A 72,089-nucleotide genomic window follows, 5' to 3' on the forward strand; every position below is an offset into this window, starting at 1 on the left:
TTTTGTCCGCCTTGAGCCAAGGATTCCAACGATATAAGACACTTGATCCTGGGACAAACGGTCTAAGAGTTATGAGCGATTTAGTACTTTTGGTTGCTGTAGCGCCACCTATGGGCCAATTGGGGTCATACTCTGATAGGTTGTCCCCAAATTGAGGCCTACCATCTGGCCAGGTTTCACGTCTCTAGGCCTTACGGTTTGTCCTGCACGATGCGTTTTACGAATCCTTACAATTACAATAGGGTTTCAGCATTTCATGCTTGAACCCCTAATAAGAATGAAGGCTTTTTGCCAGTTATAGCGCCACCTATGGTCCGATCTCCATGAAACTCTGCATGCTTCCTCACCATGTTCTGACACATATGCTCATCAATTTTTGTGAAGTTCTGAGTTTTCATTTGGGATTTATAGGCTTTTTAGTGTATTTTGCCACGCCCCTTTTCTAAATGACCCTGTTACAGCCACCCAAATGCAAAAGTTCAACTTTTTTTCGATAATTATTGATCTAGAGAGTCCAGAGAATTGTCCTAGACTGGTTTGGTTCCGATCGGGCCAAAAACCAGGGACTAGTTCGCAAAAGTAGGTTTTGGACAAAATCCGACATAGCAGAACATTTTCCCTGCCTACATCCAAATCGGAGATAGCCATTTTGTCCGCCTTGAGCCAAGGATTCCAACGATATAAGACACTTGATCCTGGGACAAACGGTCTAAGAGTTATGAGCGATTTAGTACTTTTGGTTGCTGTAGCGCCACCTATGGGCCAATTGGGGTCATACTCTGATAGGTTGTCCCCAAATTGAGGCCTACCATCTGGCCAGGTTTCACGTCTCTAGGCCTTACGGTTTGTCCTGCACGATGCGTTTTACGAATCCTTACAATTACAATAGGGTTTCAGCATTTCATGCTTGAACCCCTAATAAGAATGAAGGCTTTTTGCCAGTTATAGCGCCACCTATGGTCCGATCTCCATGAAACTCTGCATGCTTCCTCACCATGTTCTGACACATATGCTCATCAATTTTTGTGAAGTTCTGAGTTTTCATTTGGGATTTATAGGCTTTTTAGTGTATTTTGCCACGCCCCTTTTCTAAATGACCCTGTTACAGCCACCCAAATGCAAAAGTTCAACTTTTTTTCGATAATTATTGATCTAGAGAGTCCAGAGAATTGTCCTAGACTGGTTTGGTTCCGATCGGGCCAAAAACCAGGGACTAGTTCGCAAAAGTAGGTTTTGGACAAAATCCGACATAGCAGAACATTTTCCCTGCCTACATCCAAATCGGAGATAGCCATTTTGTCCGCCTTGAGCCAAGGATTCCAACGATATAAGACACTTGATCCTGGGACAAACGGTCTAAGAGTTATGAGCGATTTAGTACTTTTGGTTGCTGTAGCGCCACCTATGGGCCAATTGGGGTCATACTCTGATAGGTTGTCCCCAAATTGAGGCCTACCATCTGGCCAGGTTTCACGTCTCTAGGCCTTACGGTTTGTCCTGCACGATGCGTTTTACGAATCCTTACAATTACAATAGGGTTTCAGCATTTCATGCTTGAACCCCTAATAAGAATGAAGGCTTTTTGCCAGTTATAGCGCCACCTATGGTCCGATCTCCATGAAACTCTGCATGCTTCCTCACCATGTTCTGACACATATGCTCATCAATTTTTGTGAAGTTCTGAGTTTTCATTTGGGATTTATAGGCTTTTTAGTGTATTTTGCCACGCCCCTTTTCTAAATGACCCTGTTACAGCCACCCAAATGCAAAAGTTCAACTTTTTTTCGATAATTATTGATCTAGAGAGTCCAGAGAATTGTCCTAGACTGGTTTGGTTCCGATCGGGCCAAAAACCAGGGACTAGTTCGCAAAAGTAGGTTTTGGACAAAATCCGACATAGCAGAACATTTTCCCTGCCTACATCCAAATCGGAGATAGCCATTTTGTCCGCCTTGAGCCAAGGATTCCAACGATATAAGACACTTGATCCTGGGACAAACGGTCTAAGAGTTATGAGCGATTTAGTACTTTTGGTTGCTGTAGCGCCACCTATGGGCCAATTGGGGTCATACTCTGATAGGTTGTCCCCAAATTGAGGCCTACCATCTGGCCAGGTTTCACGTCTCTAGGCCTTACGGTTTGTCCTGCACGATGCGTTTTACGAATCCTTACAATTACAATAGGGTTTCAGCATTTCATGCTTGAACCCCTAATAAGAATGAAGGCTTTTTGCCAGTTATAGCGCCACCTATGGTCCGATCTCCATGAAACTCTGCATGCTTCCTCACCATGTTCTGACACATATGCTCATCAATTTTTGTGAAGTTCTGAGTTTTCATTTGGGATTTATAGGCTTTTTAGTGTATTTTGCCACGCCCCTTTTCTAAATGACCCTGTTACAGCCACCCAAATGCAAAAGTTCAACTTTTTTTCGATAATTATTGATCTAGAGAGTCCAGAGAATTGTCCTAGACTGGTTTGGTTCCGATCGGGCCAAAAACCAGGGACTAGTTCGCAAAAGTAGGTTTTGGACAAAATCCGACATAGCAGAACATTTTCCCTGCCTACATCCAAATCGGAGATAGCCATTTTGTCCGCCTTGAGCCAAGGATTCCAACGATATAAGACACTTGATCCTGGGACAAACGGTCTAAGAGTTATGAGCGATTTAGTACTTTTGGTTGCTGTAGCGCCACCTATGGGCCAATTGGGGTCATACTCTGATAGGTTGTCCCCAAATTGAGGCCTACCATCTGGCCAGGTTTCACGTCTCTAGGCCTTACGGTTTGTCCTGCACGATGCGTTTTACGAATCCTTACAATTACAATAGGGTTTCAGCATTTCATGCTTGAACCCCTAATAAGAATGAAGGCTTTTTGCCAGTTATAGCGCCACCTATGGTCCGATCTCCATGAAACTCTGCATGCTTCCTCACCATGTTCTGACACATATGCTCATCAATTTTTGTGAAGTTCTGAGTTTTCATTTGGGATTTATAGGCTTTTTAGTGTATTTTGCCACGCCCCTTTTCTAAATGACCCTGTTACAGCCACCCAAATGCAAAAGTTCAACTTTTTTTCGATAATTATTGATCTAGAGAGTCCAGAGAATTGTCCTAGACTGGTTTGGTTCCGATCGGGCCAAAAACCAGGGACTAGTTCGCAAAAGTAGGTTTTGGACAAAATCCGACATAGCAGAACATTTTCCCTGCCTACATCCAAATCGGAGATAGCCATTTTGTCCGCCTTGAGCCAAGGATTCCAACGATATAAGACACTTGATCCTGGGACAAACGGTCTAAGAGTTATGAGCGATTTAGTACTTTTGGTTGCTGTAGCGCCACCTATGGGCCAATTGGGGTCATACTCTGATAGGTTGTCCCCAAATTGAGGCCTACCATCTGGCCAGGTTTCACGTCTCTAGGCCTTACGGTTTGTCCTGCACGATGCGTTTTACGAATCCTTACAATTACAATAGGGTTTCAGCATTTCATGCTTGAACCCCTAATAAGAATGAAGGCTTTTTGCCAGTTATAGCGCCACCTATGGTCCGATCTCCATGAAACTCTGCATGCTTCCTCACCATGTTCTGACACATATGCTCATCAATTTTTGTGAAGTTCTGAGTTTTCATTTGGGATTTATAGGCTTTTTAGTGTATTTTGCCACGCCCCTTTTCTAAATGACCCTGTTACAGCCACCCAAATGCAAAAGTTCAACTTTTTTTCGATAATTATTGATCTAGAGAGTCCAGAGAATTGTCCTAGACTGGTTTGGTTCCGATCGGGCCAAAAACCAGGGACTAGTTCGCAAAAGTAGGTTTTGGACAAAATCCGACATAGCAGAACATTTTCCCTGCCTACATCCAAATCGGAGATAGCCATTTTGTCCGCCTTGAGCCAAGGATTCCAACGATATAAGACACTTGATCCTGGGACAAACGGTCTAAGAGTTATGAGCGATTTAGTACTTTTGGTTGCTGTAGCGCCACCTATGGGCCAATTGGGGTCATACTCTGATAGGTTGTCCCCAAATTGAGGCCTACCATCTGGCCAGGTTTCACGTCTCTAGGCCTTACGGTTTGTCCTGCACGATGCGTTTTACGAATCCTTACAATTACAATAGGGTTTCAGCATTTCATGCTTGAACCCCTAATAAGAATGAAGGCTTTTTGCCAGTTATAGCGCCACCTATGGTCCGATCTCCATGAAACTCTGCATGCTTCCTCACCATGTTCTGACACATATGCTCATCAATTTTTGTGAAGTTCTGAGTTTTCATTTGGGATTTATAGGCTTTTTAGTGTATTTTGCCACGCCCCTTTTCTAAATGACCCTGTTACAGCCACCCAAATGCAAAAGTTCAACTTTTTTTCGATAATTATTGATCTAGAGAGTCCAGAGAATTGTCCTAGACTGGTTTGGTTCCGATCGGGCCAAAAACCAGGGACTAGTTCGCAAAAGTAGGTTTTGGACAAAATCCGACATAGCAGAACATTTTCCCTGCCTACATCCAAATCGGAGATAGCCATTTTGTCCGCCTTGAGCCAAGGATTCCAACGATATAAGACACTTGATCCTGGGACAAACGGTCTAAGAGTTATGAGCGATTTAGTACTTTTGGTTGCTGTAGCGCCACCTATGGGCCAATTGGGGTCATACTCTGATAGGTTGTCCCCAAATTGAGGCCTACCATCTGGCCAGGTTTCACGTCTCTAGGCCTTACGGTTTGTCCTGCACGATGCGTTTTACGAATCCTTACAATTACAATAGGGTTTCAGCATTTCATGCTTGAACCCCTAATAAGAATGAAGGCTTTTTGCCAGTTATAGCGCCACCTATGGTCCGATCTCCATGAAACTCTGCATGCTTCCTCACCATGTTCTGACACATATGCTCATCAATTTTTGTGAAGTTCTGAGTTTTCATTTGGGATTTATAGGCTTTTTAGTGTATTTTGCCACGCCCCTTTTCTAAATGACCCTGTTACAGCCACCCAAATGCAAAAGTTCAACTTTTTTTCGATAATTATTGATCTAGAGAGTCCAGAGAATTGTCCTAGACTGGTTTGGTTCCGATCGGGCCAAAAACCAGGGACTAGTTCGCAAAAGTAGGTTTTGGACAAAATCCGACATAGCAGAACATTTTCCCTGCCTACATCCAAATCGGAGATAGCCATTTTGTCCGCCTTGAGCCAAGGATTCCAACGATATAAGACACTTGATCCTGGGACAAACGGTCTAAGAGTTATGAGCGATTTAGTACTTTTGGTTGCTGTAGCGCCACCTATGGGCCAATTGGGGTCATACTCTGATAGGTTGTCCCCAAATTGAGGCCTACCATCTGGCCAGGTTTCACGTCTCTAGGCCTTACGGTTTGTCCTGCACGATGCGTTTTACGAATCCTTACAATTACAATAGGGTTTCAGCATTTCATGCTTGAACCCCTAATAATTAAAGCTGCAAGCAGCATTTATCGGGGTTCAAGCAGTTAAGGCCTTTCAGGCATTTAAGCACAAAAGCATCAAAAGTTATTACGTTTTATTTAACAAGCCAAAAATCTCGCTAGCGCCAACTAGTGGCTGATTTCTTTCAAAATTCTTACAGACCTCTAGAGCCATGATTTGAACATGCCTACCGAGTTTTGTTCCGATCGGCCTCCGTTAACCTTGTCTAATAGGTGCTCAAACTTCATTGGCCGATGGCGGCCATGTTTTTTGAGATACGCCAATGTCCTCATAGACATACATGGCACCTTGGACCAAGACACTGCATAACAATTTTCAAGTCATTTGGACTAACGGTCAGGTGGTTATAGCCCTTTTCATGTTTTTTTCATGTTATAGCGCCACCTATTGTTCAATCGTCGAGATTTATTTACTGTGACCCCAGATTGAACTCATACACATGTGTACCAAGTTTGGTGAAGATATCTCATTTACTTCTCGAGTTATAGCCATTTTAGTAAAATAGGCTCCTCCTACAACGTTCAATTAGCGCCCCCTATCGACCATGAATCAAAATTTCAACTTTTTTTCGATAATTATTGATATTCAGACTCCAGAGAACATTTCTGCACTGGTTTGGTTCCGATCGGACAAAAAACCAGGGACTAGTTCGCAAAAGTAGGTTTTTGACATAATTCAAAATGGCGGAAAATTTGCATACCAGAAATGAAATCGGAGATATACGTTTTGACCTTTAGTCGTTAAGCTTTCCAACGATATAAGACACTTGAGCCTACGACATACGGTCTAGGAGTTATGAGCAGTTTCGCGCTTTTGGTCGCTATAGCGCCACCTATGGGCCAATCGAGGTCATAATTTGATAACCTCTCCTCGATTTTTGTACTACCATATGGCAAAGTTTCAAGGTTCCTGGTCTTACGGTTTGGGCTGCACGATGCGTTTTACGGCGGAATAATAATAATAATAATAATAATAATAATAATTAAAGCTGCAAGCAGCATTTATCGGGGTTCAAGCATTTAAGGCCTTTAAGCACATAAGCATTTAAGACATTAAGTTTTATTTAGCAAGCTTTTAACCACTGAAATAATTGATGGAAAAATCCATTTACAGCCAATACAGGCAATTTACCATAGGAAATATGTGGTTTTCCAACCTTTTTGCCAGTTATAGCGCCACCTATTGTCCGATCTTCACGAAACTGGGCATGCTTCTTCACCATGCTATGACACATATGCCCACCAATTTTCGTGAAGTTCTGAATTTTCATTTATGATTTATAGGCATTTTAGTGTATTTTGCCACGCCCCTTTTATAGATTGCCCTATTACAGCCACCCAAATGCCAAAGGTCAACTTTTTTTCGATAATTATTTATCTAGAGAGTCCAGAGAATTGTCCTAGACTGGTCTGGTTCCGATCGGGCGAAAAACCAGGGACTAGTTCGCAAAAGTCGGTTTTTAACATATTCATGAATATTTAATGAACTGTTTGATTGACAGCAATGGTTCTTGAGGCAAAGTTGTTCAGCATGAGGAGATCTATCAGATGATATGCATTTTGTGATGATAAGTGTAACACCACGTGATTACAGAGCCATAAAACTCGTTAGCGCCAACTAGTGGCCGATTTCTTTCAAAATTCTTACAGACCTCTAGGGGCTTGAGCCGAACATGCCCATCGAGTTTCGCTCCGATCGGACTTCGTTAACGGTGCTCAAACCTCATTGGCCAATGGCGGCCATGTTTTTTGAGATACACCAATATCCTTTTAGACATACATGGCCCCTTGGGCCAAGACACTGCTTACCAAATTTCAAGTAATTCGGAAAAACGGTCAGTTGTCTATACGTTTTTTTTTTTTATAGCGCCACCCTGTGGCCAATCGACGCACTTTTTTTTACTGTGACCTCAGATTGACCTCTTACACATGTGTACCAAGTTTGGTGAAGTTTACTTAATTACTTCTTGAGTTATAGCCATTTTAGTAAAATAGGCTCCTCCCACAAAGTTAATTTTGCACCCCCTAGCGACCATGAATCGAAATTTCAACTTTTTTTCGATAATTATTGATCTTCAGACTCCAGAGAACAATTCTGCACTGGTTTGGTTCCGATCGGGCGAAAAACCAGGGACTAGTTCGCAAAAATAGGTTTTTGACAAAATTCAAAATGGCGAAAAATCTATCATGGCGGAAATGAAATCGGAGATATACGTTTTTTTCTTCAGGAGCTCCCGATTTCAATGATATAAGACACTTGAAGCTACGCCTTACGGTCTGGGAGTTCTGAGCAGTTTCGCGCTTTTGATTGCTATAGCGCCACCTATGGGCCGATTGGGCTGAGTCCGTGTATCTGAGTAGCGAGCAATAGTACTACCATCTGGCAAAGTTTCAAGTCTCTAGGTCTTACGGTTTGGGCTGCACGATGCGTTTTATGGCGGAAAAATAATAATAATAAAAATCAGGACAATTACAATAGGGTTTCAGCACTTCGTGCTTGAACCCCTAATTAAAGCTGCAAGCAGCATTTATCGGGGTTCAAGCAGTTAAGGCCTTTCAGGCATTTAAGCACAAAAGCATCAAAAGTTATTACGTTTTATTTAACAAGCCAAAAATCTCGCTAGCGCCAACTAGTGGCTGATTTCTTTCAAAATTCTTACAGACCTCTAGAGCCATGATTTGAACATGCCTACCGAGTTTTGTTCCGATCGGCCTCCGTTAACCTTGTCTAATAGGTGCTCAAACTTCATTGGCCGATGGCGGCCATGTTTTTTGAGATACGCCAATGTCCTCATAGACATACATGGCACCTTGGACCAAGACACTGCATAACAATTTTCAAGTCATTTGGACTAACGGTCAGGTGGTTATAGCCCTTTTCATGTTTTTTTCATGTTATAGCGCCACCTATTGTTCAATCGTCGAGATTTATTTACTGTGACCCCAGATTGAACTCATACACATGTGTACCAAGTTTGGTGAAGATATCTCATTTACTTCTCGAGTTATAGCCATTTTAGTAAAATAGGCTCCTCCTACAACGTTCAATTAGCGCCCCCTATCGACCATGAATCAAAATTTCAACTTTTTTTCGATAATTATTGATATTCAGACTCCAGAGAACATTTCTGCACTGGTTTGGTTCCGATCGGACAAAAAACCAGGGACTAGTTCGCAAAAGTAGGTTTTTGACATAATTCAAAATGGCGGAAAATTTACATACCAGAAATGAAATCGGAGATATACGTTTTGACCTTTAGTCGTTAAGCTTTCCAACGATATAAGACACTTGAGCCTACGACATACGGTCTAGGAGTTATGAGCAGTTTCGCGCATTTGGTCGCTATAGCGCCACCTATGGGCCAATCGAGGTCATAATTTGATAACCTCTCCTCGATTTTTGTACTACCATATGGCAAAGTTTCAAGGTTCCTGGTCTTACGGTTTGGGCTGCACGATGCGTTTTACGGCGGAATAATAATAATAATAATAATTAAAGCTGCAAGCAGCATTTATCGGGGTTCAAGCAGTTAAGGCCTTTAAGGCCTTTAAGCACACAAGCATCAAAAGACATCAAGTTTTATTTAGCAAGCATTTAACAACTGACATAATAGACGGAAAAGACCATTTACAGCCAATACAGGCAGTTTACCATGGGAAATATATGGTTTTAAAGCTTTTTAACAGTTATAGCGCCACCTTTGGTCCGATCTCTATAAAATTTGGCATGCTTGTTAATGATGTTATGTCACATATGCTCACCAATTTTTGTGAAGTTCTGAGTTTTCATTTATGATTTATAGGCATTTTAGTGTATTTTGCCACGCCCCTTTTTATAAATTACCCTATTACAGCCACCCAAATGCAAAAGTTCAACTTTTTTTCGATAATTATTGATCTAGAGAGTCCAGAGAATTGTCCTAGACTGGTCTGGTTCCGATCAGGCGAAAAACCAGGGACTAGTTCGCAAAAGTAAGTTTTTAACATATTCATGAATATTTAATGAACGGTTTGATTGACAGCAATGGTTCTTGAGGCAAAGTTGTTCAGCATGAGCAGATCTATCAGATGATATGCATTTTGTGATGATAAGTGTAACACCACGTGATTACAGAGCCATAAAACTCGTTAGCGCCAACTAGTGGCCGATTTCTTTCAAAATTCTTACAGACCTCTAGGGCCATGAGTCGAACATGCCCATCGAGTTTCGTTCCGATCGGACTTCGTTAACGGTGCTCAAATTTCATTGGCCAATGGCGGCCATTTTTTTCGAGATACGGCAATTTCCTTTTAGACATACATGGCCCCTTGGGCCAAGTCACTGCATACCAAATTTCAAGTCATTCGGAAAAACGGTCAGGTGTCTATGCGTTTTTTTTGTTTTATAGCGCCACCATGTGGCCAATCGACGCAATTTTTTTACTGTGACCTCAGATTGACCTTTGACACATTTGTACCAAGTTTGGTGAAGTTTACTAAATTACTTCTTGAGTTATAGCCATTTTAGTAAAATAGGCTCCTCCCACAACGTTCATTTTGCACCCCCTAGCGACCATGAATCGAAATTTCAACTTTTTTTCGATAATTATTGATCGTCAGACTCCAGAGAACAATTCTGCACTGGTTTGGTTCCGATCGGGCAAAAAAACAGGGACTAGTTCGCAAAAGTAGGTTTTCGACAAAATTCAAAATGGCGGAAAATCTATCATGGCGGAAATAAAATCGGAGATATACGTTTTTTTCGTCAGGCGTCCCGCTTTCCAATGATATAAGACACTTGAGTCTATGACTTACCGTCTAGGAGTTATGATCAGTTTCGCGCTTTTGGTTGCTATAGCGCCACCTATGGGCCAATCGGCGTCATAATTTGATAACCTCTCCTCGATTTTTGTACTACCATCTGGCAAAGTTTCAAGGCTCTAGCCCTTACGGTTTTGGCTGCACGATGCGTTTTACGGCAGAAGAATAATAATAATAAAAATCAGTACAATTACAATAGGGTTTCAGCACTTCGTGCTTGAACCCCTAATTAAAGCTGCAAGCAGCATTTATCGGGGTTCAAGCATTTAAGGCCTTTCAGGCATTTAAGCACAAAAGCATCAAAAGTTATTACGTTTTATTTAACAAGCCAAAAATCTCGCTAGCGCCAACTAGTGGCTGATTTCTTTCAAAATTCTTACAGACCTCTAGAGCCATGATTTGAACATGCCTACCGAGTTTTGTTCCGATCGGCCTCCGTTAACCTTGTCTAATAGGTGCTCAAACTTCATTGGCCGATGGCGGCCATGTTTTTTGAGATACGCCAATGTCCTCATAGACATACATGGCACCTTGGACCAAGACACTGCATAACAATTTTCAAGTCATTTGGACTAACGGTCAGGTGGTTATAGCCCTTTTCATGTTTTTTTCATGTTATAGCGCCACCTATTGTTCAATCGTCGAGATTTATTTACTGTGACCCCAGATTGAACTCATACACATGTGTACCAAGTTTGGTGAAGATATCTCATTTACTTCTCGAGTTATAGCCATTTTAGTAAAATAGGCTCCTCCTACAACGTTCAATTAGCGCCCCCTATCGACCATGAATCAAAATTTCAACTTTTTTTCGATAATTATTGATATTCAGACTCCAGAGAACATTTCTGCACTGGTTTGGTTCCGATCGGACAAAAAACCAGGGACTAGTTCGCAAAAGTAGGTTTTTGACATAATTCAAAATGGCGGAAAATTTACATACCAGAAATGAAATCGGAGATATACGTTTTGACCTTTAGTCGTTAAGATTTCCAACGATATAAGACACTTGAGCCTACGACATACGGTCTAGGAGTTATGAGCAGTTTCGCGCATTTGGTCGCTATAGCGCCACCTATGGGCCAATCGAGGTCATAATTTGATAACCTCTCCTCGATTTTTGTACTACCATATGGCAAAGTTTCAAGGTTCCTGGTCTTACGGTTTGGGCTGCACGATGCGTTTTACGGCGGAATAATAATAATAATAATAATAATTAAAGCTGCAAGCAGCATTTATCGGGGTTCAAGCATTTAAGGCCTTTAAGCAGAAAAGCATCAAAAGTTATTAAGTTTTATTTAGCAAGCATGTAACCACTGACATAATAGATGGAAAAGACCATTTACAGCCAATACAGGCAATGTACCATAGGAAATATATGGTTTAAAGCTTTTTATAGGAGTTATAGTGCCATCTATGGACCGATCTCCATAAAATTGTTTACTGTGACCTCAAATTGAACCCATACACATGTGTACTGAGTTTGGTGAAGATATCTCATTTACTTCTTGAGTTATAGCCATTTTAGTAAAATAGGCTCCTCCCACAATAATTAACCACATTCTAGTATTATTTACTATGATTCTAGCATGATTGACATAGTTTACCATGATTTTATCTTAGTTTACCTTGATTTACCATATTCTAGCATGATTTACCATGATATACTACATTCTAGTATGATTTACCATTGTTTACTGTGATTCTAGCATGGTTTACCATAGTTTATCATGATTTATCATAGTTTACCATGATTTACCCTGTTCTAGCATGATTTGCCAGGATTCTAGCATGGTTTACCTTGATACACCACATTATAGTATTATTTACTATGATTTACCATGTTTCTAGCAATTATGTGAAGTGTCAGTGCAAATTAAGTGATAAACACTGACAAAATCTGATTGTGTTATAATAGTTATTGTTATATAAGTGATTTTTAGAGTCTAAATATGAATGTGAGCACATGTGAAAAGACTTCATTAATAAGTAGAATGGCCAGCAGAGGGCAGAAGAAGACCACTTATTGGCTCACTTTCACTTTAAACTTCATGATTTTCACCAGTTTTCTGGACTAAAGCAAACCAGTTTTTCCATGTTAACTCAATAATGCATGCTTACACACACACACACACACACACACACACACACACACACACACACACACACGCACACAGAGAGAAATAAACATACACAAATAAAAATATGTTTTTAATGTTTTGGAATATGTTATTGAGAAAATATATGTATTGGTCTATTAGAATTCCTTTGTGATCTAATAATATAAAAAAGAAAAGAAAAAAAAAAGAAAAAATGATTGCTTTTTAAAGCATTTGTTTGTTTCCCAATACTGAAAACTAATGAAAAGATCATGCGTAATCCTGCTGCTCCCTCTAGTGGACAGTGGTATTACAGCTTCCATCTTACAGTTGAAGTGATTGAATGAATGACTGAATGGGAATTTGGTTTTTCACTTATATCTCGGGAACCAGAAGGCGAAAAATTCTGAAACTCAGAGCATAGATAGTGCTTGAGGAGCCCTGTTGAATGAGACCATCAATTATTTACTATGATTTACCATGTTTCTAGCGTGATTTACCACATTACTAGCAATTATGTGAAGTGTCAGTGCAGATGAAGTGATAAACACTGACAAAATATGATTGTGTTATAATAGTTATTGTAATATAAGTATTTTCCATGTTAACTCAATAATGCATGCTTACACACACACACACACACACACACACACACACACACACACACACACACACACACACAGATACAAATATGTTTTCAATGTCTTTAGGATGTGTTATTGTGAAAAAATATTTTAATGGTCTAACCATTTCATATATTTCATTGTGATCTATATTATCAGTCCAATAATAATTTAAAAAAAATAGCTTTAACCATTTGTTTGTTGGCCAAAGCTGAAAGCTGATAAAAAGATTAATACTATGTGTAATACTGCTGCTCCCTCTAGTTGACAACAGTGGAATTACAGCCTACATCTTACAGTTGAAGTGTTTGAATGAATGAATGGGAATTTGGTTTTTCACTTATATCTCGGGAACCAGAAGGCGAAAAATTCTGAACCTCAGAGCATAGATAGTGCCTGAGGAGCCCTGTTCAATGAGACCATCGCGGTGTTTTTGGGCGATTGGGTTCGGGAGTTATGACTGTTCAAAGGCATGTCTTTTGAGGCTTTTATCTCTGGAATGCCCAGGGCAAATTACACCACATTTGAATCGAAGCTAGCCAAGGACGGGCCCTTTCCAACGAGCTCTCACACAAGGTTCAGGGTGGTCTGGGTCGGGAGCTACGGCCGTTCAAAGTCGGGGGTCCCGCGGTCTGGCGATCCGCGGGGGGGGCGCGCTCCCGAGGCCCGTGACGACACGTTTCGATCAAGAGCCCGGAGAGGACCTTACCATAAAAATTTGAGCGCGCAACGACTTTCCGTTTTCGAGTTATGAGTGAATTTGTACTGGGGGGGCGTGGCCTAAATGCCGTTTTACTTTCGTTTTCATGTTAAATGTTAAAATAATGATTTTATAAAGTCTAAATATGAATTATATAACAATATTAGGGAGTAGTATGATGAAATGACAGCAGGGGGCAGTAAAATACCACTTATTGGCTTAATATGGTATTCATTTTAAGGCTACATATTGAAGTGACCCTATTATAGCTATCCAAATGAAGTAGTTCAACTTTTTCTGACAATTATTGATCTAGTGAGTCCAGAGAATTGTATTGCACTGGTTTTTAAGATTATTTTATAAACATTATATGATCATATGGAAAACACAATTTACAGCCAATACAGGCAATTTACCATAGGAAATATATGGTTTTAAAGCTTTTTAACAGTTATAGCGCCAACTATGGTCCGATCTTCATAAAAATTTCCATGCTTCTTTAGCATGTTATGTCACATATGCTCATCAATTTTTGTGAAGTTCTGAGTTTTCCTTTAGGATTTATAGGCTTTTGAGTGCATTTTGCCACGCCCATTTTCTTTATGACCCAATATACCCATGCGAAAAATGCAAAAGTTAAACTTTTTTTCGATAATTATTGATCTAGAGAGTCCAGAGAATTGTCCTAGACTGGTCTGGTTCCGATCGGGCGAAAAACCAGGGACTAGTTCGCAAAAGTAGGTTTTTAACATATTCATGAATAATTAATTAATGGTTTGATTGACATTAGTGGTTCTTGAGGCAAAGTTGTTGAGCATGAGCAGATCTATCAAATGATATGCATTTTATGACGATAAGTGTAACACCACGTGATTACAGAGCCAAAAAATCTCGTTAGCGCCAACTAGTGGCCGATTTCTTTCAAAATTCTTACAGACCTCTAGGGCCATGAGTCGAACATGCCCATCGAGTTTCGTTTCGATCGACGTCCGTTAACCTTGTCTTATAGGTGCTCAAACTTCATTGGCCGATGGCGGCCATGTTTTTTGAGATACACCAATGTCCTCATAGACATACATGGCACCTTGGACCAAGACACTGCATACCAATTTTCAAGTCAATCGGACTAACGGTCAGGTGGTTATGGGCCGTTTTATGTTTTTTTCATGTTATAGCGCCACCATGTGGCCATTCGCCGCGGTTTTTTTACTGTGACCTCAGATTGACCTCTTACACAAGTGAACCGAGTTTGGTGAATATACCTCATTTACTTCTGGAGTTATAGCCGTTTTAGTAAAATAGGCTCCTCCCACAACATACATTTTGGCGCCCCTTAGCGACCTTGAATCGAAATTTCAACTTTTTTTCGATAATTATTGATATTCAGACTCCAGAGAACATTTCTGCACTGGTTTGGTTCCGATCGGGCGAAAAACCACAGACTAGTTCGCAAAAGTAGGTTTTTGACAAAATTCAAAATGGCGGAAAATCTATCATGGCGGAAATGAAATCGGAGATATACGTTTTGTTCGTCAGGCGTCCAGCTTTCCAATGATATAAGACACTTGAGTCTACGACTTACGGTCTAGGAGTTATGAGCTGTTTCGCGCTTTTGGTCGCTATAGCGCCACCTATGGGCCAATCGGGTTCATAATCTCTGAACCTCTCCTCGATTTTTGTACTACCATCTGGCAAAGTTTCAATGCTCTAGCCCTTACGGTTTGGGCTGCACGATGCGTTTTACGGCAGAAGAAAAATAATAATAAAAATCAGGACAATTACAATAGGGTTTCAGCACTTCGTGCTTGAACCCCTAATTAAAGCTGCAAGCAGCATTTATCGGGGTTCAAGCTATTAAGGTCTTTAAGGTTTTTAAGCATCAAAAGTTATAAAGATACCACATTCTAGCATGATTTACCATAGTTTATCATGATTTACCATGGTTTACCATTATTTACCATGTTCTAGCATAGTTTACCATGATTTTATCTTAATTTACTTTGATTTACCATGTTTTAGCATGATTTACCATGATATACCACATTCTAGCATGATTTACCATAGTTTATCATGATTTACCATGGTTTACCATGATTTACCCTGTTCTAGCATAGTTTACCATGAATTCATCTTAGTTTACCTTGATTTACCATGTTCTAGCATGATTTACCATGATTTTCCACATTCTAGCATGATTTACCATAGTTTATCATGATTTACCATGGTTTACCATGATTTACCCTGTTCTGGCATAGTTTACCATGAATTTATCTTAGTTTACCTTGATTTACCATGTTCTAGCATGATTTACCATGATATGCCACATTCTAGCATGATTTACCATAGTTTATCATGATTTACCATGGTTTACCATGATTTACCCTGTTCTAGCATAGTTTACCATGAATTCATCTTAGTTTACCTTGATTTACCATGTTCTAGCATGATTTACCATGATTTTCCACATTCTAGCATGATTTACCATAGTTTATCATGATTTACCATGGTTTACCATGATTTACCCTGTTCTGGCATAGTTTACCATGAATTTATCTTAGTTTACCTTGATTTACCATGTTCTAGCATGGTTTACCATGATATGCCACATTCTAGCATTATTTACCAAAGTTTATCATGATTTACCATGGTTTACCATGATTTACCCTGTTCTAGCATAGTTTACCATGATTTACCATGTTCTAGCATGATTTACCTTGATACACCACATTCTAGTATTATTTACTATGATTTACAATGTCTAATTATGAATTCAAAAGCACAAGTCAAAAGACTTCATTAATAAGTAGAATGGCCAGCAGAGGGCACTAGAAGACCATTATTGGCTCAGTTTCAGTTTAATCTTCATGATTTTCACCAGTTTTCTGCACTAAAGCAAACCAGTCTTTCCATGTTAACTCCATAATGCATGCTTACACACACACACACACACACACACACACACACACACACACACACACACACACACACACACACACACTCTAATACTTTAACAGATGGATTTTGACTAAATGTAATTGTAAATGTTAAAATAATGATTTTATAAAGTCTAAATATGAATTATAGAAACAATATGACAAAATAACAATTTTAAACAGCAGGGGGCAGTAAAATACCACTTTTTGGCTTAATATGCCATTGTATTCATATTATTTTCACCTTTTGAACTGTTATAGAGTCAAATTTTGTTCGATCTGTCTGCAATTTTTCATGCTTGTTCAGAGTGATATTTCACATGTTCTGACTTGTTTTTTAGAAGATCTGAGCATCTTAAAAGATATAAGCTTTCGGGGACACTTGGTCAAGGCCACATTTTGAAGTGACCCTATTATAGCCATCCAAATGAAGTAGTTCAACTTTTTCTGATAATTACTGATCTAGAGAGTCCAGAGAATTGTACTGCACTAATTTTGAACATTATTATATGAAAATTATATGATCATAGATGGAAAAGACCATTTACAGCCAATACAGGCAATTTACCATAGGAAATATATGGTTTTAAAGGTTTTTGACAGTTATAGCGCCACCTATGGTCTGATCTCCATAAAATTGGGCATGCTTGTTAATGATGTTATGTCACATATGCTCACCAATTTTTGTGAAGTTCTGAGTTTTCATTTAGGATTTATAGGCTTTTTAATGTATTTTACCACGCCCATTTTATAAATGACCCTATTACAGCCACCCAAATGCAAAAGTTCAACTTTTTTTTGATAATTATTGATCTAGAGAGTCCAGAGAATTGTCCTAGACTGGTCTGGTTCCGATCGGGCAAAAAACCTAGGACTAGTTCGCAAAAGTAGGTTTTTAACATATTCGCAAATAATTAATTAATGGTTTGATTGACATGTAGTTCTTGAGGCAAAGTTGTTCAGCATGAGCAGATCTATCAAATGATATGCATTTTGTGACGATAAGTGTAACACCACGTGACTACAGAGCCATAAAACTCGTTAGCGCCAACTAGTGGCCGATTTCTTTCAAAATTCTTACAGACCTCTAGGGCCATGAGTCGAACATGCCCATCGAGTTTCGTTCCGATCGGCCTCCGTTAACTTTGTCTAATAGTTGCTCAAACGTCATTGGCCGATGGCGGCCATGTTTTTTGAGATACACCAATGTCCTCATAGACATACATGGCACCTTGGACCAAGACACTGCATACCAATTTTCAAGTCAATCTGACTAACGGTCAGGTGGTTATAGCCTGTTTTATGTTTTTTTCATATTATAGCGCCACCTTGTGGCCAATCACCACGATTTTTTTACTGTGACCTCAGACTGACCTCTTACACATGTGTACCGAGTTTGGTGAAAATATCTCATTTCGTTCACGAGTTATAGCCATTTTAGTAAAATAGGCTCCGCCTCCTGCGAACGTTTTGACACCCCTTAGCAACCGTGGATCGAAATTTCAACTTTTTTTCGATAATTATTGATATTCAGACCCCTGTGAACATTTCTGCACTGGTTTGGTTCCGATCGGGCAAAAAACCAGGGACTAGTTCGCAAAAGTAGGTTTTGGACAAAATCCAATATGGCGGAAAAATTTGCATACCGGAAATGAAATCCTTGAGGCCATTTTTGTTCGGCTTGACCCAAGGATTCCAATGATATAAGACACTTGAGTCTGTGACAAACGGTTAATGAGATTTAAGCAAAAATATGCAATTTTTTTGTTTTTTGCGCTGTAGCGCCACCTATTGGCCAATCTGGCTCATATTTTGATAACCTCTCCTCGATTTTTGTACTACCATCTGGCAAAGTTTCAAGTCTCTAGCACTTACGGTTTGGGCTGCACGATGCGTTTTACGGCGGAATAATAATAATAATTAAAGCTGCAAGCAGCATTTATCGGGGTTCAAGCTATTAAGGTGTTTAAGGTTTTTAAGCACAAAAGCATCAAAAGTTATAAAGTTTTATTTAGCAAGCATGTAACCACTGACATAATAGATTAGAAAGACCATTTACAGCCAATGCAGGCAATTCACCATAGGTAATATATGGTTTTAAAGCTTTTTAACAGTTATAGCGCCACCTTTGGTCCGATCTCCATAAAATTGTGCATGCTTGTTAATGATGTTATGTCACATATGCTCACCAATTTTTGTGAAGTTCTGAATTTTCATTTAGGATTTATAGGTTTTTAATGTATTAAAAACCTAACGCCCCTTTTATAAATTACCCTATTACAGCCACTCAAATGCAAAAGTTCAACTTTTTTTATATAATTATTGATCTAGAGAGTCCAGAGAATTGTCTTAGACTGGTCTGGTTCCGATCGGGCAAAAAACCTAGGACTAGTTCGCAAAAGTAGTTTTTTTACATATTCATGAATATTTAATGAACTGTTTGATTGACAGCAATGGTTCTTGAGGCAAAGTTGTTCAGCATGAGCAGATCTATCAAATGATATGCATGTTGTGACGATAAGTATAACACCATGTGATTACAGAGCCATAAAACTCGTTAGCGCCAACTAGTGGCCGATTTCTTTCAAAATTCGTACAGACCTGTAGGGCCATGAGTCGAACATGCCCATCGAGTTTTGTTCCGATCGGCCTCCGTTAACCTTGTCTAATAGGTGCTCAACTTTATTGGCCAATGGCGGCCATGTTTTTTGAGATACACCAATGTCCTCATAGACATACATGGCACCTTGGACCAAGACACTGCATACTAATTTTTCAGTTGTTAATTATCTTATTTACTACTATAGCCATTTTAGTTATGGAGTTACTGCTCCTCCCATAACGTATGTTTTGACACCCCTTAATAATCGTGAGTTGAAATTTCAACTTTTTTTTGATAATTATTGATAATCAGACTTACAAACAGTTTACAAACAGTTTTGTATTATGAACCTTAACTACTATAATGTAATCAAAGTCAATAATGTTAATAAAAAGGTAATATAATGTTTACTTGACTGATAGGAACGCTTTTTCTGTTATCGCTTAGCAACATAGAACCTCAACGCAAAGCTCGTTCTGTGTGATCAGGGCCTTTAAAAGCAGTGCTGTGCGCCTCGTGTTTTTAAACCTGAAAAATTTGTTTGGTGTGATCAGAGCCTAATATTACATTTATTTGAATGCATTTGTGAGAGTGTGATTTTGCTGTATGTGAAGGGTATTTTTACTAATAGTGAAGCTGTAGTTTATATTTGTGGTGAAGATATCTGTAGTAATAATAAAAAAATTATAAAAAAATTAAGAATTACATTTGCAAATAATACTTTACATTATTACATTATTATTACATTAACATGATTTGCATAGAAATAATATCAATAATATATGCACAGTATAGACAGATTAGAGATATAGGTCTGTGTTTTACATAAATATCAATATATTCAATGCGAAGTGCAATAATACAGTCAATACAACGAAACAACTGTAAAATAAACAACTGACCCTGTATGATAATAACCCTGTGGCTAATGCTAATTAACTTATTTCTAAAGCCAAATTATAGCCGCATTCAAATACTCAGAACTGGGATTCAATTTTATTCCTAATTTCTTTGATCAAAGTTGTCATTTCACATTTGAAAGTATCAAATGCCCTTCTTGAAAAAAGAAACATATCAGAGAGCATTCCTTTTCAAAATCATTAGTAAAATATCATTTTTCAGCTAGGTGGTAGCAGGTGGAGCTTAGAGCTTGCAATCATGTTATCATCATGATAATTAATGAGATTAAAACCATGTTTTTGTTTCAAACTTATTTTATAATGCAAGTTGAGTTTTTTAAATAACCTTGTGTTAATTGATTTGGCTTTGGATTAAAAAAAAATCAGAGATAAGATATATATTTTTATAGTATTCTGGACAATGATAAAGGCTTAATCGAATAGCATCGCATTATAAATATAATATATCATTATGAAAATACCCAACATGGCTTGAAGAAAACAGATAAATCATATATTGTTTGCAGTCATGTTTATTGTCTACAAATTATCTTTATCTGCATTTTACAGCAATCTCTGGAAGCTTTGTTTTTGTCATGGAGTTCCTGGAATGTGACATGATATGTGTCTTCTTCATGTGTTCCATATATGGATTAAATGTGCACATGGTGCTCTCAGGTTGCCAGTGTGTATTAAAAACACAGTACATCTGAGTATCTAGTGCTCATTATGCTACAGTGCACGATTGCAACGGGGAAAGTATGAAAGCTTGACAACAACAGTTCATATATCAATATTGTAACTAATAGAAATAACCTTAAATAATGTATAGTTATCTTATGGGCATCTTTCCGTCTATTATGTATAGTTACTTTTTAAACATGAAACTCGCATTCAGTATGACACACGAGCGATTGCCGTGGTAATGAACAACCTGCTTGTTAAAGCAAATGTATAATCCTGTATCTGAGGCAAAATGACTAAATATGAAGTGTGAGTTATATATTTCTAACTCCAAACAATTGGCCACTGAAACAGCTGATAAAATCTTTCTTTGATTCAATGCATGATTATTAGCCTGACTACGTCAGACTTCCTACTTCCGCTAATTTCATTTCGCTCCTGTAGTCAGTCTGAGATAGCAGCCTATCTTTCAGTTTTCCACCGGCCTGAAAACAGCCGGGCCAATCAACGAACAGAGGGCAGGCTGAGAGCCGTGACGTAGACGCTGATTGTACTGTGGATGCGTAGATTTACTTCACATAATCTGCAAAAGTCATTCACAGCCATAGACAGTATATAAACACAGCCATGTTCACTCCGGTATTTCGCTCGATGGTTTAGTTTTTGCATCATACATGCGTTTACAGTGGAAGTTAGATGCGGCTGAGCATGCGCATAACACACGCCATAACCAAACGTTATGTGATTGGCTTACGGGTAACCAATGATTTTAAACTTCAGACAAGCGCCCCCCCGCGAGAGAGAAAACACTTCTCTATTATGCCATTCCAGACTCTGTCTACGAAGCAAAGTGAAGTAGCAGAGTCTGGTATTACCAGGCTACATGATTATAACTTGTCACTCAAATTAACCGATCGCATTTTACTGATGCAAAAGACACGCACGTGCACACGCACTGAGAGGGAGCGTAGTGTGTCGGTGTTCACCGAGCTATGTAAAATAATGGCGCAGTTACAAGGTGTGTATAATTTACACTACTTAGTCAACACTAACAGTAGCTGCTGTTTGGTTTTCATACTGCTGTTCTCCTAGTCACTTTTGAACTTGATGAACTTTACACTTCTGAACATCTGTTGATTAAAGCTTTAGGTGACGGGTTGCCAGATATCACAAAAAGAGCTAAATGTTTTGCAAGCCCTTTAAAATGCAGTATAATAAGCAGACATGGCAAATAATGTACCGGGAAAACATTTAAACATAACTAGTATTTAGTAATATTCTACCAAATTAAAAGGAAGTAACTAATTTATTATGAATAGAATAGGCTAGTTTAATAAACATTTTTTTTTAGATATTATAAACTGATTGATGAATTAAAACAATAACATGAGATTGAAAAATTATTCAGCAACACTTTATTTAAAGTTTGAGTTGTATTTAATATCAATCAGTTGGGGGCAGTTAAAAGTTAAAAGTTGATGAGAGTGTTTTGTTTACTATATTTAGCTATTAAAAACAGTTTAACAAATAAATAATTTACCAAATAAAATAAAATTTGAACAAAGTGAAGTACTGGTACTTTTCATTTCTAAAGTATTTCGGTTTATTTATTATACAAAGCCCTTTCTGTCGATTTTTCGAGAATAACTATATAAATATATAACTATATCGTGAAATAGAATTTTGGTCATACCGCCCACCCCTAGTCATCATGAGCGTTAACAGGTTAATATGTTATAGCATTTTGGTTTACAAGGACATTTTTTACAAGGACATTTTTCATTTATGACATAGGGGGTGTGGCAATAGTTTTCATAATGTAGGTCAAACTAGTAGATATACCTGTAGACACTTACACAGACATTTTTGTAGATCTAGATACAATAATTGAAATAAATGATAGATAGATGTAACCTTCCACAGTCCGGTATACATGCTGGTAAAAAGGAGATGTGGTATCCCAGCAGTATTAAAGGCTGAAGATGATAGTGAAGATGATAGTTCCCTTCCCCTGAAGATGATAGTTAGTTTCTACAAGAATCATTTGTTATATAGCGAGGTGCCTCCAATTAATAAGCATATATTCTCAAATGTTTGAGAATAAAAAAACAAATAAAAATAAACAGGTTAACCATAAGAGGTTATAATAATCACTGAGGTTTATTAAAGAAATAATCACCACAACTCTCAATACAATAGTGTTACCATATTCATTTTAGTGACCCAAATACTAAAAAAATGTACTTACTAAAAATACCCAAAAAAGAATTTGTTACCTCAAATACAAGTGAATTACTCTTATTAAAATCAATAAAGACCTTTTTGAAGATATATGACTCTTAAATTGACTCTTTTGAAACAAAATAAATCAAGTTATCTTGTATGTAATGAAATGTTGCATCTTTTATGGCAACACTTGATTCATTATTTCTAATGCTTTCTTTTATCTTGTCTTCTACTTGATATCTATTTATAATACACATAATATACACTTTGTCCTATTGTCCTTACGCTTTGGATAAAAGTCTCTGCTAAATGATTACATGTAATTCAGTTGTAATTAGATGACTCTTAAATTCATTTGTTTAAAACAAAATAACCCTTAAACTGAGTCATTTGAAACTAAATAACTTATAAATTGATTTGCTTGTAACCAAAATAATGTCCTTGTATGTAATGAAATGACTCTTAAATTGACTTGTTCGAAACAAAATAACTGTTAAATTGCTCGCTTGTGACCAAAAGACTCAATGTCCTTATATGGAATCAAATGACTCTTAAATTGATTCATTCGAAAGAAAATGACTCTTAAACTGACTCATTTGAAACTGATTCACTTGTAACCCTGTCTTGTCTGTCTTCCCTGTTTGTTTGTTTGTTTGTTTGTTTGTGCTTCTTGTGCTATGTCGATGAGGTTGGCTGGCTCGTGTATTAGCATGTATGTAATATTTCAATCCTTTTTTTATTTTGTAATTTATTTATTTTTTAGGTGTGGCATTAAGATCTGTCCAGGGACAGCAGATGTAAAATAGCCTTTGGGCTAATTCTGGCACACTGTACATTTAATTATGTATTATTAGTGTGCATTGTCCCTGTTAAATAAACCTGAGAAAAAAAACAAAAAAACATTGAAATGTCCTTGTTTGGAATCAAATGACTCTTAAATAGACTTGTTTCCTTAAACCAAACATAATTGGTTCACTCATTACAAATCTTGTTCATGAGTAAACATATTTTGTTAGTGTGTATTTAATTTTTTTTATAGCCTGCGCATTTAAAAAAAAAAAAAAAAAGCCTACATAGATAACAAAATGTTTTCTGCAAGTCTTGTTTTTAGAAGTATTTTCATGAAGATTAATTGTAATTGTAATGTGTTTTTATAATTCCATCCACTAGATGGTGCGTGATGTATTGTCTTTCCGTTTTGACCGGAAAGGAAGCCATTTTGTCTACTTTCTGGAAAGGTAAGAATCGCATTGCTGATGCTCTGTGTGTAATCTTAATCATCTATGTATTAATCTTAATCATCTTTACCTTTTTTAGCCCTGTTTAAATTGTTTTTTGTCTGTTTGAATGTTTTGGGTTTGTATTTTGTGATTAATTGTATAAAGGCATCGTTTTATTACAGTACTAAATTCATGTAATTCATCTGGCCAGCGTTTTGATTAGAAGAACATATTTTGCGATTTATTTATGATAATGTATGATCTTGTAAATTCTATAGATTTAGAGGTTAATGTGTCTGTACAGCGTATGGCTGAGCAAGTTTTTAGTACGAGTAATGAAAAATGCATAACATGCAGGACGTGATTGTTGTTGAAATGAGTTATTAACCTGGGAAAACGTAGTCGATTTGTGTTTGTAATGATTATAGCATGATTCTGAATTCAGTTGCATTTTGCACCCTATCGAAGTCGAAACATTGCTGTTGAATAAAGGTCTTGGCTAGTATTGTTGAATGCGTCGGTCATGTTTTAAGTGAACGCATCAGCGCATGAGGTCTTAAAGCGAAAGTGTCATCGCGTGCATCAGTGCATGAGGTCTTAAAGCGAAAGCGTCATCGCGTGCATCAGTACATGAGGTCTTAAAGCGAAAGCGTCATCGCGTGCATCAGTACATGAGGTCTTAAAGCGAAAGTGTCATCGCGTGCATCAGTGCATGAGGTCTTAAAGCGAAAGCGTCATCGCGTGCATCAGTACATGAGGTCTTAAAGCGAAAGCGTCATCGCGTGCATCAGTACATGAGGTCTCGAAAGCGTCATCGCGTGCATCAGTACATGAGGTCTTAAAGCGACAGTGTCATCGCGTGCATCAGTGCATGAGGTCTTAAAGCGACAGTGTCATCGCGTGCATCAGTGCATGAGGTCTTAAAGCGACAGTGTCATTGCGTGCATCAGTGCATGAGGTCTTAAAGTGACCGTGTCATCGCGCGCATCAGTACATGAGGTCTTAAAGCGACAGTGTCATCGCGTGCATCAGTGCATGAGGTCTTAAAGCGACAGTGTCATCGCGTGCATCAGTGCATGAGGTCTTAAAGCGACAGTGTCATCGCATGCATCAGTGCATGAGGTCTTAAAGCGACAGTGTCATCGCGTGCATCAGTGCAGAAGGTCTTAAAGCGACAGTGTCATCGCGTGCATCAGTGCATGAGGTGTTAAAGCGACAGTGTCATCATGTGCATCAGTGCACGAGATCTTAAAGTGATAGTGTCATTAAAACAACGGAAGTTGAAATAAAAAATAAATGTATATTCAATTTATATATGCAGATTTTTATTATTATTACTTGCATTGTATTGTTAAATGAACAAACTGAAAGTAGAGTATTTTTATTGTATACAATTGATTTGTCTGTATATACACACAAATAATATATATATATATATATATATATCGCGTGCATCAGTGCATGAGGTCTTAAAGCGACAGTGTCATCGCGTGCATCAGTGCATCAGGTCTTAAAGCGACAGTGTCATTGCGTGCATCAGTGCATGAGGTCTTAAAGTGACAGTGTCATCGCATGCATCAGTGCATGAGGTCTTAAAGCGACAGTGTCATCGCGTGCATCAGTGCAGAAGGTCTTAAAGCGACAGTGTCATCGCGTGCATCAGTGCATGAGGTGTTAAAGCGACAGTGTCATCATGTGCATCAGTGCACGAGATCTTAAAGTGATAGTGTCATTAAAACAACGGAAGTTGAAATAAAAAATAAATGTATATTTAATTTATATATGCAGATTTTTATTATTATTACTTGCATTGTATTGTTAAATGAACAAACTGAGAGTATTTTTATTGTATACAATTGATTTGTCTGTATATACACACAAATAATATATATATATATATATATATATAATATTATTATTATTATTATTATTATTGTTATTATTATTGTTATTATTATTATTACTATAACATAAAATCACTTGTATTGTGAAACATTTCTTTTGGTTATATTGACTAGTGTTATTCTGGACACAAATTTGATATTTCATTTAATATATTATATATTTCAAATGGTGTAATACACTATGTGTGTGCGTTTTGTTTTAGCACTAATGTACATGTATGCATCTTCAGTCATAGTTTAAAATAGCTATAATTTAATAATTGGTGTGATATTTTTTGCACGGTGCGGCCTGCATGAGTGGAAAGTCTATATGTGAAATTGTTGTTAAATGTAATTGCTTTTATGTTTTATAAACTTTTTTTTTACTCCTATTTTGCAGAAGACGGTGTAACCTGATTTGAGGTAAGATGTTTCTTTTTCATAATGTAGGTATTGTGATAATATAGGCAATAGTGTGTACAGTATAATAAAACATTTGGGAAAGTTGTGAATGTGAGAGATGGTATTAAAGGGACAGTTCACTTTAAAATGAAAATTCAGTCATGATATAATCACTGTCAAGTTGTTTCAAACATGTATGAATATCTTTCTTCTGCTGAACACAATGGAAGATATTTTGAAGAATGTCAGTTTACTGTCCTTTGTGTTCAGCAGAAGAAAAATTCATACAGGTTTGAAACAACTTGAGGGTGAGTATATAATGACAGAATTTTCATTTTAAAGTGAACTATCCCTTTAATATTAAATGACATGGCATCTGACGCACAGAAGCCAATGGGATGTCACTATGCTTATTGGCACTATCCAGTCTTCATTGGCATGTATCAGTGGATAGTGACATCATGTCACTGACATTATCGTGGAACATGTCACTGTATGCTGTGACACCTCCAGTAGTGACTGATAGCTATACTGATGTAATTGTGACAAAAAATCCTAAATAAATAGCCCAATTTTGTGATATTTTAAATATCAATGAATATTTTTTTTCCAAACTTGTTACTTGTGTCATGTCTGTATTTCATTGGCATGCCACTGAATGTTTTATAATACTAATGCTACTTTAGTCAGTAATAGGGATGTTAACCGATGACCGTTTGACCGATGGTTGACCGTATCAACGTTAACCGATCAAAGTTGTCGTTAGTCGGTTAAAAAGAAAAGAAAAAGTGATCTCTAAATTAGGCTATTATAGACAGTAGACTAAACGCTACTACAGTTAGCCATCTCATTCCAAGATCTTTTTATGTGAAGTGAACAAATCCCTCCAGTGATTCCCACACAGACTCATTCGTGGCGGTGCGCCACAGAATCAACACCGGCCGCCACATATTGCGTTTCGTTATAAAAAAATGTTTTACGCAATTTAAAACACGCAGCGTGTTCATTCAGCTGCATTTCCTTTCCCTGCTCTCCCTCCTTCTCTCTGTCACTCACGCGTCTCTCTCACAAGCAATTTTGTGTCTCGTCAAAGCCTTATTTGATCGGTGAGTGATGTACATGACTTATATTACTGAGTGATGTATATTACTGACAGAACGAGCAGAGAGAGATGCCCGGTCGCGCGCACTCTCACCGTCTTCAAACTGTCTTGCTCTCACTCTCGCTTTCTCGCACATATTAATTAAAATCAATTGAGAATTGACACGATGGTAAAAGATCGGAAGACCGAAGTTCCACGTTGAGCATTCGGATATTGTTTTTTTTCTGAATTAGGCTACTGCTGGGTGTTGTGCAAAAAAAAAAAAAAAAATTTACGTTGCCTTATCTTCTCTGAAAAGCGTTCCGCACATTCAGCTGACATAAAAAAATACTTTCAATAAACAAAACAAAACCTACAAGTCCGCTAATGACACGTCCAATTTGCAAACTAATGACTCCTTTGAACTGATTCAACCAAAACAATCTTTTAGTTTAGACTGTTTGCGGTAAATGCAGTTGTATTGTCGAGGTCAAAACTCTAAATAAACTGTGAATCAAATAAACTTAGCCTACTATAAATAATGTTATGTCCTTTTTTTACTCTTACACTGAATGTTTGGATTTTGTGTGAATCATTTTTGATTAATATTTAATATAATAAAGTTCTGTGTAACAGATTAATGCAGATTATTAACGGAGATTATTATTTGTTCTTTGATTACATACAAGTTCCTCGGCGCCGCGTTTGCGGGACTCATGTTTCGCGCTGTAGGGGATTTTTAAAAAGTGACGTGAGTGTGTGTGTGAGCGGGAGGCAGAGAGATGCGACAGAGTTGCGAAATTGCAGGCGCGGCTCGAAATGGATGTTATTTCAAATAGCGCATCATATTTTAAACTAATCGGTTAACCGGTTTCAACCGGCTAATGAGGCTCGGTGGTCGGTCAAGAATTTTTTTTTGTTTTCGCCATCCCTAGTCACTAATGAGGGTGTCACAACATGTTCTGTGACATGTGCTACGACTATATCAGTATCCACATGGCACAACCTATAGTTTTTGCGTGTACAGACCTACAGACATTTTGCGTGTAGTGTTTAATGTTATATGGGTTTCTTTAGTGCAAAATTTAAATTTTACAGTTAGATCCTTAATGTAAATGTTACAAATTCCCACAAATGTTTTCATTTTGCATTAATGTGTGTCTGCATTAAACTTCAAATATCACTGATCTGGCACCAGTTAAACCAGTTACATTTAGGTTTAACAGTTAAAATTTAATTCAACTATTTTATAAGAATAGTAAGTGTAAAGATATAATAGGGTGTAATTGAATATAAATGTAAGACATTTCTCACAGGTTAAAAAAAAAGAGAAAAACTGAATGTGTGTCACTGTAGAACATTTCTCATATCTATCAACAGTTTGAGTTTCTTTTCTTTATTATCTTTATTTTTAATGTAGAGATTTAAACTCATATAATATATAACAGATATATCCAATTTATATTTTTTTCTTAGCATTCAATTGGCATGTTTGTTTGAAAGACCATATTGGGCAGGATGTGGCATAGTGTGTTTTGTCAAGAAATGAAAATTGGGAAAATGTATTTAAAATATAAATAAGGGGAGGAAAATCAGTTTTCATTGTTATAAATATAAAATAAAACACCATATTTTTACCACGAGATGTCAGTATAACCAAGTAAAACAGGGTTGTGCCATCTGTAGTTGGTTTGAGAAGTGTTTTCAGACGTATTGTTATTTTTGTGGATTCAAAGCATGATGCATTGTTGACTATCTTTGGTTTTTAGTTCACTACCATTGTTATCTATAATACAGTGTTTATTTTAAAGGATAAATAGCATGTAAATTAATGTGATTGTCTTTGTGTGTAGAATTAATTCTGTTCTTTTTGGGTATTATGATCAGCTGAGGTGTCCTACCTAAATAGTTAACAATTTGGTAACAAAAAACAAATAATAATACAGAAGTAATTTTTTTAACATTAAAACATTTTACAATCAAATGATCTTAATGCTTGTATATTTATTTCATCTTTGCATATAATGTAATCATTGTAACAGCAAAAAAAACTGTGTTTATCTGTTTTTAGTTTTTCTTTAATATGTTGTTTATTTACTAGAATACAGTAATGTGTAAGTTAATTTATCTTATTGTGTTTTTGTGTGTACAGATGCCACGCACAAAGCAAGCCCGGCGCTCTGAGGCAGCGAAGAAGAGGATGGCGGACCGGATGGGTGCTGATCCTGAAGAGGCTCTGCCACCTCTTAAAAAATTGGCAGAAATAACTGAACGTTGTGTACATCACAACGGGTGTGACAAAATAACTGAACGTTGTGTACATCACAACGGGTGTGAGAAAGCCAATGAGAAAGCCAATGAGAAAGCCAATGAGAAAGCCAATGAGAAAGCCAATGAGAAAGCCAATGAGAAAGCCAATGAGAAATCTGTTAAGAAACACTTTGATAAACCCATTGACAAACCCTTTGACAAACCCATTGAGCCAAAGTCTATTTCAAAAACTAATATGACCATGAATGATTTCTCTGATTTGTGTCCACAGAAATCTTACATCAGAGGCTCTTTACATCAGGGTGCTAAGTGTTTTGGCGACAATAGTGGCAGGCAATGTGCAGCAAACAGTTTAATTGCAATTTTGATGTGCAAGGTGAAAAATGTTTTGCGATGGACCCAGAGTGACCTGAATGATGTTCTGATGCTTGGAAATGACCTGTACAGTACCATGAGAGACGCTGGCAAAATCAACGATCCTATGAATGGCTACATAGAAGTTGCTGAGCTGCCTGACACACACACACTGAATAATTGTTGTTTTTCAATAAAGTATTCTTCTGTGTCATATACTGGGTTGTTTGGAATTAATCGATATGATGAAGGTCTGCAAGGTGTTGCCATGTCATTTGATGATGCATTACATGAAGCATTCCAGAGGTTTGATGCGTGTTTGGTAAACATAAGGCAAACCATATGTGCAGCTGTCAGACAAGGTTCGTGGTATGCAGTGATTGATCCACATGCACGACTCAGTGATGGAACAGTTTCAGCTCGTGGTAAGAGTGTAGTGGTTTTCCATCCTAGCATAGACTCTTTGGTCATTCATTTCAGGAGACTGGGTGCATCCTTGAAAGCATATAATCGTCCATTTGAGGTAACTGGGGTGCAGGCAAATGTGATTGACAACCACAGTCAGCATGATCGATTGGTGTGCCATCCAGTGGTGGAGGAAAATACTGAAGCAGAAAGAGTGAGTAAAGGTGTAAACTCAGAAATGGCAAGTTGCAGTCACTCTATTACTGATTTCATAAGCACAGATCAAATACTTGTGAATGAAACATGTACAGAAGAGAACACAGTAATGTCTCAATTCCCAAGAAATGAAAATGCAGCTGATGTTGACTTTATTTCACAAACTGACAGTGTTTCTTGGACTGATTTCACAAGCACAGATCAAATAAAGAAAACAGGACTGTTTTCTACCTGCCCTAATGAAGATGCAGCTGATGTTGAATTTATTTCTCAAACTGACAGTGTTTCTTTTCAGTTTAGTCCATTAACAGTACAGCAACAAAAAAGTATTTGCTTGAAACTGAACATAGTGCACGTTGTAAAAGAACAGAATAATCCAAATGAGATTGTTGAAATGGCTGAACCTTGTGAAACCAAAGATATTGTGGGTGATGGTAACTGCTTTTTCAGATCAGTAGCTTATGTTGTAAGTGGAAGTGAACGAGAACACAGAAAACTTAGACGTTCTGTTGTAACACACATTCTCCAGAATGCAGGAAGGTACAGTCAGTATCTCAGACAAGGACACACTTCAGTTGCAAACTACATTGACAGTTCTAGAATGAAATATGTCGGAACTTGGGCAACAGAGCTGGAAATACAAGCAGCCAGTGATTTAATTGGTGTGGACATATTTACATTCAGTGAAGAGAAATGGCTTAAATATTCAGCCTCAAATTTGTTATCTAATAGTAATAGCTGTCAACACAAGGGGATTTACTTGAAACATGTTAATAGCTGTCATTATGAAGTTGTTGTATGTGTAAAAACAAAAGATGGTAGTTGTTCTTCAATTTGTAAATCACCATTTGAAGCTTCAGTGTTCAATGCATCATTAAATGCTAAGTCAGACCCACGTAAGCTTTATAGACAGAAAGTCCAATACTGCAGTAATCAGGACTTAAAAGAGGGTAAAAAAATGGAGGCAAAGAAAAGATATAATGATGAAATGTACAAAGAGAAAAAACATAAATCCAGCATTGAAAAGTACAAGCAGAATAAAGAGTTTCAAGAAAAAGTAAAGAAATATAGCACAGATAAATACAAAGAAGACATATCACACAGACAATCAGTCAAACAGTACAGCATTGACAAATACAAAGATGACATATCACACAAACAATCAGTCAAACAGTACAGCATTGACAAATACAAAGAAGACATATCACACAGACAATCAGTCAAACAGTACAGCATTGATAAATACAAAAAAGACATATCACACAGACAATCTGTCAAAGAGTACAGTATTAAAAAATATAATGAAAGTGAAATGCACAAGTCTAATGTGATTGATTACAACACAGAAAAGTATAAAAATGATATTAGTTTTGCCAGTAGTATTAAAATTAGAAATGCTGAAACTCGACGAGATGCACAAATTAAAAGGAAAGAGATTGACTGTGTAATTGAACAATTTAAAGAAAAAATATCAACAGGTCCTGACTATGTCTGTTCAGTTTGTCATCGTTGTTGCTTTAAAATGCAAGTCAAACGTTGTAAAATAAATAAATATGTACAAAAATCGGTCCATGCTGGCTATATTGCAGAAAAATGTATAACACTGAATTATCTGCATACGTGTAATAAAACCTGCGGTGAAGATTGTGTTTATAAAAATACTCCAGCTGAATCTCTGTGGATTTGTCACACATGTGATAGAAAGATTAGTGAAGGTAAAATGCCTGCTGAAAGTGTAGCAAATAATCTCACTCTGGATCCAATTCCTGTTGAATTGAGCTGTTTAAACTCACTTGAAGCACATCTAATAGCAATGCATATTCCATTCATGAAGATGCTGGCTTTACCACGAGGTGGACAGAATGGGGTTCATGGACCAGTGACTTGTGTTCCATCTAATGTGATAGATGTGGTGAATGTTTTACCAAGATCAGAAAATGATGATTTAATGATACGAGTAAAACTTAAGAGGAAATTGACGTACAAAGGACATTATGAATATAAATTTGTGCACACTGATCATGTCAAAACTGCTTTGGCATACTTAAAAGAAAATAACAAATGGTATACGGATGTAGAGTTTAATGAAACTTGGATTAACCCTCTAAGTAAAACAGAAGAACAGATCACTGATCAAAGTGATAACAATGAACAAGATTTGGATGCATGTCAGGACATGTGTGTTGATAAAGAGCACAATATTGAGAATGAGGATGAAGAGATCACTGATGAAACACTTCATGATCGACAGCAACATGGTTTGTTTATGGATTCATGTTTACAGCCAGTAGACATTGCACAAGAGGTTCTAGATCAACATTTTGATGGAATTATGTCACTTGCACCAGCAGAGGGCAATAATCCAGTGAGAATGTTAATGGATGAAACTAATGAAGCCAAATGTTTTCCAGTTCTCTTCCCAAAAGGAACAGGTACATTTCATGATCAACGACCTGAAAAATTAACGCTGTCTAGATATTTAAATAATAGAATCCTAAATGCAGATGGACGTTTTGCTCAAAATCTAGACTATATATTTTATGGACAATATTTGTCTGAGCTTAATCAAGTTATTTCAAATGTATCTATTACTTTGCGAAAAGGCCATGACACAAGCAACAAAACAAAAATTACTGCAGAAATGCTGACAAACAAAGAGTCATTGCAAAAGATTTTAAATTTTGATCAGGGTTATAAATTCTTGAAGCCAGTGAGAGGGAGTCCTGTTTTTTGGCAAAGTGTTCAAAAAGATTTGTTTGCAATGGTGAGACAATTAGGTATCCCAACATGGTTTTGCTCATTTTCATCAGCAGACTTGCGGTGGCCAGAGCTAATGCAATCTATTGTGAAAAAAGAGGGCTGTGAAACTCCTATTGATGAACTGGACTGGTCTGATAGATGTGAAATGCTTAAACGCAATCCTGTAACTGCTGCCAGAATGTTTGATCATCGATTTCATTGCTTTCTAAAAGATGTGATCATGTCGCCAGCCCAGCCAATTGGAAAAATAATAGATTATTTCTATCGAATTGAATTTCAACAGCGTGGATCCCCTCATACACATTGTCTCTTTTGGGTTGAAAATGCACCTCAAGTGGACAGAGATGAAGATGATGAAGTTGTAGCATTTGTTGATCAATATGTCACTTGTGAAATGCCACCTGAACAGGAGGAAGACATGCATGAAATTGTGAGCACTGTCCAACAACACAGCAAAAGACATTCAAAAACATGTAAAAAAAAAGGAACTGTGTGTAGATTTAACTTTCCACGTCCACCAAGCAACAATACTTTCATTACAAGAAGCAGCAAGAGTGATAAAGATGAAAAAGAAACAGATGATGAAAAAAATGAAAGTAAATGCAAAAAGACAAACAACTGCCAAGAAATATCAAAAGAGCTAGCTGAAGCTATAATGAAAAGAGTGAGAGAATGTTTGTTGAATAGTGATGCTGTCTTTGACTCAGTTGACTCTATGTTTGCATCTATTGGTATAAATCAGGAGACATTTGAAATGGCTTACAATAAAATGACGAAAAAAACAAGTGTTGTGTTGAAAAGAAAGCCAAATGATGTATGGGTGAATCAATATAACCCAGATCTTTTACGATGCTGGAATGCAAACATGGACATACAGTTTGTTGTTGACGCTTATTCATGTATAGTATACATAATTTCGTATATTTCCAAAGCTGAGAGAGAAATGGGATTGCTGTTGGCTAACGCTCAAAAAGAATCACACAATCAAGGTAATATGGATGCTAAACAGGCTTTAAGAAAACTAGGAAGTGTGTTTTTACATAATCGAGAGGTCTCAGCTCAAGAGAGTGTGTATCGACTGACTAACATGAAACTAAAAGAAGGATCAAGGAAAGTGGTGTTTATTCCAACTGGTACTAATCAAATAAGAATGAGTGTACCCTTAAACACCATACATAAAAAAGCTGAATGTGGAGAAGATGATGGCGATGGCATTTGGATGAAAAGCATCTCAGACAGATACAGAGCCCGTCCACATACAGATGAATTCAGTGGAATGTGTTTAGCAACCTTTGCATCAGAATACAGAGTTTTGACTGCATCTGAAAAATGTTCAGACAGAGTAAGACTGGAAAATGACATGGGGTATGTGAGAAAAAGAACTCGTACAGACTCTGCCATTGTGCGATATGCTCGTTTTTCACCCACTAAAAATTCTGAAAATTATCATCAAAGTATTTTAGAATTGTTTTTGCCTCATTTTGTGCGAGATCAATTGAAACCAACGAATTTCACTACATATAAGGATTTTTATGAGACTGGATTTGTAACAATTTCAGATGATCAGCTTGAGTCAGTCAAAATGATAGTGGACCGTAATATGGGAAAGTTTGAGAAAGAAGCAGACACAATACAAAGAGCTCAAGATGATCTAGAACAACATGGACCAATGGAAGATGCTTGGGCCCAAATCTGTCCAGAAGCAGAACTTGAACGTCTCGAATGTCTGGAGAGTAAGAAAGACCAAATAGAAACAGAAGAAGGTGATGATATCATTCCTGATCTATTACCAAAAGTGGGTACTTCCAAAATAGAAAACAATCCATCAGCAATGACTAAGCAAGATGCCATGGATTTACTGCGTTCTTTGAATGAAAAGCAGTCAGAAGTCTTTTACAAAGTGCGGCAATGGTGTTTAGCAAAAGTGCAAGGTGAAAATCCAGATCCATTTCATGTGTTCATATCTGGTCCAGGAGGTGTTGGAAAATCAGTACTGATTAAAGCCATCTATTATGAAGCCTCTCGCATACTTTCAAAGTTAACAGACAACCCAGATGAGACACATGTGCTATTAAGTGCTCCTACTGGTGTGTCCGCGTATCAGATTAATGGGTCTACAGTACATTCCAGTCTCTGCATTGGAATAAATGCTTCACTGCCATATCAACCACTTGGAGATGAAAAAATGAATTCCCTGAGAGCCAAACTTGGAAAACTGCAGATATTAATAATTGATGAAATTTCAATGGTTGATCATAAACTTCTAGCATATATTCATGGAAGATTAAGACAGATCAAACAAACAGGTGATTACTCTGCATTCGGAAAAGTTTCTGTCATAGCAGTTGGAGATTTTTATCAGCTGTCTCCTGTCAAAGGAAAACCACTTTACACCGAACCAGTGAACAGTGTGAATCTTTGGGAAACTAACTTTAGTTTGGTTGTACTTACAGAGATCATGCGTCAGAAGGACAAACAGTTTGCAGAATTATTAAATCGTTTAAGGCAACGTAAAAAAGATGAAGTTATGCTTGAAGAAGATATTACTATGCTAAAATCATGTGAAACAGGTGATGGTGATGAGAGTACAGATATCCATATTTATGCTACTAATAGTGAGGTTGATGAACATAACCTAAAAATGGTGCACAAAATATGCTCTGACACAGTTACTGTGAACGCCCAGGATTTTGAGAGAAATGCTAAAACTGGCCGAATGGAAAAAAAGGATGGGTTTCATCTCAGAGTTCACAACAGTTCTTTGGAAAAAACACTTGAATTAGCGATCAATGCTCGAGTAATGCTACTGAAAAATATCAATGTATCAGATGGTCTTGTGAATGGAATTTTTGGAACAATTAAAGAATTCTATTATGAAAATGATGAAATATTTCCATCAAAAATATACATTGAATTTGATGATGAACGAGCTGGTAAAGAAGCTAGAGGTAAAAATCCATGTGTAAAACCTGGACTGGAGAAAAGCACAGCAATTGAGCCTGAAGAAGAGAAAGTAACAAGCAGTGGTGGTGTGAGGAGACAGTTTCCTTTGAAATTGGCATGGGCTTCCACAGTTCACAAAGTGCAAGGTCTGACAGTGAACAAAGCTGTTGTTTCATTGAAAAAGATATTTGCTCCAGGACAAGCATATGTAGCATTAAGTCGAGTGACCTCTCTTGATGGTCTTATAATAGAAGATTTCACAGAGAAAGCTATTTTTGCAAAAGACAACATTGAGGAAGCTCTACAGAGAATGCCTCCTTTCATTGATCCATGTGAAACCACAGAAAACATACAATTTCAAATAATGCTACACAATGTCCAAGGGCTCATTCCACATATTTTAGATATTCGGCAAGATAACAGATTTTGTCAAGCAGATATGATTTGTGTAACAGAGACGTGGCTAAAGCCAAACTATTCGGAGAACGATGTCAGTCTTTCTGGATACCACTTCCATGGCAAACCACGAAGTGTTGCATATGACACAAGTGAAGATGTTTTTGCTACACTTAAAAAGGAAAATCATGGTGGTGTTGGCATATATCACAGAGAGAATGTAAAAGCTTCTTTAGTTCATTTACCATGTATTAACATTGAATGTCTAATGTGCCATACACAAGACTTAAACACAACTGTAGCAGTCGTGTACAGACCATCATCATATAACATGCCGTTATTTAGAGAGAACTTGATTACCTTAATTCATCAAATAAACTGCTTATCAGGTGGAAAAATAATTCTAGGAGATTTCAATGAAAACATTTTCAGTAAATCAACTATTCATGATGTCATGCAGCATTTTGGCTTCACACAAATTGTTGAAAATGCAACAACTGAAAATGGCACATTAATTGACCATATATATATTAAAGATATTAACTTAAATAAAATAAAGATTGACATTATGCCCACGTACTTCAGCTATCATGACTGTGTTGTGCTGAAGTGGCTGTTATAATGAAACGTCCAACCAGAAGGGGGGAGGGGGATACAGAGGTGGAAGAATAACACTGGACGGCCTCTGTGGGAATTCTTGCTGCCTTCACGTGCTATCAGAATTAGTGCAAATATTTTTTTTAGAGTTGGAAATTTAACATAATAATTATTGTTGATCAATAAGATTTACGAAATAAGAATCACTATAGATGCTTTCAAAAATACTATTTTTCTGTACAACAAAACACATGAACATGTCAAACCAATAATAATGGCTTATGAAGTCAGAAATAGGACATTTCTGAAAGAAATAGATAAGAATCAGATACTATCAAAAGTACAATTTTTTTGTAGAACAAAACACATTAACATGTCAAACTCATAATCATGGCATAAGAAGTCTGAAATAATACATTTCCGATAGCACGTGAAGGCAGCATTAGACATTGGGATTGTTAGTGGGTGTTAAGGCCACCTACAATACATTTCCATATTCCTGTTGAATTATTATAATGTTAATATTTTATTATTTAAATATACATGTCAAAATTTATATATTTTTTAAATTAAATGGCCTTAACACCCACACAAACATTTTATATTTTTTTATTTATTTATTCATTCATTAATTCATTCATTCATTCATTTTATTTATTTATTTGATGTATTTTATTGTTCAAAATGTCTGTGTAATGTCATTTTACAATGAATATATATGGAGACCTGCATCATACAGTTGGCTAATTTATACTAAAGCACTTCAAAAGGTTAATATTTGCAGCAAAACAATAAATGACAAGATATATAAAAAAGAAGAAAAGACAAAGATGAACTTTAAGAAATATTACAATATCTTTGCAGCTTCATTCTCATCATATTCCAACACTTCAAGTATTGATTAACAGGTAAGACTATTTTTATCTTTTAAATTGGTTATAACTTTCATTGCTCTGTAATATATGTTTTTGGTATAAGGGTATTCTATTAAATACATGCTTGCTTTAAGCACAATGTTTTATAAGTACATAATTCATTTGTATATATATTTTTTAAATACATATAAATAAAAAAAATTGTATAAAAAAAATCCTAATCACATCCTCATTGTCTATAGGTACATTAAATGTCTTACGCTGGTTGATGACCAGATCATCTTCATTATTAGGACAATATTCAACTCCACAACCAGCTGAAGATTACATTCTACAAATCAAGGAAACAGTTTGACTGTAGACAACAATGTCCAGATCATCACATCACCATCACCATCACCATCATCATCACCATCGTGGACTACATCTGTGTGGCTCAGTTCAGCATTCAGATTAATCACAGTGCAAGGTAATTTTTCTACTGTTCTCTGTTTATTTTTGTAACTTTGAGCTCATTGCACCTTTAGCTTTCTGTTCTTGGCTCTCAAAAGAGGAAATCAACATAATCCAGTTATTTTACATTGCCATGTGTTGAACATTCTGAAACGCTTATCCCCAGTTTTTGTGTTTCGCAGGGCCAATCTTGTCTTTGATTGATGGAATTGTAGTGGTGTTGTCCTGCATAGACTGAAGCCCTGACCACACTGTCATCTCTGAGGATTGTCCTATGAGCTGACTGTCCATTGAATTATTGTCATGGGACAAAATGGATTGTCACGTTAAAAGATCTTCAGTTTCCACTGGTTCAGCCAACTTACAAGGTGTCTTCATCTCTGCTGGTTCAGCCCAGTCGTTACATGTCTTTGTTGCTCTGCTTCAGTCCAATTCCACGTCATCTTCATCACCGCTGGTCCTGCCCAGCTCTAAGTCTGTTTTGCTGCAGCTGCTCACAGCTCTAAGTCTCCTTCATCACCATCTCTGCCTGAATCTACACTGTTCACAATTACACCTGTGTCAGTCTGGCTCATGGTTCCACCTTGCCTCTTACCTCCTCTAAGTCATCCTTTGTCTCCTCCCTCCATCATGTCCACTGTGTTGTTTCATTTAGCCAGATCCTGGGTCTCATTGGTCTTTGTCTGCTCATTGCTAACATCTGTTACCTCTGTTGAAAATTTTGCAGCACGAGCACAACATTTCTGGTAGTGTGTGATTGGGGGGAATCAAGTTACAATAGTATTCTGTTTCCTTTCATTATCATGTTCAGTTTCACTTTCCATGTCAACACTTGCTCAAGTTCTTGTTTGTTGTTATATATATATATATATATATATATATATATATATTTTTTTTTTATTAATGTAGGCCTACAGTACTTAATAACTATACTTTTTATTAAATGTTATTTTTGCTTTTAAAATTGACTTTTTCTTCAATGCATTCAAAAAGAATGAATTAATGAATGAATGGTTTATTTTTTTAATTTTATATTATGTAATTTCACATTTAATTTGGATTTCTGTTTTACTCTATAATTCTTCTTTAATGTATTTAACAACTGCACTTTTTATTGAAAATAATACTATTTAATTTCAAAATATTTTTTCAATGTATTCGAATGAATTAATTAATTTATATTTAATGTTTTTAAAATTAATTTTTATATGATGTAATTTCAGACTTCTTTTTGACTATTTATTGCCTCATTAATGTACTACTTAAGAACTATACTTTTTATTGAATGTTATTTTTTCTTTGAAAATGTTTTCAGTTCATTTAAAAGGAATGAATGAATGCTTTATTTTTTTTGTTGTATTTTTAGTTTCATTTATATATTCTGCAATTTCACATATTTCACACTTCAAAATTATTTTCATTTAATATGCAATACAGTTTTGAACATTAACACAAATACTTTTCTACTTTAATATGTGCAAACAATTGAAATGAATGAATGAATATTTATTTACAACTATTGGACATTTTTCAAATATTTTCTTATGGTTTGTTTAAAAAAAATTATTATGCTTTTGTTGGTTACTATTTAACTTTTTTATTTTGATAAGTAGTGTTTTAAATTGTATTTGTAGATTCTGTCATATCAAATATTAATACTGCACAATTATGTATTTTCATTTAATGTGATTACTAAATATTTTTTTTTTTTTTACTACAGAGACATACTTCACCGAAAAATGTAAATTGAATGAATGAATTAATTGATTTCATATTACCTATTTTCATATGCATTGTTTTAAAATAAACATTGTATTATTCCATCAATAAAATGACTTGGTTTGATTCCATGTATTTTTTTTATGACACATTTTCCATATTAACTCTAATAAAAATGTTTAAATACACACATATATATATATGAAATAAATGGTAGGTAAAAAAAATGCTTATTACAGGTTTCCTGTTTAAAACACAATTTTCAATTGTCATTATAATCTTATAATTTTATTGATAAAAATATGCCCCAAATCATCAATAAATGGTAAACCTTAAAATTTCTGATTTGTAATGTTATTATAATGATTTTTTTAAAGATTAAATATGATTTCAAATTAAATTAGTGACAATATTAGCGAGCAGAATGTAATAATAAGTGATCCTCTACTGCCATCTAGTGGGAATTTCAGAGAATTTTCCATAAAAAATAGGAAAATTATCATTCTTGACCTTTTTAACTTTTATAAAAGCACATATTACCCAATCTCCATGAAATGTTGCATGCTTGTTTACAGTCATATGTCTATTTTACTATTGTAATTCCTAGAGTTGTAAACATTTGACATTTATGCTTCTTGTAATGTACAGCTGACACAAAGAGCATAAAAAGGATACGCTAAAACAGAGAAAAGAGAACCTTAAACAATAATACTTGATACAGTTTTACACATGTGTACACACACACAATATGTTGTAATGAGATATGTTATTGTGAAAATAATTTTTAATGGTCATTAAGTATTTCACTTTTTTGTTTGTGATCCAATAATTTAAAACTATATTACAGTACATTGTAATAATGCAAAATAGCTTTAATAATTTCTTTGTTCCCACGCTGAAAGCTGAAAAAAAAACATAAAAAATACTGTAAATGTAATCCTGCTGCTCCCTCTAGTGGACAACAGTGGTATTAAAGCCTCCATCTTACAGTTGAAATTATTGTTAGTTTAGATTTTACTGTGAACCCTCTTAGCATCAGAAGTCCATAAAATGTTGCATGTTTCTTCAAAATGACTTGTTCTCCACATGTACAAAGCTTTGTGAAGTTTATACTTTATGCAAACAATATATAGCGATGTTACTAATTATAGGCAATATCAGATTTATAAATAAATATAAATATAAAGTATTAAAATCCTTAGTGCAAGTCTTCTTTTTGTAATATCATTTTCAGGGTTTAACTTCATTATACTGTACCACAATTGAGAATATGGTTTTAGGTCTTGAGGAGAATGATATACCACATTCTAGAATAAATTACCAAGATTCTAGCATGATTTACCTTGATACACCACATTCTAGTATTATTTACTATGATTTACCATGATTCTAGCGTGATTTACCATGATTTACCATATTACAAGCAATTATGTGAAGTGTCAGTGCAAATGAAGTGATAAACACTGACAAAATATGATTGTGTTATAATAGTTATTGTTATATAAATTATTTTTAGTGTCTTAATATGAATGTGAGTACATGTGAAAAGCACATGTGAAAAGACTACATTAATAAGTAGAATGTCCAGAAGAGAACACTAGAAGACCACTTATTGGCTCATTTTCACTTTAAACCTCTTGATTTTCACCAGTTTTCTGCACTAAAGCAAACCAGTTTTTCCATGTCAACTGCATAATGTATGCTTACACTCACACACACCCACACACACACCCACACACACACACACACACACACACACACACACACACACACACACACACACACACACACACACACACACACACTAATACTTTAACAGATGGATTTTGACTAAATGTAATTGTAAATGTTAAAATAATGATTTTATAAAGTCTAAATATGAATTATAGAAACAATATGACAAAATAACTATTTTAAACAGCAGGGGGCAGTAAAATACCACTTATTGGCTTAATATGCCATTGTATTCATATCATTTTCACCTTTTTAAACTGTTATAGAGTCAAATTTTGTCCGATCTGTCTGAAATTTTTCATGCTTGTTCAGAGTGATATTTCACATGTTCTGACTTGTTTTTAAGAAGATCTGAGCATCTTAAAAGATATAAGCTTTCGGGGACACTTGGTCAATGCCACATTTTGAAGTGACCCTATTATAGACATCCATATGAAGTAGTTCAACTTTTTCTGATAATTACTGATCTAGAGAGTCCAGAGAATTGTACTGCACTAGTTTTGAACATTATTATATGAAAATGATATGATCATGGATGGAAAAGACCATTTACAGCCAATACAGGCAATTTACCATAGGTAATATATGGTTTTAAAGCTTTTTAACAGTTATAGCGCCACCTTTGGTCCGATCTCCATAAAATTTGGCATGCTTGTTAATGATGTTATGTCACATATGCTCACCAATTTTTGTGAAGTTCTGAGTTTTCATTTAGGATTTATAGGCTTTTTAATGTATTTTGCCACGCCCATTTTATAAATGACCCTATTACAGCCATCCAAATGCAAAAGTTCAACTTTTTTTTGATAATTATTGATCTGGAGAGTCCAGAGAATTGTCCTAGACTGGTCTGGTTCCGATCGGGCAAAAAACCTAGGACTAGTTCGCAAAAGTAGGTTTTTTACATATTCATGAATATTTAATGAACTGTTTGATTGACAGCAATGGTTCTTGAGGCAAAGTTGTTCAGCATGAGCAGATCTATCAAATGATATGCATTTTGTGACGATAAGAATAACACCACGTGATTACAGAGCCATAAAACTCGTTAGCGCCAACTAGTGGCCGATTTCTTTCAAAATTCTTACAGACCTCCAGGGCCATGAGTCGAACATGCCCACCGAGTTTCGCTCCGATCGGACTTCGTTAACGGTGCTCAAACCTCATTGGCCAATGGCGGCCATGTTTTTTGAGATACGCCAATATCCTTATAGACATACATGGCCCCTTGGGCCAAGACACTGCATACCAAATTTCAAGTCATTCGGAAAAACGGTCAGGTGTCTATACGTTTTTTTTATTTTATAGCGCCACCATGTGGCCAATCGATGCAATTTTTTTACTGTGACCTCAGATTGACCTCCTACACATGTGTACCAAGTTTGGTGAAGTTTACTCATTTACTTCTTGAGTTATAGCCATTTTAGTAAAATAGGCTCCTCCCACAACGTTAATTTTATGCCCCCTAGCGACCATGAATCAAAATTTCGACTTTTTTTATATAATTATTGATCTTCAGACTCCAGAGAACATTTCTGCACTGGTTTGGTTCCGATCAGACAAAAAACCTAGGACTAGTTCACAAAAGTAGGTTTTTGACAAAATTCAAAATGGCGGAAAATCTATCATGACGGAAATGAAATCGGAGATATACGTTTTGTTCGTCAGGCGTCCAGCTTTCCAATGATATAAGACACTTGAGTCTACGACTTACGGTCTAGGAGTTATGAGCTGTTTCGCGCTTTTGGTTGCTATAGCGCCACCTATGGGCCAATCGGGGTCAAAATCTCTGAACCTCTCCTCGATTTTTGTACTACCATCTGGCGAAGTTTCAATGCTCTAGCCCTTACGGTTTGGGCTGCACGATGCGTTTTACGGCAGAAGAATAATAATAATAATAATAATTAAAGCTGCAAGCAGCATTTAGCGGGGTTCAAGCATTTAAGGCCTTTAAGCACAAAAGCATCAAAAGTTATTAAGTTTTATTTAGCAAGCATGTAACCACTGACATAATAGATGGAAAAGACCATTTACAGCAAATACAGGCAATGTACCAAAGGAAATATATGGTTTTAAAGCTTTTTATAGCAGTTATAGTGCAATCTATGGACCGATCTCCATAAAATTGTTTACTGTGACCTCAAATTGAACCCATACACATGTGTACTGAGTTTGGTGAAGATATATCATTTACTTCTTGAGTTACAGCCATTTTAGTAAAATAGGCTCCTCCCACAATAATTGACCACATTCTAGTATTATTTACTATGATTCTAGCATGATTTACATAGTTTACCATGATTTTATCTTAGTTTACCTTGATTTACCATATTCTAGCATGATTTACCATGATATACTACATTCTAGTATGATTTACCATTGTTTACTGTGATTCTAGCATGGTTTACCATAGTTTATCATGATTTATCATAGTTTACCATGATTTACCCTGTTCTAGCATGATTTACCATGATATACCACATTCTAACATGATTTACCATAGTTTACCATGGTTTACCTTGATACACCACATTATAGTATTATTTACTATGATTTACCATGTTTCTAGCAATTATGTGAAGTGTCAGTGCAAATGAAGTGATAAACACTGACAAAATCTGATTGTGTTATAATAGTTATTGTTATATAAGTGATTTTTAGAGTCTAAATATGAATGTGAGCACATGTGAAAAGACTTCATTAATAAGTAGAATGGCCAGCAGAGGGCAGAAGAAGACCACTTACTGGCTCACTTTCACTTTAAACTTCATGATTTTCACCAGTTTTCTGGACTAAAGCAAACCAGTTTTTCCATGTTAACTCAATAATGCATGCTTACACACACACACACACACACACACACACACACACACACACACACACACACACACACACACACACACACACACACACACACACACACACAGAGAGAGAGAGAGAAATAGACATACACAAATACAAATATGTTTTTAATATTTTGGAATATGTTATTGAGAAAATATATTTATTGGTCTATTAGAATTCCTTTGTGATCTAATAATATAAAAAAGAAAAGAAAAAAAAAAGAAAAAAAGATAGCTTTTTAAAGCATTTGTTTGTTTCCCAATACTGAAAACTAATGAAAAGATCATATGTAATACTGCTGCTCCCTCTAGTGGACAGTGGTATTTCAGCTTCCATCTTACAGTTGAAGTGATTGAATGAATTAATGGGAATTTGGTTTTTCACTTGTATCTCGGGAACCAGAAGGCGGAAAATTCTGAAACTCAGAGCATAGATAGTGCTTGAGGAGCCCTGTTGAATGAGACCATCAATTATTTACTATGATTTACCATGTTTCTAGCGTGATTTACCACATTACTAGCAATTATGTGAAGTGTCAGTGCAAATGAAGTGATAGACACTGACAAAATATGATTGTGTTATAATAGTTATTGTAATATAAGTGTTTTCCATGTTAACTCAATAATGCATGCTTACACACACACACACACACACACACACACACACACACACACACACACACACACACACACACACACACACACACACACACACACACACACAAATACAAATATGTTTTCAATGTCTTTAGGATGTGTTATTGTGAAAAAATATTTTAATGGTCTAACCATTTCATATATGTCATTGTGATCTATATTATCAGTCCAATAATATTTAAAAAAAAATAGCTTTAACCATTTGTTTGTTGGCCAAAGCTGAAAGCTGATAAAAAGATTAATACTATGTCTAATACTGCTGCTCCCTCTAGTTGACAACAGTGGAATTACAGCCTCGATCTTACAGTTGAAGTGTTTGAATGAATGAATGGGAATTTGGTTTTTCATTTATATCTCGGGAACCAGAAGGCGAAAAATTCTGAAATTCAGAGCATAGATAGTGCTTGAGGAGCCCTGTTGAATGAGACCATCACGGTGTTTTTGGGCGATTGGGGCAGGGACTATTGAGGGAATATTGCATATATATTGAGGCTTTTATCTCTGGAATGCCCAGGGCAAATTACACCACATTTGAATCGAAGTTAGCCAAGGATGGGCCCTTTCCAACGAGCTCTCACACAAGGTTCGGGGTGGTCTGGGTCGGGAGTTACGGCGGTTCAAAATCGGGGGTCCGCGGTCTAGCGATCCGCGGGGGGGGCGCGCTCCCGAGGCCCGCGACGACACGTTTCGATCAAGAGCGTGGAGAGGACCTTACCATAAAAATTTGAGCGCGCAATGACTTTCCGTTTTCGAGTTATGAATGAATTTGTATTCGGGGGCGTGGCTTAAATGCCGTTATACTTTCGTTTCATTTCATTCACTTACTTTCGTCCATTTCCATATCTCAGTGTAACACAATTGTCAATAGTAATACTCAATAGATGAGTTTTGACAAAATGTGATTGTAAATGTTAAAATAATGATTTTATAAAGTCTAAATATGAATTTTATAACAATATTAGGGAGTAGTATGATGAAATGACAGCAGGTGGCAGTAAAATACCACTTATTGGCTTAATATGTCATCATATTCATATAAAATCACCTTTTGAAGAAGTTAAACTTTTTTTCTGATAATTATTGATCTAGAGAGTTCAGAGAATTGTGCTGCACTGGTTTTGAACATTATGATATGAACATTATACGATAATATATAGAAGACACTATTTACAGCAAATACAGGCAATTTACCATAGGAAATATATGGTTTTAAAGCATTTTAACAGTTATAGCGCCAACTATGGTCCGATCTCCATAAAATTTTCCATGCTTCTTTAGCAGGTTATGACACATATGCTCATCAATTTTTGTGAAGTTCTGAGTTTTCGTTTAGGATTTATAGGCTTTTGAGTGCATTTTACCACGCCCATTTTCTTTATGACCCTGTTATAGCCATACGAAAAATGCAAAAGTTCAACTTTTTTTTGATAATTATTGATCTAGAGAGTCCAGAGAATTGTCCTAGACTGGTCTGGTTCCGATCGGGCGAAAAACCAGGGACTAGTTCGCAAAAGTAGGTTTTTAACATATTCATGAATAATTAATTAATGGTTTGATTGACATTAGTGGTTCTTGAGGCAAAGTTGTTGAGCATGAACAGATCTATCAAATGATATGCATTTTATGACGATAAGTATAACACCACGTGATTACAGAGCCAAAAAAACTCGTTAGCGCCAACTAGTGGCCGATTTCTTTCAAAATTCTTACAGACCTCTAGGGCCATGAGTCGAACATGCCCATCGAGTTTCGTTCCGATCGACGTCCGTTAACCTTGTCTTATAGGTGCTCAAACTTCATTGGCTGATGGCGGCCATGTTTTTTGAGATACACCAATGTCCTCATAGACATACATGGCACCTTGGACCAAGACACTGCATACCAATTTTCAAGTCAATCGGACTAACGGTCAGGTGGTTATAGCCTGTTTTATGTTTTTTTCATAATATAGCGCCACCATGTTGCCATTCGCCGCGTTTTTTTTACTGTGACCTCAAATTGACCTCTTACACATTTGTACCGAGTTTGGTGAAGATACCTCATTTACTTCTGGAGTTATAGCCGTTTTAGTAAAATAGGCTCCTCCCACAACATACATTTGGGCGCCCCTTAGCGACCGTGAATGGAAATTTCAACTTTTTTTCGATAATTATTGACATTCAGACTCCAGAGAACATTTCTGCACTAGTTTGGTTCCGATCGGGCAAAAAACCAGGGACTAGTTCGCAAAAGTAGGTTTTTGACAAAATTCAAAATGGCGGAAAATCTATCATGGCGGAAATGAAATCGGAGATATACGTTTTGTTCGTCAGGCATCCAGCTTTCCAATGATATAAGACACTTGAGTCTACGACATACGGTCTAGGAGTTATGAGCAGTTTCGCGCTTTTGGTCGCTATAGCGCCACCTATGGGCCATTCGAGGTCATAATTTGATAACCTCTCCTCGATTTTTGTACTACCATATGGCAAAGTTTCAAAGTTCCAGCTCTTACGGTTTGGGCTGTACGATGCGTTTTACGGCAGAAGAAAAATAATAATAAAAATCAGGACAATTACAATAGGGTTTCAGCACTTCGTGCTTGAACCCCTAATTAAAGCTGCAAGCAGCATTTATCGGGGTTCAAGCAGTTAACGCCTTTAAGGCCTTTAAGCACACAAGTATCAAAAGACATTAAGTTTTATTTAGAAAGCATTTAACAACTGACATAATAGACGGAAAAGACCATTTACAGCCAATACAGGCAGTTTACCATGGGAAATATATGGTTTTAAAGCTTTTTAACAGTTATAGCGCCACCTTTGGTCCGATCTCCATAAAATTTGCCATGCTTGTTAATGATGTTATGTCACATATGCTCACCAATTTTTGTGAAGTTTTGAGTTTTCATTTATGATTTATAGGCATTTTAGTGTATTTTGCCACGCCCCTTTTATAAATTACCCTATTACAGCTACCCAAATGCAAAAGTTAAACTTTTTTTCAATAATTATTGATCTAGAGAGTCCAGAGAATTGTCCTAGACTGGTCTGGTTCCGATCGGGCGAAAAACCAAGGACTAGTTCGCAAAAGTAGGTTTTTAACATATTCATGAATATTTAATTAAGTGTTTGATTGACAGCAATGGTTCTTGAGGCAAAGTTGTTCAGCATGAGCAGATCTATAAGATGATATGGATTTTGTGATGATCAGTGTAACACCACGTGATTACAGAGCCATAAAACTCGTTAGCGCCAACTAGTGGCCGATTTCTTTCAAAATTCTTACAGACCTCTAGGGGCTTGAGCCGAACATGCCCACCGAGTTTCGCTCCGATCGGACTTCGTTAACGGTGCTCAAACCTCATTGGCCAATGGCGGCCATGTTTTTCGAGATACGCCAATATCCTTTTAGACATAGGTGGCCCCTTGGGCCAAGACACTGCATACCAAATTTCAAGTCATTCGGAAAAACGGTCAGGTGTCTATATGTTTTTTTTTGTTTATAGCGCCACCATGTGGCCAATCGACGCAATTTTTTTTACTGTGACCTCAGATTGACCTCTTAAACATGTGTGCCAAGTTTGGTGAAGATATCTCATTTACTTCTCGAGTTATAGCCATTTTAGTAAAATAGGCTCCTCCCACAACCTTAATTTATCACCCCCTAGCGACCAGGAATCGGAATTTCGACTTTTTTTCGATAATTATTGATCGTCAGACTCCAGAGAACAATTCTGCTCTGGTTTGGTTCCGATCGGACGAAAAACCAGGGACTAGTTTGCAAAAGTAGGTTTTTGACAAAATTCAAAATGGCGGAAAATCTATCATGACGGAAATAAAATCGGAGATATACGTTTTGTTCGTCAGGCGTCCAGCTTTCCAATGATATAAGACACTTGAGTCTATGACTTACCGTCTAGGAGTTATGACCAGTTTCGCGCTTTTGGTTGCTATAGCGCCACCTATGGGCCAATCAGCGTCATAATTTGATAACCTCTCCTCGATTTTTGTACTACCATCTGGCCAAGTTTCATGTCTCTAGCACTTACGGTTTGGGCTGCACGATGCGTTTTACGGCGGAAGAATAATAATAATAATAATAATAATAATAATAATAATAATAATAAAAATCAGTACAATTACAATAGGGTTTCAGCACTTCGTGCTTGAACCCCTAAAAATCCTTACAATTACAATAGGTGTTCAGCACTTCGTGCTTGAACCCCTAATTAAAGCTGCAAGCAGCATTTATCGGGGTTCAAGCTATTAAGGTCTTTAAGGTTTTTAAGCATCAAAAGTTATAAAGTTTTATTTAGCAAGCATGTAACCACTGACATAATAGATGGAAAAGACCATGTTCTAGCATGATTTACCATGATATACCACATTCTAGCATGATTTACCATAGTTTATCATGATTTACCATGGTTTACCATTATTTACCATGTTCTAGCATAGTTTACCATGATTTTATCTTAATTTACTTTGATTTACCATGTTTTAGCATGATTTACCATGATATACCACATTCTAGCATGATTTACCATAGTTTATCATGATTTACCATGGTTTACCATGATTTACCCTGTTCTAGCATAGTTTACCATGAATTCATCTTAGTTTACCTTGATTTACCATGTTCTAGCATGATTTACCATGATTTTCCACATTCTAGCATGATTTACCATGGTTTACCATGATTTACCCTGTTCTGGCATAGTTTACCATGAATTTATCTTAGTTTACCTTGATTTACCATGTTCTAGCATGATTTACCATGATATGCCACATTCTAGCAAGTATGTGAAGTGTCAGTGCAAATGAAGTGATAAACACGGACAAAATCTGATTGTGTTATAATAGTTATTGTTATATAACTGATTTTTTAATGTCTAATTATGAATTCAAAAGCACATGTCAAAAGACTTCATTAATAAGTAGAATGGCCAGCAGAGGGCACTAGAAGACCATTATTGGCTCAGTTTCAGTTTAATCTTCATGATTTTCACCAGTTTTCTGCACTAAAGCAAACCAGTCTTTCCATGTTAACTCCATAATGCATGCTTACACACACACACACACACTAATACTTTAACAGATGGATTTTGACTAAATGTAATTGTAAATGTTAAAATAATGATTTTATAAAGTCTAAATATGAATTATAGAAACAATATGACAAAATAACTATTTTAAACAGCAGGGGGCAGTAAAATACCACTTATTGGCTTAATATGCCATTGTATTCATATTATTTTCACCTTTTTAAACTGTTATAGAGTCAAATTTTGTCCGATCTGTCTGACATTTTTCATTCTTGTTCAGAGTGATATTTCACATGTTCTGACTTGTTTTTAAGAAGATCTGAGCATCTTAAAAGATATAAGCTTTCGGGGACACTTGGTCAAGGCCATCCAAATGCCATCCAAATGAAGTAGTTCAACTTTTTCTGATAATTACTGATCTAGAGAGTCCAGAGAATTGTACTGCACTAGTTTTGAACATTATGATATGAAAATTCTATGATCATAGATGGAAAAGACCATTTACAGCCAAAACAGGCAATTTACCATAGGAAATGTATGGTTTTAAAGGTTTTTAACAGTTATAGCGCCACCTATCGTCCGATCTCCATAAAATTTGGCATGGTTGTTAATGATGTTATGTCACATATGCCCACCAATTTTTGTGAAGTTCTGAGTTTTTATTTATGATTTATAGGCTTTTTAGTGCATTTTGCCACGCCCATTTTATAAATGACCCTATTACAGCCATCCAAATGCAAAAGTTCAACTTTTTTTTGATAATTATTGATCTAGAGAGTCCAGAGAATTGTCCTAGACTGGTCTGGTTCCGATCGGGCAAAAAACCTAGGACTAGTTCGCAAAAGTCGTTTGTTTACATATTCATGAATATTTAATGAACCGTTTGATTGACAGCAATGGTTCTTGAGGCAAAGTTGTTCAGCATGAGCAGATCTATCAAATGGTATGCATTTTGTGACGATAAGTGTAACACCACGTGATTACAGAGCCATAAAACTCGTTAGCGCCAACTAGTGGCCGATTTCTTTCAAAATTCTTACAGACCTCTAGGGCCATGAGTCGAACATGCCCATCGAGTTTGGTTCCGATCGGCCTCCGTTAACCTTGTCTAATAGGTGCTCAACTTTATTGGCCAATGGCGGCCATGTTTTTTGAGATACACCAATGTCCTCATAGACATACATGGCACCTTGGACCAAGACACTGCATACCAATTTTCAAGTCAATCTGACTAATGGTCAGGTGGTTATAGCCCTTTTCATGTTTTTTTCATGTTATAGCGCCACCTAGTGCTCAATCGTCGCGATTTTTTTATTGTGACCCCAGACTGAACCCATACACATGTGTACCGAGTTTGGTTAAGCTATCTCATTTACTTTTTGAGTTATAGCCATTTTAGTAAAATAGGCTCCTCCCACAACGTTCATTTTATGCCCCCTAGCGACCATGAATAAAAATTTCGACTTTTTTTTGACAATTATTGATCTTCAGACTCCAGAGAACATTTCTGCACTGGTTTGGTTCCGATCGGACAAAAAACCTACGACTAGTTCACAAAAGTAGGTTTTTGACAAAATTCAAAATGGCGGAAAATCTATCATGGCGGAAATGAAATCGGAGATATACGTTTTGTTCGTCAGGCGTCCAGCTTTCCAATGATATAAGACACTTGAGTCTACGACATACGGTCTAGGAGTTATGAGCTGTTTCGCGCTTTTGGTTGCTATAGCGCCACCTATGGGCCAATCGGGGTCATAATCTCTGAACCTCTCCTCGATTTTTGTACTACCATCTGGCAAAGTTTCAATGCTCTAGCCCTTACGGTTTGGGCTGCACGATGCGTTTTACGGCAGAAGAATAATAATAATAATTAAAGCTGCAAGCAGCATTTATCGGGGTTCAAGCAGTTAAGGCCTTTAAGGACTTTAAGCACAAAAGCATCAAAAGTTGTTAAGTTTTACACCACGTGATTACAGAGCCATAAAACTCATTAGCGCCAACTAGTGGCCGATTTCTTTCAAAACTCTTACAGACCTCTAGGGCCATGAGTCGAACATGCCCATCGAGTTTCGTTCCGATTGGCCTCCGTAAACCTTGTCTAATAGGTGCTCAAATTTCATTGGTCGATGGCGGCCATGTTTTTCGAGATACGCCAACGTCCTCATAGACATACATGGCACCTTGGACCAAGACACTGCATACCAATTTTCAAGTCAATTGGACTAACGGTCAGGTGGTTATAGCCTGTTTTATGTTTGGAACATGTTTTGTTCCTCACGGAGTACCTCTGGAATGCTTCTGCGGAGGTTTATTGTTTTATCCGCAGCAATAAAGTTTGTCGGCGTCTAAATGGATTGCGCTCTGGATCACTAACAGGAATTATTCTCGTCATGTATACACTTAACTTGATGAAAAGCGGGATTGACGCACTGCAAGCAGAGAGATGATTTCTGGCTGCCTCCGCAAAAATTGTCTTCGGCGGACAGCCCGCTGTCTTTGGAACGATTTTAGTACTTTTGCGGCAGACAAACACATGTGTTTCTCTTTCTGGATCTTTTCTTTGAAAACAAAACCAAAGGTTAAAAAAAAAAAAAGAACAAATGTGAAGCGAGCAATTCTATCCATTTTGACGCCTTTTCATTCATAGCGGTTACCAAGCAACACGATTACGCACCAGCTGCAACTTGATGACACAAGCATACTGCGGTTCGGATACAAATAATATGTGAACACAAGTCCATCGGGGGCAGGGGGGGAGCAATCGAACTCGGGTTAGGAACAGGCAATCGAACCAAGTGTGAAAGCGCCCTTAGTCTAGTTTTAGTCAATGAAAATTGTATTTTAGTCTCTTTTTAGAAATGCAATTCTATTTAACCCAGTCAATATAGTGTATCACTATGGAAAAATAGCGAAAATAGTGAACAGAAAAGTAACACTCGTCTCATTCGTGCAGGTTGAAAAACAAGTTCTTTCTGACATCCAAGATTTACTGTATTAATTTAAATGCAAAAGAAAAGGCATGAGAGTCGGTTGTTTTTGTCAATTTTAAGTTTTAATTTAAAATATTTGTCATTTTAATATAACTATATGGCTAAATATTTTACCACTTGCTAATAAATCTAGATAGAAGTAGTGCATTGAATACATTGTTTAAATTGTGCTTAAAAGTGAATTACGACCATTAAAGAGTATGTGTGTACAAAGAGAATCGTAATGCTGACAAAACTTTTTTTAAATAAAAGTATTTGATAACTTCTGGATTTGAAATAAAAATAGTGAGTATGTGTTTGTGGTTCAGCCGTGGATCAGTTACGCACTGCAAACGCAGCATATGTGAAAGCACTATAGCGAGTGCTGCTCCTGCACCGCATATGCACTGCACACGGAGTATGGGCCCTATCTTGCACCCAGCGCAATTGACTTTGTACACCGCCGCATGTATCATTCCTATTTTGCACCCGCGCACAGCGGACTTTTCCCTCCACAGACGCACGTCGGTTAACTAAGAAATACACTTGCGCTCCCGGGGGCGGTTCAGCGCAAAGAGGCGGCGTGTTCCGGCGCAAACGTTCCCTCATGCTATTTTGCACGTTTAGAAAACAATTCCGCCACTAACTGAAAAAATCTAGTTTAAAGTCAGTGGTGCGTTGCACATGTTATTCTTATGCTATTTTAAGGGCGCATGCTTGGCCATAATCAATGTAGCGTGTGCACAACGCACATACACTTTGATTCTCTCACACAGAAGCAGCCGTTTTCATTTTTGCAAATCATACATTACGATAGATAGATAGATAGATAGATAGATAGATAGATAGATAGATAGATAGATAGATAGATAGATAGATAGATAGATAGATAGATAATTATAAAAGCATACTTCTAGTTTACACATTTACCCAAATTATCATACGCCTGTTTAACCGAAGTTAATTTGGGTGTGTTTCTCCATCCCCAATGTCACTTCTCTGTGTTTTACGGCCCTGACGAGAACGTCGGTCTCCTCGGCTGTGAATCGCTGCTGGCGCGCGTCTGGCAAATCCACCGTTATAATACGAATCCGCTATAGAATAAGCGCGTCTGCTCTTAAAGGGAATGTGAGATGACGCTCTGATTGGTTTATTTCACGTTACGCCCAAACCACACCTATGAGTAATGAAGCTACTGCAGACCAACACATTTTAGATTTGCGTTGAGCGCAAGAGTAATTTATCCCGCCGGTATAATAGCAACAGCGCCCAAGACCCGGCCACAAAGTTACTTGCGTTTCGCGCTTGATACTTGCGTTTCAGATCGTTAAAATAGGGCCCTATGTGTGAATCGGGCGTCAGACTTAACTTTGTTTGTTGTCGTTTACGCTAACTCACCGCAGCTGCATCTTCTAAATAATGCCGCGAGTGGGGCTTGAGGAAGTGACGTCGTCTGCGCAGTGCGCCCTGATGCAGCCCCTGAAGTGAGACACGGGAAACAGAAATACTGCAAAATAATAATAATAATAATAATAATAATGTGACTAAACAAGACGAAATAGCGTCATAACATTTCATCTCGTTTTGGTCAACGAAAATGAAGAGACATTTTAACATAGTTTTTATTTTGTAAACCACATTTAGTCTCGTTTTTATTCGTCAACAATATTGCATTATACATTAATTATAGTTATTGTCACATGACCAGCATTTACGTTGCGTCTCGTTTTCGTCACGTGGTTCGTTGACGACAATATTTAGTTATAATTTTTGTTGACGAAAGAAATACTAGTAATCCGATATCGGATTTGACTCAAAAGACAATGTGATTCATCATTCCTTCCAATTAACCACCTTATCTTTGTATAGTAAAATAGTATGTTCAACAACATGAATAACGACGTAGCTGACCAGAGTTCGTGAATCAAATGATTCAGTTTAAAGAGTTGTTCAGACTTCTCTCGATCAGTTGAAGTCTCTCCATTTCAGATGTAAAAATAAATAAATTTATTTCACAAATTAAAAGTCCTGTGAGTCCGAAAAACAAAAGAAAATTGTAATTATCCTACCAGTTGATGGTTTCAAATTATGGTTCAAAGTGGAAACCGGTCCATGGGCACTGGTCAGCTAGCCATTTGTGCATATTTAATTGTATTCAATAGGCAGGCGATTCACCTCCACAGGATTATTTATGGCACAAAACAGGATACACTTGCCGATCACGTTCACATAGGAAAAAAAACAGAGAACAAGAAAACGCAGCCTTGGAAAACACAAGGCAAACGTACAATAATTCATTTCTGATTCAACATTTCAGTAACAAATCATATACATGCGCAGTTCAAATGACACATTAATCGAACTTTTCGACAGTTACTTAACACAGACACTCATTAATCACTCAATGGGTCTCATTCATGAAATTGTAAATATACGAGTAAATATGTGAGTGATTTGCGCGTAAAGGCGACATTCCCGAAAATTCTTCTCCTGATTCAGAAATACTTCGTAAACGTCAGATGTGATAGTGAAGTGTGTGTGTGTGTGTGTGTGTGTGTGTGTGTGTGTGTGTGTGTGTGTGTGTGTGTGTGTGTGTGTGTGTGTGTGTGTGTGTTAATGAATTCCAATCAGTTGTAAATGGGACGCGTGTGCACGCTCATTCTCTAAATTACCATAAATCCCGCCCATTAAAACCGACTGAAAACTATAGGCTATATGGGCATTATATTATGACACCAAACGAAGGATTTCAACTTGTCTTCTCAAAAACGAATGAAGAAGAGAAATTTCTCAGATGTAGAAATTGAAGTTTATTATCAGAAGTTCATTCAAAACGCCACATTTTGTTTTCAAGCGTACATAGTGGCGTATCAGGCCTAAAAAAAAGGAAGCTTGGCAGCATAGATGCAGTTAATGGAGTTTCATCTGTTAATCGAACAGTCCTAGAAGTGAAAAGAAAATGGTTTGACATGAAGCTTGACTGCATTATTTGTGACTTGCGGACTTGTAAAAGAATAAACAGCTTGAATAAAAAAATTAAATAAAAAAAACTTGCGGACTTTTGTTCCGTTTGCAGATGGCTCTCGTAATTACTGGCTGTCGTAATAAAAGTAAAAAGAAAAACCGTATGTAATTACTATATATAATATTTGGTAACACTTTACAATACGGGTGCACTAATAACCATTAATTCATGCTTAACTAATGCACAGATAATCATGTGTTAATGTATGACTCATGAAGAACTAAACCATTAATTAATGATTACTGCATCATGAAGATTCTAAATGATTAATATAAAGTAATATATGAATTGTTATTAATTAAATGTGTCATAATGTATTAATTCATTAATAACTTATTTTATTAACTAAAAGTCTAAATCAATGCGTTAATTACCACAATTGGTCAAGGCAATGTACTTCAACTTCCAGTTGTCTGCTTTAATTAATCATTAACTAATGATTTGCAAATGCATCATTATGTTATGACTTTACTTGTTGAGGCACATGACTATTAACTAATTGTTAAGTAATATGCCATTTTGGTTTTGACATCCACACTAAGCCATGGATTTCAATTTCCAACCATGTACAACCAAGATTTCACTGAGTCCGATGAACTTTGTTGTTCATGGCACAGGACTATGTCAGGTTAACATACACTGAGAACATGCGGTTGAGCGCTGCTAGTTCATAACACTGTGTCTAGACTGGACAAAGACAATAGAACGTCCATTATAGTCAGTGATACTACACTGGATGCGTCGCGACACTACACGACAAAACCCAGTCAGTAAACCGATGCCACACTCTATTACTGACGTACTCAGAGCTCTTGTGCTAGTTCTGTTACGAAGGACTAATGGACTTGCGATGGTCTGTCATGTCCAGGTGTAGACAGCTGGTCTCGTCCAGTTTAAACCAGAGTTTCCGCTAGAAAAAAATGATGCCGGTCAAAGTGACCGGCAGAGATTTCGTTTTCCGGACATTTTGATGATATGCCGGTCAAATATTGCCTCTTAATTAGTCAAGTTGAGGAAAACTGGAGGCAGGCTATGTAACTTTAAAAAATGACATAATCAGGCCGTATAGAATGCAACATGTTTATTAGCCTAACTTTCAAATAGACGAAAAAAAAAACCATGAACGTCCGATTGGCGTCAACCAACGCCAATTGTTTTTACTATGGTTTCACATTCATAGTTTAACAAACCAATCCCCCTTCCCCACATAAAATATCTGAATATCTCGCGGTGTAAATAGCCGCATTTCCATTACAGATTTGCGCAAATGTTTTGCGCTATTATCTAAATATCGATAAAAAACTATTGCGAAATGACGGCGTTTCCATTAACCGATGTTATATGCGACTAAACGTCCTTTTTTCTCTCACGATAAGTCATTTAAAAAAATCACGGCAACAGACGTTGGTTTATATAATATCACTGCCACCGCATTAGACATTATTATTATGATTAATGGAAGGAGACGTGGCGTGTTATCCAAGCATTAATGGCAGGGAAAGACCCTTGTACTGCGAACGACACATAAGGAGTTTCTGGGTGTTTCGCCCTCATTTCTGCTCCGAGGTTTTGATTGTGGCATTTATTTGAGATTTAGAATCCAGTATTCCTATAGGCTAATTATTGTTTCTTTTATGAATTTAATAAAGAACTCTGTCTCGTATTCTGTCCAAACGATCCATGTAGGCTACTTTTGTCCATTCGTTTTCCCTTTTTTAACCCGTAATTGAAAAACGAAAAATGAACGGTTGTTGTCTTTTTAAAACGCAAAGTTGAACACCAAAATTTTTATTTGAACTTGCTACACAAACTGCTGCGCAAAAAAAGTAAATACCGACGCATTTTCTGATTTTTGTTTATGACTTTTTGCCCCTTTATTAAACATTTAACATATTCACAAATTAATATGGAAAACATGTCGATTTTACTGGTTTTCAAAGGCCAAATTAGAACCTGGAATTGATGTTTTTCCCGCAGAGCTGAATGAGAAGAGCCATTAATATTATTAATAAACTATTGTTTTCTAAGTGTCGGCTAAAATCACATCTTCATCTCCGCTGTTAAGCAGATGCGCTTTTAGAGAGAAATGCACATTTCATACGGATTAGGTACATAATCAGAAGGGATTAGCTTTCGATTCGAATTTGTTCGTTTTAAAGTGGACATTTCAAGCTTTAGCCTACACAGGCTATATTTTGTTTCAATTCTCACGCTCCAGTTTATGGAGATCATGAAAGTGCGTCTGATTGTTTTATTTTATTTTACAAAAGCACAACGTTTTCTTGTTACTGTGAGTTTACACAAATAAAAGTAGTTGAGAATAATGTATTATTATTTTCTGTATGACCAGAAATGACAGAGTATTTTAGTTGTTTCCACTGTTAATAGGAAAATGCAAGTGGTCACGCCCGCGCCTCCGTGCCATGCAGTGCGCGCTCCACACTCAGCTTTGTTCCTTTTTTGCATAAAAGCGTCTTCTAAATATAGCTTATTAAATGTTATAATATAATAAAATAATATAAAATGATTATTATTTGCGTAGCTATACATGGACCTCAAACACACCGCGTCTTCTATGTCAGGTGACTGCAAATGCGCAAAAACTGTTTCCATTGCAGTTTTGCGAAATATTCCTTTTTCGAATTGCCTGAAAAACCACCTCATGCGAGCATAAAAACGTTCTTGCGATAAACGGGAGTTTTTGCGAAATTAACGTGTTTCCATTGTGCGTATTTTTAATTCGCAATTTCAATTTGAAGGGTTGCCTAATGGAAACGCGGCTAGTGTCTCTCCGCAACTTGCAATGCGCATAAGCCGCGTAACCTTGTTCTCCGCAAGGCGACTTCGCTGCTTCGTCTTGATCCGATTCTGCTTTTTCTCCGGTGGTGGTGGAGCTGTCTGGACATCTGAGGCTTCAGGTGTTCCTGATTCACCATCGTCCGTCGCGTCTGGCCTCTGAAAAAAGCTTTTACGGCTAGTCTGCCTGGGCCTGGCCATATTTGAAACGTCTCACTCATTCGTTCGTTGTTTAGGTCTATATTACAGCCGTTTTAGGCGTGCGCTTTATTTGAAATGCAGCATGCGATGTCGTTTAATAACTTTCAAACGGTAGAGCCTGTTCCTTTATAACATAGCCAAAGGTCGGTGTATTTTTGTTTTATACATTTTAGGCTTATTCTCAAATTCCGATTGTGTTAGGGGGGCGGGATTATTAGGCAATTTTAATCGGACAATTTGACCGGAGAGATTTAATTTTGTCGGACATTTCATTTTTTTTCCGGCCAATGTCCGGCAATTACCGGACAACGGAAACCCTGGTTTAAACACAGTGTGACAGCTTCAGGAGTTCAGATTCTGGTGTGCTGATATTTGTGTGCAGCCCAACTCACCCCATCCTTCAAACACGTTCACCGACATTACATTCACTGCATGTGCAAACTGTCAAAACCCATAAATGGCATATTACTTAACAATTAGTTAATAGTCATGTGCCTCAACAAGTAAAGTCATAACATAATGATGCATTTGCAAATCATTAGTTAATGATTAATTAAAGCAGACAACTGGAAGTTGAAGTACATTGCTTTGACCAACTGTGGTAATTAACGCATTCATTTACACTTTTAGTTAATAAAATAAGTTATTAATTAATTAATACATTGACACATTTAATTAATAACTTGACACATTTAATTAATAACAATTCATATATTACTTAATCTATTAATCATTTAGAATCTTTATTAGTTGCTGATGCAGTAATCATTAATTAATGGTTTAGTTCTTCATGAGTCATACATTAACACATGATTATCTGTGCATTAGTTAAATATGAATTAATGCAGATTAGTGCACCCGTATTGTAAAGTGTTACCTAATATTTTTTCAAAATGCTGTGTAAATATGTACACGATTAAGGTGAATTAAAATGCAGCCTTATTAATGAGCAAAACGTTCGGATGTTAAACGCACTATTTACGCGTGGCTGGGAGCAGGTGTAGATCTCTTTCGTACCAACTAACGTTTGGAAAATACGAACATTTTAATGAATCCGAAAATTTACGTCAGAACCACTTTACACACGATTTACACAAAAATTCGTTCTGCTCGTGTTTCATGAATAAGACCCATTGTCTCAACTCATGACACAATGATCATTGTTATACGTGATAGCTTTAGCCTACGGCTAATTAGTTCAGCTCGCGCTGTGCGGCCTACACTCAGCTCATATCAAATCATTTCTGAAATTGACATATCTTTCATAAGATAACATATGATAAAAAAATGTCACTCACCAAAACGAGATTGCATCACATATTCAATAAAAAAAAGACTATTCAATAAAGATTACCGCTCTGGGATCCACTAAATCTTTACTCCGATTTCCACTTCACCTCTCTCTGACGACAACACTCCAGGCTGAAGCATCCAAAGTTTACAAGTGCACACAATCACAGTTCTCGATAGATTATGATTATCATTTAGTGCAAGGAGTTTCTGGAGAAATGCTCCGTGTCTCATTTGATCTGTTCTCATCTGATTCTCTGTTTATGCTGACAGCGGCAGCGCCTGCGCGACCTGTGGGCGGGCCTTATGAATATGCCGCTTCTGTTGGCTCTCAGGGGTGTCAGTCACAGCAGCACAATCAGTGATTGGATGAATCGTGTGTTATTGCCCAGTGGTGTAATCGAGTGCATCAAGTAAAGAAAAAAAAAAAGAACTGATTGAAAAATATAATTTCTCCAGAACAGATCGACACGACTCAATTTAAACTGTTATAGAAGAGCTAATATACTAAGAATGCACTGGTCTCTCAAGGATTGTCTCTCTGCTTTATTTTATAAGAAATATCTCTGTGTCTAAAGTTCCTAATGTCCTGTACTCTCAACTTTTGTATAATAGTACTAGTCATAATTTTTACACCAGGCATGAATAAAAGCAGTAAAATACCACTTATAGGCTTAATGACATGTTATATAATTTTTACCTTTTTGACTGTTATAGAGGCAAATTTTGTCTGATCTGTCTGAAATGTTTCATGCTTATTAAGAGTCATGAACATTATTATATGAAAATTATTTCATTTTGATCAAATTATTTCCTATGGAATTTTTCATAGGAAAAGACCATTCACAGCCAATACAGGCAATTTACCATAGGAAATATATGGTTTTAAAGTGTTTTAACAGTTATAGCGCCACCTTTGGTCCGATCTCCATACAAATTTCCAGGCTTCTTTAGCATGTTATGACAAATATGCGCATACATTTTTGTGAAGTTCTGTGTTTTCGTTTAGGTTTTATAGGCTTTTGAGTGCATTTTGCCACGCCCATTTTCTTTATGACCCAATATACCCATGAGAAAAATGCAAAAGTTCAACTTTTTTTTGATAATTATTGACCTAGAGAGTCCATAGAATTGTCCTAGACTGGTTTGGTTGTGATCGGGCGAAAAACCAGGGACTAGTTCGCAAAAGTAGGTTTTTAACATAATTACGAATATTTAATGAACGGTTTGATTGACAGCAATGGTTCTTGAGGCAAAGTTGTTCAACAAGAGGAGATCTATCAAATGGTATGCATTTTGTGACAATAAGTGTAACACCACGTGATTACAGAGCCTTTAAACTCGTTAGCGCCAACTAGTGGCCGATTTCTTTCAAAATTCTTACAGACCTCTAGGGCCATGAGTCGAACATGCCTACCGAGTTTTGTTCCGATCAGCCTCCGTAAACCTTGTCTAATAGGTGCTCAAATTTCATTGGCCGATGGCGGCCATGTTTTTTGAGATACGCCAATGTCCTCATAGACATACATGGCACCTTGGACCAAGACACTGCATACTAATTTTCAAGTCAATCGGACTAACGGTCAGGTGGTTATGGGCCGTTTTATGTTTTTTTCATGTTATAGCGCCACCATGTGGCCATTCGCCGCGGTTTTTTGACTGTGACCTCAAATTGACCTCTTACACATTTGTACCGAGTTTGGTGAAGATACCTCATTTACTTCTGGAGTTATAGCCGTTTTAGTAAAATAGGCTCCTCCCACAACATACATTTGGGCGCCCCTTAGCGACCTTGAATGGAAATTTCAACTTTTTTTCGATAATTATTGATATTCAGACTCCAGAGAACATTTCTGCACTGGTTTGGTTCCGATCGGGCAAAAAACCAGGGACTAGTTCGCAAAAGTAGGTTTTTGACAAAATTCAAAATGGCGGAAAATCTATCATGGCGGAAATGAAATCGGAGATATACGTTTTGTTCGTCAGGCATCCAGCTTTCCAATGATATAAGACACTTGAGTCTACGACATACGGTCTAGGAGTTATGAGCAGTTTCGCGCTTTTGGTCGCTATAGCGCCACCTATGGGCCATTCGAGGTCATAATTTGATAACCTCTCCTCGATTTTTGTACTACCATATGGCAAAGTTTCAAAGTTCCAGCTCTTACGGTTTGGGCTGCACGATGCGTTTTACGGCAGAAGAAAAATAATAATAAAAATCAGGACAATTACAATAGGGTTTCAGCACTTCGTGCTTGAACCCCTAATAATAAAAATCCTTACAATTACAATAGGGTTTCAGCACTTCGTGCTTGAACCCCTAAAAATCAGGACAATTACAATAGGGTTTCAGCACTTCGTGCTTGAACCCCTAATAATAATAATAATAATAAAAATCAGTACAAATACAATAGGTGTTCAGCACTTCGTGCTTGAACCCCTAATAATAATAATAATAATAATAAAAATCAGTACAAATACAATAGGTGTTCAGCACTTCGTGCTTGAACCCCTAAAAATCAGCACAATTACAATAGGGTTTCAGCACTTCGTGCTTGAACCCCTAATCAGCACAATTACAATAGGGTTTCAGCACTTCGTGCTTGAACCCCTAATAATAAAAATCAGTACAATTACAATAGGGTTTCAGCACTTCGTGCTTGAACCCCTAATTAAAGCTGCAAGCAGCATTTATCGGGGTTCAAGCTATTAAGGTCTTTAAGGTTTTTAAGCATCAAAAGTTATAAAGTTTTATTTAGCAAGCATGTAACCACTGACATAATAGATGGAAAAGACCATGTTCTAGCATGATTTACCATGATATACCACATTCTAGCATGATTTGCCATAGTTTATCATGATTTACCATGGTTTACCATTATTTACCATGTTCTAACATAGTTTACCATGATTTTATCTTAATTTACTTTGATTTACCATGTTTTAGCATGATTTACAATGATATACCACATTCTAGCATGATTTACCATAGTTTATCATGATTTACCATGGTTTACCATGATTTACCCTGTTCTAGCATAGTTTACAATGAATTTATCTTAGTTTACCTTGATTTACCATGTTCTAGCATGATTTACCATAGTTTATCATGATTTACCATGGTTTACCATTATTTACCATGTTTTAGCATAGTTTACCATGATTTTACCATGGTTTACCATGATTTACCCTGTTCTAGCATAGTTTACCATGAATTCATCTTAGTTTACCTTGATTTACCATGTTCTAGCATGATTTACCACGATTTTCCACATTCTAGCATGATTTACCATAGTTTATCATGATTTACCATGGTTTACCATGATTTACCCTGTTCTAGCATAGTTTACCATGAATTCATCTTAGTTTACCTTGATTTACCATGTTCTAGCATGATTTACCACGATTTTCCACATTCTAGCATGATTTACCATAGTTTATCATGATTTACCATGGTTTACCATGATTTACCCTGTTCTGGCATAGTGATAAACACTGACAAAATCTGATTGTGTTATAATAGTTATTGTTATATAAGTGATTTTTTAATGTCTAATTATGAATTCAAAAGCACATGTCAAAAGACTTCATTAATAAGTAGAATGGCCAGCAGAGGGCACTAGAAGACCATTATTGGCTCAGTTTCAGTTTAATCTTCATGATTTTCACCAGTTTTCTGCACTAAAGCAAACCAGTCTTTCCATGTTAACTCCATAATGCATGCTTACACACACACACACACACACACACACACACACACACACACACACACTTTAACAGATGGATTTTGACTAAATGTAATTGTAAATGTTAAAATAATGATTTTATAAAGTCTAAATATGAATTATAGAAACAATATGACAAAATAACTATTTTAAACAGCAGGGGGCAGTAAAATACCACTTATTGGCTTAATATGCCATTGTATTCATATTATTTTCACCTTTTTAAACTGTTATAGAGTCAAATTTTGTCCGATCTGTCTGCAATTTTTCATGCTTGTTCAGAGTGATATTTCACATGTTCTGACTTGTTTTTTAGAAGATCTGAGCATCTTAAAAGATATAAGCTTTCGGGGACACTTGGTCAAGGCCACATTTTGAAGTGACCCTATTATAGCCATCCAAATGAAGTAGTTCAACTTTTTCTGATAATTACTGATCTAGAGAGTCCAGAGAATTGTACTGCACTAGTTTTGAACATTATGATATGAAAATTCTATGATCATAGATGGAAAAGACCATTTACAGCCAATACAGGCAATTTACCATAGGAAATATATGGTTTTAAAGGTTTTTAACAGTTATAGCGCCACCTATCGTCCGATCTCCATAAAATTTGGCATGGTTGTTAATGATGTTATGTCACATATGCCCACAAATTTTTGTGAAATTCTGAGTTTTTATTTATGATTTATAGGCTTTTTAGTGCATTTTGCCACGCCCATTTTATAAATGACCCTATTACAGCCATCTAAATGCAAAAGTTCAACTTTTTTTTGATAATTATTGATCTAGAGAGTCCAGAGAATTGTCCTAGACTGGTCTGGTTCCGATCGGGCGAAAAACCTAGGACTAGTTCGCAAAAGTAGGTTTTTTACATATTCATGAATATTTAATGAACTGTTTGATTGACAGCGATGGTTCTTGAGGCAAAGTTGTTCAGCATGAGCAGATCTATCAAATGATATGCATTTTGTGACGATAAGTATAACACCACGTGATTACAGAGCCATAAAACTCGTTAGCGCCAACTAGTGGCCGATTTCTTTCAAAATTCTTACAGACCTCTAGGGCCATGAGTCGAACATGCCCATCGAGTTTCGTTCCGATCGGCCTCCGTTAACCTTGTCTAATAGGTGCTCAACTTTATTGGCCAATGGCGGCCATGTTTTTTGAGATACACCAATGTCCTCATAGACATACATGGCACCTTGGACCAAGACACTGCATACCAATTTTCAAGTCAATCTGACTAATGGTCAGGTGGTTATAGCCCTTTTCATGTTTTTTTCATGTTATAGCGCCACCTAGTGCTCAATCGTCGCGATTTTTTTACTGTGACCCCAGACTGAACCCATACACATGTGTACCAAGTTTGGTTAATCTATCTGATTTACTTTTTGAGTTATAGCCATTTTAGTAAAATAGGCTCCGCCCACAACGTTAATTTTATGCTCCCTAGCGACCATGGATCAAAATTTCCACTTTTTTTTGATAATTATTGATCTTCAGACTCCAGAGAACATTTCTGCACTGGTTTGGTTCCGATCGGACAAAAAACCACAGACTAGTTTGCAAAAGTAGGTTTTTGACAAAATTCAAAATGGCGGAAAATCTATCATGACGGAAATGAAATCGGAGATATACGTTTTGTTCGTCAGGCGTCCAGCTTTCCAATGATATAAGACACTTGAGTCTACGACATACGGTCTAGGAGTTATGAGCTGTTTCGCGCTTTTGGTCGCTATAGCGCCACCTATGGGCCAATCGGGGTCATAATCTCTGAACCTCTCCTCGATTTTTGTACTACCATCTGGCAAAGTTTCAATGCTCTAGCCCTTACGGTTTGGGCTGCACGATGCGTTTTACGGCAGAAGAATAATAATAATAATAATTAAAGCTGCAAGCAGCATTTATCGGGGTTCAAGCATTTAAGGCCTTTAAGCACATAAGCATTTAAGACATTAAGTTTTATTTAGCAAGCTTTTAACCACTGAAATAATAGATGGAAAAATCCATTTACAGCCAATAAAGGCAATTTACCATAGGAAATATGTGGTTTTCAAACCTTTTTGCCAGTTATAGCGCCACCTATGGTCCAATCTCCATGAAACTCTGCATGTTTCTTCACCATGTTATGACACATATGCCCACCAATTTTCGTGAAGTTCTGAGTTTTCATTTATGATTTATAGGCATTTTAGTGTATTTTGCCACGCCCCTTTTATAAATTACCCTATTACAGCCACCCAAATGCAAAAGTTCAACTTTTTTTCGATAATTATTGATCTAGAGAGTCCAGAGAATTGTCCTAGACTGGTCTGGTTCCGATCGGGCGAAAAACCAGGGACTAGTTCGCAAAAGTAGGTTTTTAACATATTCATGAATATTTAATGAACGGTTTGATTGACAGCAATGGTTCTTGAGGCAAAGTTGTTCAACATGAGCAGATCTATCAGATGATATGCATTTTGTGATGATAAGTGTAACACCACGTGATTACAGAGCCATAAAACTCGTTAGCGCCAACTAGTGGCCGATTTCTTTCAAAATTCTTACAGACCTCTAGGACCATGAGTCGAACATGCCCATCGAGTTTCGTTCCGATCGGACTTCGTTAACGGTGCTCAAATTTCATTGGCCAATGGCGGCCATGTTTTTTGAGATACGCCAATATCCTTTTAGACATACATGGCCCGTTGGGCCAAGACACTGCATACCAAATTTCAAGTCATTCGGAAAAACGGTGAGGTGTCTATAAGTTTTTTTTGTTTTATAGCGCCACCATGAGGCCAATCGACGCAATTTTTTTACTGTGACCTCAAATTGACCGTCTACATATGTGTACCAAGTTTGGTGAAAATATCTAATTTCGTTCACGAGTTATAACAATTTTAGTAAAACTGACTCCGCCTCCTTCGAACATTTTGGCGCCCCAGAGCGACCATGAATCGAAATTTAAACTTTTTTTCGATAATTATTGATAGTCAGACTCCAGAGAACATTTCTGCACTGGTTTGGTTCCGATCGGACAAAAAACCACAGACTAGTTTGCAAAAGTAGGTTTTTGACAAAATTCAAAATGGCGGAAAAATTTGCATACCGGAAATGAAATCGGAGATAAACGTTTTTTCCGCCTTGAGCCAAGGATTACAGTGATATAAGACACTTGAGTCTACGACAAACCGTCTAGGAGTTATTAGCGATTTTATACTTTTGCTTACTATAGCGCCACCTATTGGCCAATCGGGGTCATAATTTGATAACCTCTCCTCGATTTTTGTACTACCTTCTGGCAAAGTCTCAAGTCTCCAGCACTTACGGTTTGGGCTGTACGATGCGTTTTACGGCAGAATAATAATAATAATTAAAGCTGCAAGCAGCATTTATCGGGGTTCAAGCAGTTAACGCCTTTAAGGCCTTTAAGCACACAAGCATCAAAAGACATTAAGTTTTATTTAGCAAGCATTTAACAACTGACATAATAGACGGAAAAGACCATTTACAGCCAATACAGGCAGTTTACCATGGGAAATATATGGTTTTAAAGCTTTTTAACAGTTATAGCGCCACCTTTGGTCCGATCTCCATAAAATGTGGCATGCTTGTTAATGATGTTATGTCACATATGCTCACCAATTTTTGTGAAGTTCTGAGTTTTCATTTATGATTTATAGGCATTTTAGTGTATTTTGCCACGCCCCTTTTATAAATTACCCTATTACAGCCACCCAAATGCAAAAGTTTAACTTTTTTTCGATAATTATTGATCTAGAGAGTCCAGAGAATTGTCCTAGACTGGTCTGGTTCCGATCGGGCGAAAAACCAGGGACTAGTTTGCAAAAGTAGGTTTTTAACATATTCATGAATATTTAATTAACTGTTTGATTGACAGCAATGGTTCTTGAGGCAAAGTTGTTCAGCATGAGCAGATCTATAAGATGATATGCATTTTGTGATGATCAGTGTAACACCACGTGATTACAGAGCCATAAAACTCGTTAGCGCCAACTAGTGGCCGATTTCTTTCAAAATTCTTACAGACCTCTAGGGGCTTGAGCCAAACATGCCCACCGAGTTTCGCTCCGATCGGACTTCGTTAACGGTGCTCAAACCTCATTGGCCAATGGCGGCCATGTTTTTCGAGATACGCCAATATCCTTTTAGACATAGGTGTCCCTTTGGGCCAAGACACTGCATACCAAATTTCAAGTCATTCGGAAAAACGGTCAGGTGTCTATATGTTTTTTTTTGTTTATAGCGCCACCATGTGGCCAATCGACGCAATTTTTTTACTGTGACCTCAGATTGACCTCTTAAACATGTGTGCCAAGCTTGGTGAAGATATCTCATTTACTTCTCGAGTTATAGCCATTTTAGTAAAATAGGCTCCTCCCACAACCTTAATTTATCACCCCCTAGCGACCAGGAATCGGAATTTCAACTTTTTTTCGATAATTATTGATCTTCAGACTCCAGAGAACAATTCTGCTCTGGTTTGGTTCCGATCGGACGAAAAACCAGGGACTAGTTTGCAAAAGTAGGTTTTTGACAAAATTCAAAATGGCGGAAAATCTATCATGACGGAAATAAAATCGGAGATATACGTTTTGTTCGTCAGGCGTCCAGCTTTCCAATGATATAAGACACTTGAGTCTATGACTTATCTTCTAGGAGTTACGACCAGTTTCGCGCTTTTGGTTGCTATAGCGCCACCTATGGGCCAATCAGCGTCATAATTTGATAACCTCTCCTCGATTTTTGTACTACCATCTGGCCAAGTTTCAAGTCTCTAGCACTTACGGTTTGGGCTGCACGATGCGTTTTACGGCGGAAGAATAATAATAATAATAATAATAATAAAAATCAGTACAATTACAATAGGGTTTCAGCACTTCGTGCTTGAACCCCTAAAAATCCTTACAATTACAATAGGGTTTCAGCACTTCGTGCTTGAACCCCTAATAATTAAAGCTGCAAGCAGCATTTATCGGGGTTCAAGCATTTAAGGCCTTTAAGCACAAAAGCATCAAAAGTTATTAAGTTTTATTTAGCAAGCATGTAACCACTGACATAATAGATGGAAAAGACCATTTACAGCAAATACAGGCAATGTACCATAGGAAATATATGGTTTTAAAGCTTTTTATAGCACTTATAGTGCCATCTATGGACCGATCTCCATAAAATAGTTTACTGTGACCTCAAATTGAACCCATACACATGTGTACTGAGTTTGGTGAAGATATATCATTTACTTCTTGAGTTATAGCCATTTTAGTAAAATAGGCTCCTCCCACAATAATTTACCACATTCTAGTATTATTTACTATGATTCTAACGTGATTTACATAGTTTACCATGATTTTATCTTAGTTTACCTTGATTTACCATATTCTAGCATGATTTACCATGATATACTACATTCTAGTATGATTTACCATTGTTTACTGTGATTCTAGCATGGTTTACCATAGTTTATCATGATTTATCATAGTTTACCATGATTTACCCTGTTCTAGCATGATTTACCATGATATACCACATTCTAACATGATTTACCATAGTTTATCATGGTTTACCATGATTTACCCTGTTCTAGCATAGTTTACCATGATTTACCACGTTCTAGAATGATTTGCCAGGATTCTAGCATGGTTTACCTTGATACACCACATTATAGTATTATTTACTATGATTTACCATGTTTCTAGCAATTATGTGAAGTGTCAGTGCAAATGAAGTGATAAACACTGACAAAATCTGATTGTGTTATGATAGTTATTGTTATATAAGTGATTTTTAGAGTCTAAATATGAATGTGAGCACATGTGAAAAGACTTCATTAATAAGTAGAATGGCCAGCAGAGGGCAGAAGAAGACCACTTATTGGCTCAGTTTCACTTTAAACTTCATGATTTTCACCTGTTTTCTGGACTAAAGTAAACCAGTTTTTCCATGTTAACTCAATAATGCATGCTTACACACACACACACACACACACACACACACACACACACACACACACACACACACACACACACACACACACACACACACACACACACACAGAAATAAACATACACAAATACAAATATGTTTTTAATGTTTTGGAATATGTTATTGAGAAAATATATGTATTGGTCTATTAGAATTCCTTTGTGATCTAATAATATAAAAAAGAAAAGAAAAAAAAAGAAAAAAAGATTGCTTTTTAAAGCATTTGTTTGTTTCCCAATACTGAAAACTAATGAAAAGGTCATGCGTAATCCTGCTGCTCCCTCTAGTGGACAGTGGTATTACAGCTTCCATCTTACAGTTGAAGTGTTTGAATGAATTAATGAATGGGAATTTGGTTTTTCACTTATATCTCGGGAACCAGAAGGCGAAAAATTCTGAAACTCAGAGCATATAGAGTGCCTGAGGAGCCCTGTTGAATGAGACCATCAATTACTTACTATGATTTACCATGTTTCTAGCGTGATTTACCACATTACTAGCAATTATGTGAAGTGTCAGTGCAAATGAAGTGATAAACACTGACAAAATATGATTGTGTTATAATAGTTATTGTAATATAAGTGTTTTCCATGTCAACTCAATAATGCATGCTTACACACACACACACAAATATGTTTTCAATGTCTTTAGGATGTGTTATTGTGAAAAAAAATATTTTAATGGTCTAACCATTTCATATATTTCATTGTGATCTATATTATCAGTCCAATAATAAATAAAAAAATAGCTTTAACCATTTGTTTGTTGGCCAAAGCTGAAAGCTGATAAAAAGATTAATACTATGTGTAATACTGCTGCTCCCTCTAGTTGACAACAGTGGAATTACAGCCTCCATCTTACAGTTGAAGTGTTTGAATGAATGAATGGGAATTTGGTTTTTCACTTATATCTCGGGAACCAGAAGGCGAAAAATTCTGAACCTCAGAGCATAGATAGTGTTTGAGGAGCCCTGTTCAATGAGACCATCGCGGTGTTTTTGGGCGATTTAGTTCGGGAGTTATGACTGTTCAAAGGCATGTCTTTTGAGGCTTTTATCTCTGGAATGCTCAGGGCAAATTACACCAGATTTGAATCGAAGCTAGCCAAGGACAGGCCCTTTCCAACGAGCTCTCACACAAGGTTCAGGGTGGTCTGGGTCCGGAGCTACGGCCGTTCAAAGTCGGGGGTCTCGCGGTCTACCGATCGCCGGGGGGCGCGCTC

At 36.9% G+C, this 72,089-nt stretch overlaps 1 protein-coding gene across 1 annotated transcript; it reads left to right on the forward strand.

The window, feature by feature from the left end:
- Positions 1-26,531: 26,531 nt before the first annotated feature.
- LOC309491357 (uncharacterized protein) lies at positions 26,532-39,090 on the forward strand (the record flags this gene model as incomplete). Its single annotated transcript, XM_082190385.1, has 6 exons — positions 26,532-26,556; positions 29,769-30,951; positions 35,182-35,355; positions 35,596-35,741; positions 38,727-38,902; positions 39,069-39,090. Exons 2-6 carry the CDS (start codon positions 29,769-29,771, stop codon positions 39,088-39,090), a joined length of 1,701 nt encoding a protein of 566 aa, XP_082046511.1. The 5' UTR covers positions 26,532-26,556.
- Between the last annotated feature and the right edge of the window lie 32,999 nt (positions 39,091-72,089).

This window comes from Leuciscus leuciscus (assembly GCF_965113295.1).
Source record: "Leuciscus leuciscus genome assembly, contig: HAP1_SCAFFOLD_120, whole genome shotgun sequence".
NCBI classification, from domain to species: Eukaryota; Metazoa; Chordata; class Actinopteri; order Cypriniformes; family Leuciscidae; genus Leuciscus; species Leuciscus leuciscus.